Source organism: Struthio camelus, chromosome 14 (assembly GCF_040807025.1).
Source record: "Struthio camelus isolate bStrCam1 chromosome 14, bStrCam1.hap1, whole genome shotgun sequence".
Classification (NCBI taxonomy): domain Eukaryota; kingdom Metazoa; phylum Chordata; class Aves; order Struthioniformes; family Struthionidae; genus Struthio; species Struthio camelus.
The window spans coordinates 15,048,474-15,116,564 of record NC_090955.1 but is presented as its reverse complement, the minus strand read 5'-3'; the positions used below and the strand labels follow the sequence as shown (position 1 = coordinate 15,116,564).

At 50.1% G+C, this 68,091-nt stretch overlaps 3 protein-coding genes across 15 annotated transcripts in view; 2 read left to right on the top strand and 1 right to left on the bottom strand.

Annotated features, from left to right (window-relative positions):
* Positions 1 to 22,612, top strand: part of FLNB (filamin B) — an 81,926-nt gene extending 59,314 nt beyond the window's left edge. For 2 of the 7 annotated variants that reach the window (XM_068907309.1, XM_068907303.1), the window contains 18 exons: positions 979 to 1,226; positions 3,226 to 3,300; positions 4,045 to 4,147; positions 5,042 to 5,182; positions 6,829 to 6,957; positions 7,487 to 7,660; positions 7,810 to 7,968; positions 8,359 to 8,562; positions 9,254 to 9,406; positions 9,735 to 9,857; positions 11,397 to 11,663; positions 12,124 to 12,261; positions 12,348 to 12,463; positions 14,399 to 14,531; positions 15,635 to 15,811; positions 18,558 to 18,776; positions 19,773 to 19,976; positions 20,732 to 22,612. In XM_068907309.1, the coding sequence (XP_068763410.1) occupies positions 979 to 1,226; positions 3,226 to 3,300; positions 4,045 to 4,147; positions 5,042 to 5,182; positions 6,829 to 6,957; positions 7,487 to 7,660; positions 7,810 to 7,968; positions 8,359 to 8,562; positions 9,254 to 9,406; positions 9,735 to 9,857; positions 11,397 to 11,663; positions 12,124 to 12,261; positions 12,348 to 12,463; positions 14,399 to 14,531; positions 15,635 to 15,811; positions 18,558 to 18,776; positions 19,773 to 19,976; positions 20,732 to 20,919 (2,951 nt within the window). In that variant the 3' untranslated portion in view covers positions 20,920 to 22,612. The remainder of the gene's footprint in view (positions 1 to 978; positions 1,227 to 3,225; positions 3,301 to 4,044; positions 4,148 to 5,041; positions 5,183 to 6,828; positions 6,958 to 7,486; positions 7,661 to 7,809; positions 7,969 to 8,358; positions 8,563 to 9,253; positions 9,407 to 9,734; positions 9,858 to 11,396; positions 11,664 to 12,123; positions 12,262 to 12,347; positions 12,464 to 14,398; positions 14,532 to 15,634; positions 15,812 to 18,557; positions 18,777 to 19,772; positions 19,977 to 20,731) is intronic. The other 5 variants (XM_068907304.1, XM_068907305.1, XM_068907306.1 and 2 more) reach the window with 3 other exon arrangements.
* A 4,115-nt stretch (positions 22,613 to 26,727) lies between these two features.
* ABHD6 (abhydrolase domain containing 6, acylglycerol lipase) lies at positions 26,728 to 64,579 on the top strand. Of its 6 annotated transcripts, XM_068906782.1 has the most exons (11): positions 28,813 to 29,120; positions 30,666 to 30,774; positions 48,564 to 48,624; positions 50,451 to 50,594; positions 54,452 to 54,608; positions 55,039 to 55,152; positions 57,264 to 57,396; positions 59,752 to 59,912; positions 61,108 to 61,162; positions 61,684 to 61,784; positions 62,549 to 64,579. In XM_068906782.1, exons 4-11 carry the CDS (start codon positions 50,476 to 50,478, stop codon positions 62,723 to 62,725), a joined length of 1,017 nt encoding a protein of 338 aa, XP_068762883.1. In that variant the 5' UTR covers positions 28,813 to 29,120; positions 30,666 to 30,774; positions 48,564 to 48,624; positions 50,451 to 50,475; the 3' UTR covers positions 62,726 to 64,579. The 6 variants fall into 6 exon arrangements, with proteins under 6 accessions (XP_009686542.1, XP_009686540.1, XP_068762883.1 ...); XM_009688247.2 differs by lacking the exons at positions 28,813 to 29,120; positions 30,666 to 30,774 and adding an exon at positions 26,728 to 26,751; XM_009688245.2 differs by lacking the exon at positions 30,666 to 30,774 and having other exon boundaries at positions 28,773 to 29,120.
* DNASE1L3 (deoxyribonuclease 1L3) lies at positions 32,230 to 38,283 on the bottom strand. 2 transcript variants are annotated; one of them, XM_068906783.1, is made up of 8 exons: positions 38,120 to 38,283; positions 36,567 to 36,655; positions 35,600 to 35,692; positions 35,291 to 35,403; positions 34,759 to 34,871; positions 34,063 to 34,220; positions 33,017 to 33,113; positions 32,230 to 32,725 (listed from the first exon to the last, which is right to left on the bottom strand). In XM_068906783.1, exons 1-8 carry the CDS (start codon positions 38,249 to 38,251, stop codon positions 32,546 to 32,548), a joined length of 975 nt encoding a protein of 324 aa, XP_068762884.1. In that variant the 5' UTR covers positions 38,252 to 38,283; the 3' UTR covers positions 32,230 to 32,545. The 2 variants fall into 2 exon arrangements, with proteins under 2 accessions (XP_068762884.1, XP_068762885.1); XM_068906784.1 differs by lacking the exon at positions 38,120 to 38,283 and adding an exon at positions 36,793 to 37,564.
* Positions 64,580 to 68,091: the final 3,512 nt, after the last annotated feature.

Genomic DNA, 68,091 nt, shown 5'->3' with positions numbered 1-68,091 from the left:
CAGTTAGAACATACCCAATGCCAGTCTGGCAGACAGCTGCTTCCAACCCTGTTTGAACTAGAAATAAATTCTTGGCACAATGGAAAAAACAATGTAGCAGCTATCTCCTTTGCTTCAAAATTTGTTTAAAGAGGTTTTAATGTCCAAATCTGGTACTGTTCCAAGTAATTCAAGTCACTAACTATTCAAAACAGCTGTAATGGAGTTTCTTCTCAGATGCCAGCTTAAATCTCCCACTTCCAAGAAGTGTGTTTGACCCTCAGCTATAAAGCTGAAATACAATTGCTGTAGGAATAAATGCTGGAGCGCTGTTAAGGTGTTAAAACAGCAGGTTCCTTGCCATTTGAAAACAAGTCACTTACCTGGTAACAAGTGGTGGTCAAAAATAGACTTTAATAGTTCTCATTTAAACACATTGCTCTTGGAGCTGGTTGCTGTGATTTGGGCATTGGTTCATGGTTTTTTGGATGCTTGGTGAATCAGTGGAAAATCATTTGTGGCTAATGCAAGAGGAAACATGGTCATGACGGCTACTGTGCTGTTTTATAGGTTATGTAGGTGTAGATATTTGCACAAGGAGTCTTACGTTAAAGTAGCCATAGTTAAGTCACTAGTTATAGCAGTAGAAGATAGTGTCTTTGGCTCTACCTAAAGGAATATTCCAGTAAGAGTATGGGTTAAGGCACTGCTTTCTTCAAATTTAGCTTTTTTCTGTCTTCTTACCCAGCTTTTCTGGTTGCACTGAGGTAGAGGAGAAGCCAAGCTGGCAGCTGTGTTCTCTGAGCTCTCACAGTGATGCCAGCTTTGCTGGAGCTGACTAGCATCAGGAACATTCATTGTTATAAAACGGCTCCTCCAAAAACTTTTGCATGTCTCCAGAACTGGCATTTTGGTGTTGTGCTTTCCAGATGCCTTGCTGGCTGCCTGGTTGAGAAAACTACCCTCTGAACACTTTCTGTAATGACAATTGCCTTCTAGGTCCTGGAATTGCACCCACAGTGAAAACTGGTGAGGAGGTTGGTTTTGTGGTAGATGCCAAATCAGCAGGGAAGGGGAAGGTGACGTGCACCGTCCTGACGCCAGATGGGACAGAAGCTGAAGCAGATGTGGTTGAAAATGAGGACGGGACTTACGATATCTTCTACACTGCTGCCAAACCAGGAACCTATGTGATTTATGTCCGCTTTGGCGGTGTGGACATTCCCAACAGTCCTTTCACTGTAATGGTAAGCCAGCTCTGCTCCTAAAATAGCTCCCACTCAGATTCCTGCTTCCACATTTTATTTAGTGATAGGTTAACGTGTGTGTGTGTGTGTAAGTATTTTTTTGGCATTTGTTAGACTGGCAGGAGCTAATGAATCCTTGTTACTAGTAGGGCTTATTTTGAGCAGGCAGTACAGTTAGGTGAAGAGGGATAGAAGCCATCAAGGAATGAAGACTTGGCTTCTCTGAACAAAATATTTCCTTTCCCGAACATATAGTTATTTTTCGAAATGATGTAAGGGTGGTTGTAATCAGCTGTGAAGACTAATTATTTCGACTGCTGTCAGATACGATGCTCTGACTTGTCCGTCTTTCACTCTTTATAAAGTCGACCCCAAAGTGAAAAACGGTCTGCTCACAGATCCAGGGAAGCAGGCTGTTGTGAGCTCATACTTAAAAATTCTTTGCAAATGCTAGTAGTTAAACTGTCATGGCTAAATCCTCCTTCTAATTATATTCCTTCCTACATGCAACGCTTCAGCATGTTTAAAAAGAAAACGAAAACCTAAACCTCCTTCAGGAACAAACTAGATGCTCCTAAGGGCTCACAGAAACCCTCTGAGGAAGTCTTAGAAATGAAATGAAGGGCATCACAATGTGATGCTTCGTCAGCATGCGAGCCTAAAAGCAAGGTTAGGTTCTGGAGTTGGGAACCAAATTAGTCAAAAGATAATGGCTGTGTTGCTGTAATACAGAGCAGGATGCCTTCACATGAAGAACAGTGCTCAGCGTTAGAAAAACAGGTCTTAGCCTTGTAATCCTGGCCGAGGCCACCTCAAGCACGTCCCAGCCATGAAACCACGCAGCTGTATTTGTGTTGAGAGTTGTGAAGGGTTTGGACTGAGCTGGTGGAAGCAGCTGGCACAGGTGCGGGAGAGCACTAGTCCTCGCAGCCTGGCGTGCCAGAGGTGCCCTTCACACCGGGCATGGCTGCTCCTACCAGCTGCCTTGGCAGATCGCTACCATAGTCTCTGAAGACTTCCATGAGAAAAATGGCTCCCTTGGTCACCGCTCAAAACACCTTGGGAAACGTCTCATGAGGCCAGCAGTCCTGCTCCCACGCTTGCTGCTTCTGAACAGCATGTGTTTGACTTGCTGTCTTCGCTTGCGATAGGGATCTGTGAAACAGCAGTATTTCTGATTAGGGTGTGTGGCATTTTTGGGTGGGTTTTGTTTTTTGGATTTTTTTTTTTTTTCTAATGGAATGTTTCCACATAAATTTCCAGTGAGTTATTTTGTTATGGAGGTTGCATTGGCATAAACTGGCAAAAGGACAGTGAATGGCTCAACCCCAACGCAGTCGAGCTCATGCTGGTTTCAGCCCAGACGTCTCTTGTTGCTTTAAGTGGGGGAGATGAGAATTTGCAAGTCATCTTCTTGGCATGTGTGGTGGGAAGGAAGGCTGTGCTGGGGGAAAACAAATTTGGTGTCTTGACAACGCTATCCCGGTCATGAATCAGAAGAATAGCTCAACAGCTATTACTAGACTTGGGCTGGGTTATTCACCAAAGTGCGTAAGCCTGGAAGAGGTCTCCTGGCTTGATGGGCTCTCCTATCTGCTGGCTTATGCGCCACACTATGTAATGCTTATGGAGTTGCATCTTAGGTTTAAACTTCTCACTTCCCGCGCTATGCTAGTCCCATAAGAAAGCAACTCTGAAATTTGATTCCAGTAGTGCTTAGGCACTGCTTTCTAGCCTCTGTCCTAAGCTTAAAGTGGCATATGCTGGCTGTGTCTCCTTAGTGTGCTGTTGGTGGTTTTCCTCCAGCGGCTGTTGTCCATGGATATAGTTACACAGTTGTCCAGCTGCCCTGGCTGGAGATCGCTTGGATGGTGAGATACTTGGGAGATGCGTGGTGGGAGGAAAGCTATTCATAAGTTGGAATATGTTATACATTGTGTATTCTGAAAAGTGTGAATTACTTCAGTGCTAAACCTAACCTGCCTTTACCGCTGACCAGGCTGTAGATGCAGATGATGCTGCAGCGCTGTCGCAGGAGCCACTAGGCGCGTGCCCCCCTGGATTCCGCCCTTGGGTACACAATTTTTACATTTTTAGTTGTTTTCCCCCATCTGTGTTCCATTTCAGATGACAGCCTGCTTTTTGGGGACTGCTTGAATCTTTCTGGTCATTGTATTCATTCCTTTCTATTTGATCAATTGTTCTTGGGATTCGGACCTGTTTGTTCTTGGCTGCTTGAAGGGAGTCTCCAAATAAACTCCCATAATATCTTATACCTGAAGAAGATCATTACATCTACAGCTTCTACTTCTGCAATGTCTAGTGTTGGCAAAAGCGACCTGAATGCATTGCTTTGTTTTCCCAGTAAAATTAGCACAGTGTCTTGAGTCCAGAGTTGCATTGTGAAACTTGTTTCTTTTGTCGATTTTTATGTTGCAATCACTCTGCCACATTCAAAATCACTTTCTCTTCCAGGCCTTAAGCAACTAAATTCTTTCAGATGGAGCCATTTTGGGTCTTGTGTGTGCTACATTGTCTTCCATTTTCTTGTATTACATTTTTATCTCTCAACTTTTTTCCAGCATGTCTTCCATTCAAGTCATTTTTGATTTACTCTGCTCTGCAATGTGTTGTTATGAAGGGAAGCTCAACTGGACGATGGTCTAGTTGGGCACGGTCCCATAGCTGATTGACCCCACAATAGTCACTGCGTACTCTGTCCTGCCTTCACTCAAAGTGGAGTCAGTCGCTACTCAGAAATCAGCTAGTTTGTATTTACCTTTATTCACAAAGTGACAGGTCTTTTCGCTTCCTTTAGGTTACGGAAGAGGCTTACGTCCCGGTTGGAGACATGAATGGCATGGGATTCAGGCCTTTTGATATGGTTATTCCTTTTGCTGTCAGGAAAGGAGAAATTACAGGTATCTGAAGGATGCATAGCCTCTCAAAGAGCTTTTTGTTTTTCGTAAGCGTGTTTACGCATTTACAACCAACAGTCTGTGTGGTCTAGACCATACTGTGTGGAGGAGAATTATATCTTGCCGGTAACTTAGTTGTTTAATCACACATCAAGTGGCACCCGCTGAGGGTAGGCAGGGTACACCCCTATGATGGTTTGAGTTAAATGAGGAAATTCTTGGTATTGCCTTGGTTCTGCGTGCTTGGCTGTCAACTACTTCACTCTAGGACCTGTTGCTGCTTTTGTCCCTCTGAAGCAGCTACGTACTTCCTTGATTAGCTTTGTATTTATTTGGTGTAGATACTGAATAGCCTAATCCTGCAGCCTTGTCAGTTACCTTCTCCAAAATAACTGGCCCCTTTTCTACAGGTCAGGCAGCTGAGAGTATTGCCCCAGTAATACTAACCTCCTCCCTCTCCCATCTCCCTCGTTGCACTGAGCTCCTGCCTGTGTGGGGCTTCTCTGCCCTCTTGCCCGCTAGCTCAGCAAACCCACTCTGAAGTGGCTCTCGATCTCTGCTTTTCCAAAGAGCTGCAGGAGGCAGCGTCTTTCAAGGAGGTACAGAAGTTTCTTGGGGCACGCCATTGACGTTTCAGTGGCTGAAGCAAGCAGCCCTGCCTGCAGAGTGTGCGAGGTCACAGGACTGTTGGCCAGATGTCTGCCACTGCGCTGTATTCATGTAGCTCAAGTAGAAAACATGTCTGTTTAGTGTTTCCATTAGTCTCCTATTTGTGCCTGTGGGCAAGTAATTTAACAATTGAAAATGCTTGCGTTTAAAACGGCTAGACAATTCTTTGTGGGTGGGAGAGGGGAATCAGGCAGTTTCTCCTCCTGTAATGCTCGTTGCTTTTTGTAGGTGAAGTACACATGCCTTCTGGAAAGACTGATACACCAGATATTGTGGATAACAAGGATGGCACAGTAACAGTGAGATATGCTCCCACTGAAGTTGGACTGCATGAAATGCACATAAAATATATGGGAAAGCACATTCCAGGTGAGTCTGACAAAGCAGGTGGTGTAAAAATCAGAGTGAAATGTCCTGCTGATGCATCTTTTTCCTGCTAAGATTTCTAGAGCTTAGTTGTATGCATTGCAGTAAAAAATATGCAGGAGAAATTACTGTTCAGTTCATTTGCAAGCAGTTCAGAGAAAAACTAAAGCAAAGGAGTAAGCGTAGACACGTGGGAGCTTCCACTGCGGTTTAATAGTACCAGCCAGGCTTAAAATGCATTTCGGTTTTGGAAACTAGCTTTTGTGGCATTTTATTATGAAGAAGAAACATACAATTTTCAAGCTACCATTTTTTTCAGGTTGAAATTTACTGCCTTTGGTGCTCAGCAAAACTAATAGTTACAGTATATGTTTATCCTTAAAACTGCATTGGCATAAAAGCTACAATCTGTGGGGAGGACTAAATGGCTGAGGTACTATAGTTTCTTTTTCCATCTCATTGCAGTAGAATAAAGCACACATGCACACTGTGCTGTAATCTTGCTTTCTTCCTGGCTGCTTTTTAACAAACAAACTACTGCCTTTCATTCCTTTTCTTAAGTCACCAGCTCCCTCAACTCTCTAGCTGAAGCTCTCTTTCCTCGAACCCCAGGCTACCCTGCGGTTATCAAAGAGCACTAACTACATGGGGCAAGGTGCAAAAAGGTGCAGCTCCATAGGAGAGGGTGTGGGCACGAGACAAAACACCTTCAGGACTGGCTAAAGGAGGCTGCTGGTTCTGCTGGTGTGTGTAGAAACAGAGGATAACTTTTGCCAAAACAGGTAGCTGAAGGAATGTGATACGTGGTGCTACTTTGGTATCTTGAGTACTTCATGAAGGTATAACCCCTCCATAAGTGTCAAACTGCTGTACTGGCTCAGCAAGACCATCATCCTGTGCCTGGGAGAGAAGGATAATGTGCCATAGTGTTTGCTTCTTGAGGGCTGTCATGAAGCAAAGCACCTGCTTGTCTCAGCTGCGAATGAGTCATCTGCACCTTTTTTGAAACTACTGTTGGCTCCTAGTGATGGTAGCTTTTGTTCCTGTGCACCAACTTAACTAATCTGAGGCTGGCATGTGTTTTTGGATACCCTTCAGATTTGCTCACTCAGCCTCAGAGAGTCAGGCAATACGTTATGCTAGTTCCTAATTCTGAACCAGCAAAACTCAGGATCTGTATCTGAACTGAAAGACAGCTTCTCTGAGCCATGTTCTGATTTAGTGTGCCAAACATAACATTGTGAAAAATAAGACCATCTACAGCATTATTTAAGCTTTCATCTGTGGTAACTTGAGTAACTTATTTTATCATGACTGAATTTGGAACAAAATGCAAAAAAGCATCTTTTGAAGATGAAAAGGGGGTTTATTTATAACCTGCATTGGAGTGGTGGTAAGGTTCTTCAAATATCTTCAGAAATCAAGTATCTTCAAATATCAAGCATCATGTGTCTTCACATATCTTCAGGTATGTTCAGATACCAAGTATTTTCAAACAATGATGAAGATGGCAGCAAAGAACTGCAGATATCAATAAGCCTAAGAGTAAGATCCTGTTGGGATCAGAGAAGCTTAGAGTGTGTTTTGTTGTTGTAGCCCAGGCCACTCATCCTTAAAGGTGCGTTTTTTCCCCCTCCCCCCTCCTTCAGAGAGCCCTCTGCAATTCTATGTGAATTATCCAAACAGTGGAAGTGTGTCTGCTTATGGGCCTGGCCTCATTTACGGTGTTGCCAATAAACCAGCAACTTTTACCATTGTAACAGAAGATGCCGGAGAGGGTAAGTCTGTCCTTTAAATCTCTCTTACTCTAAGCTAAAAGCTTCTTAGAAGTGCAATGTGCCTCAGTCTTAATTTGGAGCATAATTTGCATTAATTTGTCCAACTGTGAATCCTTCTAAGATGTGAGAGGATACAAATAATGACTTGCGCAAATATCAGGCAAATGGATTTCATCAAGCGGCAACTTCTGTGCAGTAAAACCAGTTTTACTACTTCTTCCTGAGAGAAGTAGGTTCAGATGGGGTATAGGGCATAAGTGATTTGTTTTAATTAGCCATAAAATGAAGGCAGCTTAGATTCAGTGGATGGTAAATGGATCTGGAATCACTGTTAAGTAAATCTGTTAGACTGAACAGAGTTAAAGCCTTTGTGGATTGGCCTGAACCCTTTTTGCTGCTCTCCTTTGAAAATGTACATCTGAGCTGCATTTTCAGTACCAGGTACAGATCTGACTTCCTCTTTCCTCTTTAAACTCCTTGGTCTTGCTGTACTTGAAGTTTTATTGAAGTGCTGTTCTCTGTGTCCTAGGTGGACTGGATTTGGCTATTGAAGGACCTTCAAAAGCAGAGATTAGCTGCATTGATAACAAAGATGGAACATGCACAGTCACGTACCTGCCCACTCTGCCTGGGGACTACAGCATACTAGTCAAGTACAACGACAAGCACATCCCAGGCAGTCCGTTCACAGCCAAGATCACAGGTATACAGTGTAGACTTCTGGGATCACTTCAGAATGAACGTTTGTCTCTGATAGAGTAGGAGACCTGGTTTGTGGCAGGAACGTGAAGTCCTCCAACTTGTTCTACACTTAACCTCATAATACGTTCTCTTTCCTCTTTATTTCTGCAGATGATAGCAGAAGACGGTCCCAAGTTAAGCTTGGTTCTGCTGCTGACTTTTTATTGGACATTAACGAGACTGATCTCAGTCTCCTAACAGCTAGCATTAAAGCCCCATCAGGCCGTGATGAGCCATGTCTTCTGAAGAGGCTACCCAATAACCACATTGGTAAGCTCTGACAGTTCTTGGACTCAGAGAAGAGTGTAACAGCCTCTACTCCAGTTTGCTTTGTTATGTTAAATGAGTTGCTGCCGCTTTGCACCTTCCTGGAGGAGTGTTGTCGAACCAAGTGGTGGTTGATATTTGATACGGTTGGCCAAAGACAGAAGAGCAGAAAGACTTTAGTGTTGTGGTAGCTTATGCGTGACAGGCCAAGTTGTGACTGAAGTGCTTTCTTGTCAGCATAGAGGAATGGTTTTCTGGCCTGTTTGAGAACAACACTTCAACATGTGTGAAGAGTGTTCTTTCAGTTTCGCATTTCTTAGCGTGATAAAAGCTTTTTCATCAAGTATAGCATGCATAAAAGATACAGAAGTTTGCCATGTTTCTGTTTTGTAGGCATCTCGTTCATTCCACGGGAAGTAGGAGAACATCTGGTTAGCATCAAGAAAAATGGGAGCCATGTACCTAACAGCCCTGTGACAATCATGGTAGTCCAATCTGAGATAGGAGATGCCAGACGAGCAAGAGTTTCTGGACGTGGCTTGATAGAAGGACGAACCTTTGAGATGTGTGACTTCATTGTTGACACAAGAGACGCAGGTTAGTTCCCTTGCAAAGGGAGTGTGAAATGCTTTGAGATGCAGTTGCTCGCTCAGGGAGACCAGTGCTGCTCTCTCTGTTCCTGCTGTCCTTTTTTTGGCAGTGTGTGTTGTTCAGCTACTTTTCTTCTTCAGTATGGGATCTACCAGGCTACAAACTGTAAAGCAACGGATCTGTTTGTAATGCAAAATATGCATGAAGCGTGGACTGTCATTGTTCTCATATATTAACTAGACAATGCCATTAACTTCTGAAACGCTTCATGTTGTCTTGGCCAGTGCCTTCCTTTAGAGCCAACAGGGACCAGCCCTGAAGCACTGGAGGAGCTTGTCTTTCATTTGACAGTGCTGATTCCAGTATCATTGTTTACAGCAAGAAAAAAATGAGGAAGATGTTTCCCTGTTGGTTTGATGTGGAGGCTTGACTGTAGTCTTTGAAACTAGCTCTTCAGCCTTAATGAAGTAAGAGGGGTATGGTTAGAGCAGTTTAGGAGCTGAATGCATCCTGTGCCTTAAATATGATCTGACCAATAGGACTACAGAAACTTCTTTAAGGCATCATGCAACTCCTGTATTCCCATTCAGAAACAAAACTGCTGACTAGCTACTGCTTTGGGTTTAGATTTTTTTTTTTTTTGGTCAAATCTGTAATATGACTGTGGAAATTTGATGCTAACTTAGCTGTATTGTAGGTTATGGTGGGATCTCACTGGCAGTTGAAGGACCCAGCAAGGTAGACATCCAGACTGAGGACCTAGAAGATGGAACTTGCAAAGTGTCCTATTTCCCAACTGTACCTGGCGTGTACATTGTGTCCACTAAATTTGCAGATGAACATATTCCAGGTAAGCAGGAGTGTTTGACAACTTGCTGTCTAGTACAGCAGATGTCACACCTATGCTAGCCAGCACAGTGGGACCGCAGGCAGCCTTTGTGATCTCTCTCAGATCGAAGTCCCAAAGATTCGGGAAGGTTCAACTAGTACCCTCCAAAGGGAGCAAGCATCTGAAACTGTTTAGGCTACATGGGCGCATTTCACTTGGACTTGACAGTAAACAGGCTCTAAAACTTCCGCTGTGTTATACTACAAGTTAGAGGAAGCTTTCAGTCCTCCCCTTGGTGTGGTGTGTATAATGACCAGAGGAGAGGAATGACGTGCTGTGCTACTTACAGGCAGCCCTTTTACTGTGAAGATAAGTGGTGAAGGAAGAGTTAAGGAGAGTATCACACGAACAAGACGGGCTCCCTCTGTTGCAACAGTTGGAAGCATATGTGACCTGAACTTAAAAATCCCAGGTAAGAATGTCCTTTCCTCCATAAGCATGCACTTGAGCTTGCATAGCGTGGGTGTACCTGAAGCAGTGGAAATGTGAACTTTCAGTGTTAGGACATCCTCATATTAAGACAGCTTAGGAAAGAAATACTGATAGCGTGATGTCTTTGAACTGTTAAAAATAAGCATAACAATACTCAACATATGGAAAAATAAACATCAGGAAGGCTCTAATCTCTTCTGTGTATAACAAGCTGGAGAACAGGCTGCTCAGTTCATTCATCCTGTCTCCAGGGTTTTAAGATCATCAGCTCGGCTGTTAAGTTTCTGTATTGCTGCCCGGCAATTGTGAATCGTGTAGGCCAGTCTTAGCTGGCTGCACCTATCCAGCCTTTTCATCTGCCTCTTCAGCCTCTTCAGGCTTGCTGTTCAGCAGGAAACATCTGGGTCAGAATACAAACTAGCACCTACGTGTCTGTTCTGTCATCTTTACTGTATAACCACTTGTGCTCAGTTCCTGTTTCAAAACACAAAACCCCCAGACCCTTTGTCACTCTTTCCTGCATCTCTTCCCCGTTATTTTATTATTAGTAGTACTAGTAGTATTATCTTTTTAGCTCCGTGATGCTGCCTTTCTGGAGGAACTGTCCCACCTCTGTATCAGTTTTGTAGCGCTTTGGTGTTGAAGGACAAGATCCAGGCTCAAGCAAAAGAACCAGTGTGTTTTGTTATAGCTGGATGACCTGTTCTTGGGAGCTGAGCCTGTCTTTTAAGGTCCAGAGCTACAAAAAAAGCACTCGTTCCGTGGGGATGAAGCACGTCCTCTATATTGAGTAGCAGGGGTTCGTGTTTAGTTATGAGCATAACTTTTGTAAGCACATTCACTTCTGTGAGTGTTTAACAACGCTTAGCACTTCCAGGGTGCCTAAACAAACGTTCAGGTACTGGCTTCCTGCAAATGAGGGAAATCTGAATTCTCATAAGGTGGAGATATAAGTGGCCCAGCTGTCCTGAGACAATATGCTCCCAACAGAAAGCTTTTTTATCTACTTAATAACTACTGTATTATGCTGGGGACTCAGGATTGTCATGAACAGATGTATTATTTATACAAGCAGTTTCGAACAGTGCTTTCATCTCATTATTGGTGATCTCTATTAAATGTTGCTTGCAATAAGCTGCTCTGAATAATCAAACGTAAGTGATAAATGCCGTAGTTGCATGATTGGTTTAATTTGGCACTGGTACCCAAAGGCGGTTTCATCCTTCCTCAGCTGCTTCCTGGTACACGCAGGCTCTTACTGCAGTCCAGTGTTTCTAGAGGAAATACATGTGAAGGCTGTGCAAATGTTGCCAGCAAGAGGTTAGGGATGGCAAGATGGTTTTTTTGCAGCACTGCCGGCTTACATTGGCCTTGTGACAGGTAAAATAAGGTCTTGGGATTGTGATTCCTGCCCAACACAGAGGGAGGCTAAAACTTCCATTGGCCTGGAAATCTGCAATTCTTTGTACTTGGATCCCTTGCTTTAGGGAGTGCTAATCTTTGCTTTTTCTCTTATTAGAAATTGATTGCAGGGATATGACAGCCCAGGTAACTAGTCCCTCTGGAAGAACCTCTGATGCAGAAATAGTAGAAGCTGACAAAAATACCTATTGCGTCCGCTTTGTGCCACAAGAAATGGGGGTCCACACTGTGGATGTCAAGTACAGAGGGCAGCCTGTGCCGGGCAGCCCCTTCCAGTTCACCGTGGGGCCACTTGGTGAGGGGGGAGCCCATAAAGTAAGAGCTGGAGGCCCAGGGCTCGAGCGTGGAGAGACAGGCATCCCAGGTGAGTCCTTTGCTCTTGTTAAACTCAAATGTCCACCATACACAGATCTGCAGTGCAGATGGCTTGTTTTCTGATGGCCCTTGGAAAAACCTCTCCTTTGAGAAGGACTTTGTATAACACTGCAGTTGCTCCTGGCTGGATGGTGCTCGGTGGAGAAACATAGGCTTAAGAAATAATATTGCTGCATCATGTAGATAGAGAAGTCGGGAAACCCACAGTTAGGAAACAAATGAACGAAATGAAACAAAATGAACTTGGAGCTGTAAGAGGTACTACAGAGTAATTCAAGGCTAACGTAAGTCTCTTGGAGAAACTGCTCTGTATTATACCTCAGGATTGTGGTACAAGGTACCATTTTTCAAACACTTTAGTAGTGAATGCTACACGCTTCTGTTAGGAAGTAGCTGAAGCCCAACAGCAGCAAGCTTACACTTGTGTGTGCTCTTAAATGCTTCAACAGCCGAGTTCAGTATATGGACAAGAGAAGCTGGAGCTGGAGGATTGTCTATTGCCGTAGAAGGCCCAAGTAAAGCAGAAATTGCCTTTGAGGACCATAAAGATGGGTCTTGTGGTGTATCATACATCGTTCAAGAGCCAGGTATGTACCAAACTGTTCTGAAATAACACAGAATGCTACTTTCAAGGAAACTAAGGAAATTCAATGCTTTTTCTTTTTACCTCCAGGCAACTATGAGGTGTCCATAAAGTTCAATGATGAGCACATTCCAGACAGCCCCTACCTGGTTCCTGTCATCGCCCCGTCAGACGATGCTCGCAGGCTCACTGTCACTAGCCTTCAGGTGAGACATAAGGAAACATCTTCATAACTTGCCACACAGACTGATTTCGTCCTTGTTCTCTGAGACCAAAATAGCTGTCCTTTGTCAGTGATAGCGTTGCCTCGGTTGATGCCTCTGTTTTTGAGTCCAGCTTGCAGCCAGAGAGAGGTTTTTTTTACCTTAAAGCTCCTTGGCCACTGCTAGAATCAGTAACTTTGGCCCCTGGAGACCCTGCCTCTGGCTAGCTGGAATTCAAAGGCAGAAGACATTAGCTTATTCCAGGTGGTAACGTTTGGGAATTGAGAGAAAGAGGCTCTAGAAATAGCACTGGAGCAGCAGTGTTGGCTCTGAAGCTTGCCTGATTTCCCCAGTTAGCTAGGAGAGGCCAAGGCAGAACCCACGCCGTAATGTGAACAAGTAGTGATCGAGCTGTTAAATTGGATTACTCTGGCGGGTAGGCTTAAAAGCTGCAGTTCCACAGGCGAGACAGTATAGGCCAACTTGGTTGGGATGTTACTTCAGATTCGCTTGAGAATTTGTGTGGGCAGATAGACAGGACCCCAGAGTGAAGTCAGGGCAAAAATTTGCTCTGACTGACGTCACAAAACCGCAGAGTTGCAGCTGAGATAAATCATAGGTGGTAGCAAACCTCTAGGAGTGAATTCCAGCTTTGTAGTTAGTCTGGGCTCATCTGTTAATCTTGCCAATTTATTTTTTTTTGCGTGGTTACTTGTATTAAAGTACAAGTAACATTAAAGGCCTGCCTTAAACCTCCAAAGCCAGAAACTTGGAAGTGAGACTGAGGATCCATGTCTAAATATACTATGCCTCAGCCCTCATTAAGTAGTGATAAGCAATTAGTCCCTCAACTGAGGCATGTTGTTTCTGATGTGCCCCCTCTGCGTGCCTGCCTCGGATTAACTTTGCCAGGGCTTCAGGACTCCTCCACCTTGGCTGTGTAAATGAATTGTGACAGCCCGATCTGATAGTCTCTCTTCTGAGTCCTCTAAGCAAGGAGTTACAAGGGCGTTAATTAGTCGCTGTGGTATGGATGTTTCTCTTGTGTTTCATTTAAAGACTCTTTGACAGGAATACTCACTTCAGTTAAGACCTGGAGAGGCAGATAAAGCTGAGTATTCTGTAAAGGAGTTTGATGTGCAGCATCAGTCTCCGCTAAACTTGCATCAGAGATGTGCTTTATATATTGTACCTCAGTTCTACTCAGTTACATTTATTTTCCTCTTCAGGATTTAGTTGAAAATGAAGTCAGGTAAAGTATGTTCAGCATAAAATATCACTGCTGAGTGGCTGGGTGAGCCGTTGTAGTTGCGATGCCCACTGCTGCACGGATGCTGAGCTGACTTGTCTTCAGCAAATAGCGCGGTGCAGTACTGATGGTCTGACAGCACAGCACCATCTGGTTTCATGTTTTAAATTGCTTTCTCGTTTTAAGACATCTTGTGGTGGCGTTCTAAATGTGGCCTCTTGTGGCAAATATAAACATGCATATTACTCTTTCAGACAACTGGATTATCAGAGGCTTTTCCCTTGAATGAATCTGGAATGAATGAATGGGCTAAAAATGGAACTAAAGCTTAAACATCCTTTAAATCAAGTGCCTGAATACAGGGGTCTCTAACCTCAGTGATAATGGGTGACTAGTCTTGTAAGCCTGCCTTTGCCTAATTTGGCAGAGCATCATCTGGCTTCCGGAAACTCTTTCACTATGGAAAAAATCAGCCTAGTGGATGTCAGTGACTCTTACGCCTGCCACTCTTAGTGAGAGTGAAAGACCTGTCTAGGCTGTTGCTGATTTGAGAGTTAGTGCAAGTCACAACTTTACCTCTTTTGTTGACATCTAAAAAACTTGTGTTGAAGCGGTTATCTCCTTGCCACAAGCCTTGCACTGTCTGAAATGAAAGTGTAAATTTCGTAATCTAACTGTTGCATTCTCAGGAGTCTGGATTAAAAGTTAATCAGCCAGCATCCTTTGCTATAAGGCTGAACGGGGCAAAGGGCAAGATTGATGCTAAAGTCCACAGCCCTTCCGGAGCTGTCGAAGAGTGCCATGTGTCTGAACTGGAGCCAGGTGAGAAATCAGGACGCCTATCAACAAGAAATGGGATGACTTCCAAAAGACACTTACTTCTGCGTAGCGAGTGGGTTTAGTCCCTTTGGCTTGTCAAAAGCATATGAAGGGAATAAGCACCTTACTTGGCAAATAACGCTGTTGTCAACAGTTTCAGGAAGGGTTGTACAGTCAGGTTTATATTCATGCTTTTCCTAGATAGTTAATGAAATGGCTGAGACCTAACTTGCATAAGATACTGACATTTAAGGGGGAAGTCTAAAGGGTTTTTTGCATAAAGTCTCGGCTTGCCAGTGAAGGTACAGTGATATAATTCATAAATGAAGGGGATGAAATATGATGTGGCCGTTGAATTTCGCCAGTGAAGAAGCTCATTATTTGAAGCTGTGCTTCCCTCTTTAGCTAGTAGTTTATTTTTAACTTGCACTCGCTCATTCATACGGAACGTCAAGGAACCTGAATATAAGCAAACACTACAGAAAAGTCGGCACCTGTTTTCAGCGGTGAGCTTTTCTTTTTAAGTTGAAGTCTGAATGAATTAGCGTTTGCGCTGTGCCAGTCTAGCCACTGTCCAGCTGCGGAAGGTCAGTCGCTCCTCTGGGTTAACATGCAACAAAAATGTTAAATATCAGCAAATTGCTAAATGACTCTCAAATAAAAGTGCAAATTTCTGTGGTGTCAGAGCAGCGCAGTCTACCCGCTGTTAAGATTTGGCCTGCTTCATACCAGCTGCTTTTCTTAAAGAAGTCCTGTTCACAGTTAGTTCTACACTAACAGGCTGGGCTATGATTGAACCCTCACTTGTAGTCCATATGTGAGGAAATAACCCTAAAGCTTAAGCTGGAGATTAGGTGACAGCCGAGATCAGTTCTTAGTGGAAAAGGTAAAAATGGAATCCATGGCACCTCTTGTCGTAAATAAATGTTTTTCCTAATTAAATATGAGCTTAGTAACTTGTCTAGCTGAGTCTGCTTAAGCTGGGCTCAAAATATGTTTAAAAAATTATGGAAGCCTTGCTTGGGTTGTTCAAAAAAAGAAGTATTGGATTTAATTTTTATTGATGCTGTCTCTGAAACATCAGAAAAGCTCCTTTTCTCTTGTAGATAAGTATGCTGTTCGGTTCATCCCCCATGAAAATGGCATTCACTCAATTGACGTGAAATTTAACGGAAGCCACGTAGTGGGCAGCCCTTTCAGGGTTCGTGTTGGTGAGCCTGGGCAGGCGGGCAATCCCGCGCTCGTCACTGCCTACGGACCCGGCCTGGAGAGCGGCACCACAGGTAACGCTGCTTTTCAAGCTCTCATACAAACCTCTTTGCACTTTGGCTTTCTGAAAGAACTAGAAGCTGTTTCCAGGCATATTTTTACATGACTCTTCCTGCTAAGGCAGCTGAACTAACACGTATTCTCTGCCATCTTGGATGCAGGCTAATTTTGCTTTCTCGCATGCTCCTGAAGTCATATAACCATCAATTAGCGGGTGCACAGGCTGTACTGACCCTTAATGGACTAAAACCTCTGCAAACCGGCAACTGCAGCAAGAGTTCACACGAACTGGTTAGCAGCTCAGCTATGAATCTCTGCCAACTAGTTGAGCTCAACTTAGGTGGTCCCTGAGAGCTCTGGAAATGCTTTGGCTCCGTTCCACGTGTGCAGCTCACACACATGAAGCCTGCAAAGGATGAAGGGTTTTAAAGAGTTACGCAGCCTTTGGAGAGGAAGTCATTGACTATAGCGCGTGCGTGCTCCAAAACTGTTAAAATACTGAGGGAGGGACAAAATTAATCAATAGGTTTTATTTTTCTTTCTTTCATCAAACTTGGTAATGAGCAGTAGTAGTAAAACAGGGTTTTCAGAAGCTTTCCCTCTGTGTAGTGAGCGCAGTTGTTGGGTTGGCCGTGAGCATGGGTGTCTGTTGCAGCCCGTGCTGCCAGTCTTGCGCCCTAACTTGCATACCCCCGTTAATTCCCTTAATATAAGGGTACCCACTTAGCTTTTCATTGGTAGTGCTTGAACTTCAGAGAAATTGCGAGTTAAATGTAATACAACGTGTAAATTCTAGAGAACGTGGTGGATTGTGTTCTGCCTGAAGTGTTTTATGCGTGCTTCAGATACTGCATAAACACTGACTCTTCTTGGAAGTCTGACACCTATTTAACTGCTTTGGCTGTCCCATTTGACAGTTTTCATCTCAAGAATGTAGGTGGCTTTTTTTTTCCACTTGTTTGATTGTGGCCTTTGTAAGAAAAGACAAAAGCTTTGCGGGATATGCGCTTTTATTTTTTTGTAATTGTGTGCTTAAATGGGCCACACATGCTGTTGAAGAGTAAAAGCGATTTTTTTTTTTCCTTTTGATGTGCACAGTGATAATTAGTTCCCTTTATCCTATCTACTTCTTTCTTCTGTGGGTTTTACTTTACACCTTTTTCCCCTGGAAAAAAAAAATACTGCAGCTATTCAGCCAAAGCTTCTGCTGTTCTGGAGAAACCAACCAGTTGCGTTTGGAAAAGTGTGGGCGTACTACATAGAATGAAGATATTATAGCCTGTGCTGCTTTAATAGGTGGGAAACAAAAGCCCTCATTAATACTAGTCGCTGATGCATCAGGGAACGGGGGGGGGGGGGGGGAGGATTTTTCTCCATCTATAAAGGTGCTCGGGGTTGTTTTTAATCTAAATAGACTGTTTAACTTCAGGAAAGTTACTCTGTGCCGCCTTGTTGAATGCTGGCCACTGCTAAAAGCTCGGTGCCCTGGGAGCTGCTGAGTGCAGCCCCAACTGCGTTTTCGAACAATGATCTAGTGTAGCGATTTCAATAGCTGGTGGCTGAGTACCTGAAACACATCCACCCGGGGAAGGGAGAGAGTCTGCAGACTAACAATGTGAGCCTTCATTTGTGACCCAAGGAAAAAACAGTGAACTCCGAGCAAGAAGGCTTTACTGCGAATCTGTGAAACTTGCTGTTTTGGAAATGAACTTTCCTGTAGTTTCTAATATATAAGCGTGACCAGTTTACTAGTCGTAGTAGGGAGGAGAGGGGAGAGAAGGGGATTATACCCCAAGCGCTCTGCGGTCAGACTTTCCACGTTGCGTGCTAAATGGCAGGCGGCTGCAGTCAGATCTCGCCCTGAGAGACCCGCAGCGGTACAAATCTTGTATCAGAGCTGGGTTCTTCCAGCATTGCAACACAGCAGTGTCTTGTGTGGAAAGACAAACTCTTTCATGGTTTAGCACCACATTTTATACACATATGCTTCAGTCTCAGCTGTAGTAAACTTTCTTCTAACTGGCTTTTTAAAATTGAGCTTGAGCCCTTCATGCCTGCTCAGCAGTGTCTCATACAACAGCCCTAAGATAATAACTTTTGAAGCCAGGGATTGACAGTAAATTATTTGGGGACTGAAAGCCTTGCTTAAATTTTTCTTGTGTTGCTGGCATGGTGTCATTGGCTAGGCATTAGCAGCAATAATTCAGCTACACTAACCAGATGCTGTAATTAAACAAGCTTTTGTTTCCACACACTGCTTGGAGTGTTGTTCCAGAGCAGTTCAGACACCCGTGTCCTCCAAAGACTTTGCCCTGTCTGTGTCCACTGCTTTCTTGTGGGCCCTTCACTGCTGATTTATGATCCCTTCAGGGAGAAGGCTCTGAACTTCCCTGAGCTTAGAGGTGAAGAAGGCTGTACCAGTGCAGGCTCCAAATCCCAGGAAAAGGGCTCTCGTTTTAAGAGTTTAGCTCTTTTCTCTCTGAACCAGTCTTTTGATGCCAGCGGGTGCTGGAGCGCCTAACCGGGGAGCTCAGAGCCTCTGGATTCAGGCTGCCCTCCCGGCCCCCTCGGATCCCGCGTGAGGAGGCTGGGGGTGAAGGTCAGCTGTCCCACCACAAATGCAGATTTGGGCACTTGAGTACTCAATGGACTGTCACCTAATCTTGTATCGAATCATGAGTTCCTGTTGAATAATTTAGGGTTCTTTTATAAAGAGCGGGTGTAAGGAAGAGTGTGTCTTACTATGCTACATCTTTCTAGGATTACAGTCGGAGTTTTTCATAAACACGACCAAGGCTGGTCCAGGTACCCTCTCTGTTACAATTGAAGGGCCATCAAAGGTGAAAATGGACTGCCAGGAAACTCCAGAAGGTTACAAAGTCATGTACACACCCATGGCTCCAGGAAACTATTTAATTGGAATTAAATATGGTGGACCTAACCACATAGTGGGCAGCCCCTTCAAGGCAAAGGTTACAGGTAAAAAGCTAACCAGTGTTTACTGTATGCCTAAAGTAGCTTGTGTCATTCAGCAAATACGTCCCTCTGAGAAACTGTGACATCTGGGCTTAGATGCCAAGTGTCCATGAACATGAGAGGCAAAATGTTTCTGCCCCCTCTCTCTAAATCCTGGATTACAGAGCGTGTCGCAGAGCAGGCTGAGAAGCGGCTGCAGGAGTTAGTCTCGCTGGCTTGAGTCAGCGAAGAGCCGTAAAGCAGTTTCGCAGGAAAATAGTCAATCTTGAACTAGCTCTAGGGTGTTGCACTGGCTGGTGAAATATGACTTGCTTCCTCACGTTTTACCCAAGCCCTAAACGTTGACTCTTGTTGTACAAATGATGCCCCTGATTCTGTCCTTTTTTTGCTATGGTTGTGACCTGACCAAAGGGGCCAGTAATGTCTGAGGGACTTTCAGACAATGCAAAGAAGGCTGATGTTACCCCTAGGAAGCTCTTTCTCTTGCAGATACTGTGTTTAAGCATAGACCAGAAGTCATCTCTAACGCTGCCCCTGAGCTAGTGGAAGGTGTACAGGTGGTCCTGGCCTGGTGGTGGTCTTGGGAGTGGGCTGTAGGGGCCGTGTGCCCCAGGGCTTGGACATGCTCTGCTTTCAAAGAGAGGTGTTGCAAAATTGCACCTGCTTTTCTGCCAACTCAAGTCATTTTGGGGCATTTGGTGACTGGAGCACAATTAACTCTTCTTAAGCAGCCTGCTTTGCTTAATGAATCCTGAAGCTCCTGTCGTCCTTTAACCACTGAACATATCTTGGTGTTTAAGGGTTCTGGGATGGGATTGTCTCCAGAGTTACGGAAGATGTTAGCTCAAGTACAGAAGTAGGAAATTGCTCCTATCGGTGTAAATGCATTTTGGAGGCAGAACGCTAGCATGTTAATCATTAGGAGCTTTCCCAAGCTTTCTCATTAAATGCCCTTCCGATGGGGTGAATCTGAATGTCAGAAATCTTTCCTTTCTTCAGGACAGCGACTGGTTAGCCCAGGCAGCGCAAACGAAACATCTTCAATCATGGTAGAATCGGTGACAAGGTCGACAACTGAAACTTGCTATAGCGCCATTCCCAAATCCACCTCGGATGCTAGCAAGGTGGTTTCCAGAGGAGCTGGGCTCTCAAAGGCTTTTGTGGGTCAGAAAAGCACCTTCTCTGTGGACTGCAGCAAAGCAGGTATGGGTACAGGAATTCCCTCTCAAAACCAGCTCTAGGTTGTGGTGGTCTAGCTGGACGTGTTTCGTCCTAAAACAACTTTCAGTTAATTGCAGACTCTGCATTAGGAAAGAGAAAGAGCATGATTTTGTGAGCTGGCAGCTCGATACTAATGGGAACCCTCAGAAACAGTCTGCCTATGATACCTGAGCTTTTATAAATGGGCATTTTGTAGAGTTAAAATTCAGAGCTTGAGATTTGGATCTGATTCTGAAGAAAAACTATAAATGCTACACGGTGCTCAACAGATCCTAGTGGAGAGGCTGTAAAGATGCCACGCTCTCTCCAAATGACTTGCCTGAGCCAGGTGCACTGGAAGAAGACAGGGTTATGGCATGATCGTCATCTGCAAGCTTCGTGGTGGGTGAATTACAGGCCAGCGTTATTCACTGGTCTGTAGTGATAAACTTCTTTAGAAGTGCTTGAAAGGCAATGCTTGCTCACTTTGACAGTGTTTCTCTCCTGTGCTGTAATTAGACAGCGGTAGTGTGTCAGGTCTGGCAAAATACACAAATAAACCCTTGTCTCAAAGAGGCTGAAGATTTTCAAATAACATTCCCTCCTGTACAGCATTAGCTTAGCATACCTCAGACTACCACGCTGTAAACTGTGAAATAAAACAATAAATTCCTTGTGTTGTGGGAGCTAATATTATGGTACGGTCATACCTGTTTATTTAAGCTTATGAATGCTAACGATCTTTTATTGTGCCGTAGGTTCAAATATGTTGTTAGTTGGTGTCCATGGGCCTACAATACCGTGCGAAGAAGTATCTGTGAAGCATTTGGGAAACCATCAGTACAACGTAACGTATGTCGTCAAGGAAAAGGGTGACTATATTCTGGCAGTGAAATGGGGTGACGAACACATCCCTGGAAGTCCCTTTCATGTCACTGTTCCTTAAACCCGCCTAGTGTCAGCATCAATCTTTGCGTTTGCAATTCAGACTTAAGCGTTATACCGGGTGCAGTCCTGTTGCAAAATGCAGTATCTAGATACACACGGCTCACATTTCAATACACTCAGAACTAAATTCTGTAACTTTATTTTTTACAAGCATTTCACTTCTATCCTAATTATCAACATATTGTAAATCTATTTAATATTCTCTTCAAAATTATACCTTTGCAGTACTGTCTGGGTCACTGTCGATGTTTGGAGAATCATGTGGATAACTAGACACTAATTTCCCTAGCGGATGTTAAAGACTTTAGATGTTAATTGAAAACTGGAATTTGTCTTTGTAATTGGGTATCCTAACTACTGATTTTATTTGACTGGAGACTTTAGATTTTAGTTATGGAATATGACTTGGGCTGTCCCCAGTTCAAATTCTTTTCTGTAAAGAAATGAGGTAAAACTGGTACTATAATAGGTGCCTTTGTATACTTGATCAATTTTAATGCTTAACATTATAAAAAGCTACTAAAAGTGGCTTTACCACTCAAATTTAAAACAGTTTTGAAAATGCTTTGCTAATGGTTTACATTTAGGAAAAGTTTGTCTTTTATAGCGGACCAAAAGCAGACTGAAAATTACTTCCTGGTAGCTTTCAGCCTTTCTATGTTAACGCTTTGTAAGTCTATACAGGTAGCTTTTTGGCCATGGACGCTAGTAATGTGTTTTTTTAATTAGCTTGGGATACTGGTGAAACTTATGTAACTTTGCTTTACAGGTAACTCCCCACACTCTTCTTGATTTATTTGCTTTTTAAGAACAGACTCCAGTTTGGTTGGGTTTAATAAAGCCTGTAACTTGTCAAGCCAGGTATAGCTCTCATCTGACTGACAGAAAATTTGTGCAGGTCAGAGAATGGCAGTTCATTGGGGAAAATGGTCTGCAGTTTCCCCCGAGGCTGCCAGGCGGGCAAGGAGCTGAGGTGATGGTGCAGAGCTGCCCCGGGGGTGGAAACCCCATCTGTCGTCGGGTATCGCGGGGAGGGCGGGTGCGTGAATCCACCACTAACACCACTACGAGTCAACGAACCCTTGGTTGATGCAAGTCACTTTATCGTATCCAAGTCCAAGGACTGGAGCGAAGCCTGCTCGTCGCCCTCCTGAAATCCCCTTCCGCTGCGCAGGGGCTTCCCGCTGAGGGGCGAGGAGCAAAAACTTCCGTCGTGGCTCTTAGGTTTGTCCCGAATTGCTCAATGCTACGTTCCAAGCGCGCATCTGAATTGCTGTCAGCTGCTGGGGCTTTAGTAAAACCCTCCAAACGAGCTTTAACTCTGATTAGGAGAAACTAGGATTTGTTGAGAACCTGTTGCAACTTTGCTGTCTGCCCCTATGGAGAAGTTCACGCTTACAGTTCTGTAGTTGTGTGTTGATGCACTACCCTTGAGCACAGTTGACTTTTTTTTTGTTTGTTTGTTTTGGTTTTTTTTTTTTTTACTGTGCTGTTCTGTGCCTTAATGTGAAATGCTCACTACATTGTAAACTAGGAATTAAAAACAAAATAAACTGGAATAAAATGCAGGATTGTAAAATTGTATCTTATAACTTATTAAATAGAAATGTTTGCTTCATTAAAATGTGCATGTTAAAAACAGCTTTGGATTCTTTTCATATGTGCTCAATAAAATTCAAACTTAAACTACAGCAACTTGAGGAATACTGAACGTCATCTGGACTGAGCCGTGCAGCTAGCCTTTAACAACTTGGGCATAATCTCAGTCTCATTCATGTTTCTTGTTTGTTTTATCCAATAGTTTTTGTTCCTATAATAAAATGTTGTGAAAAACTTTAACTTCAACATGCTGGGCTACAGCAGGCTGAGTGCAAGATATAGTCATACAGTCTTTTGGTTTGGGTTTGGTTGTGGTTTGTTTGGGTGGGTGGGTTGGTTGGTTGGTTGGGGTTTTTTGCTTAGATTTAAGGTAATTGGTGAACACCTACACTGAACAGCTGGCATGTCTTCTCCGTCCCTTCTTCTGTCTCCTGTGGTTGCAGCTGACCATCTCCACTGAGCCGTTCTGGTGAGCCCCAGCGGGAGCTGGGTGCCAGTGCGGCTCCTGGAGGCTGCGTGGGGTTCCCCGTCCCCTGGCAGAGGCGCCCGGCGCGGGCGCTCGCAGCCCCTCTTGATGCAGGTGCGTGGGTCTCACCAGGCGTTACTGCCTGCGGCCCCAGAAGCTGCTCTTAAGGACTTGCCAGTAGCAACTCGGAGGCCATTAGGCTTTTGCAAAAGGTGGTTTCCAGGGACTTGCCGCACCTTCAGCTGGCCAGGTCTTGTGTGGCAGGACGTGGCCATGGAGACCAGCAGATGTTTTCCCAAACACGGCTCCTGCTGGAAGCTGTGGTGAAACCTGAGCCGCAGCGGGACGGCGGCTGCTGCCAAGGACTTTCCTGCCCCAGGTTTATCAGATTATTTCCTTTTTATAGTTAACTGTGTTTTATTATCTTCAAGCTGACATTATCTTTTATGTCAGCTTGAACCTCCTATTTAATGTTTAAAAAAACAAACCGTGGTAACAGCTGTCGAGTTGAGCAAACGTGGGAGTCTAGTGTCTGTGTAACTCATATTGCCCAGTACCCGCTCTTGCCTGGTCTGCTCTGGCCTGCTTACTGCTTGGCTTCTTGGTCTAATCCCATTAGCTGAAATTAATGGGAGTTGTCCATGAAAGCGATGGGCTGTGATTGTTACCTTGTCTAACAGCACTTCTAATAAAAGCTAAGTTCTGGTTCAAGTTGCAGTAGAAAACAAGCAGTTCTGCCTTGTGTAGGCAATAAAACCTGTGCTGTGACTGCCTAAACATCCAAGCACCTGCACCACAACAATTAACTTGCTAAATACAGCAAATGTCCAGTATTCTCAATTTGAAGAGCTTTTGGTGCAACTTGACTGCATTGATCTTCTTTGGCAACATGGTTCGGTCAACTCTGAAGGTGAATATTGATCATACAACTGGAAATATGATATTCTAGTTGCACAAAATAGAGTATTTTCATGCAGTTTCCAGTATTAGTGTTCTGAGTCTGATGGCTGCCGTTCTGAAGTCTTTGGGTCTTGCTTTCACAAGGTTGCACACGCGTGCTAGATGAAGGGCCTCCACGCAGTCCTCAGTGTGGTTAGTAGGAAAGAGGAAGGTAAAGTACTGAAGTGCTGAAGCCATTTTCTGTCTAGCACGTTTTCTTTGGAAGGTGGTCCTGAATGCAACCGAAGCTGCTGGTACAAAACGCAGAGCTGCTGTGAGCCAGCCGCCTCTGAGGGGCCTCCTCCCTTGGGAGGTACAGTTTGGCTGCAGGGGTGCGAGGTGACACAGCTGGTACTGGGGAGCAGAAGCAGCTGACAGCAAACAAAGCTCAGCTGGAAGTCATAGGCTTGGACCTCTAGGGGCTTGTTTACTGCAAACGCTGCATGTGGCTGACCCTTTGCAAGAAGGCCAAGCAGAGAGAGTCCCACTCTCTGGGAGGTTGCATGGGTTTAGAAGTGCACTTTTGCTCGGAGTTGTTCTGCGAGTAGCAGCTATGTAGGCTCATCACAACAGTTTTCAGTAGACAGGAAAGGAGTAGAGCTCACTTCAGAGTGGTTGAGCTCCTGTTGTTGAAGACATACCGTTTTAAAATACGTTGTGTTAGACATCTAAAAGCACAGTGCCTTAGGACTCCAGGCTCTGCTTTAAGTCTTTGGCACCTTGATGGAAATTTCCCTTTGCACTGCCTACCTTAGCAGCAGTCCACTAGGCCAGGGTGACTACTGTTGGGCTGCAGGTCGTGGTGTCCCGGGGTACCTGGGTCCCAGTGCTTGTTACTGGCTGGGTAGACTTGCAGTGATATGAGGTACCACTGGGCTGCTGAAGAAAGTACAAGTGCAGTCTGCTGTCTGCCAGCCCCCCCCCCCCCCCCCCCCCCGGCACATAGGAACTGAGCTGCCGTATTCCCAGCAGCACCAGCATGGCACAGTGCTCTGGGCACCATCCTTCAGCTACACGGTTCTGCCAGCCTGGTGACACTTGAAGCAGTCCCGTGTTACTTACAGAGGACTGGGTGTTTTGCCTCTAGCTGTGGAAGTCAAACATGTTTTCTCCTGCAAACTTGGTTGAACTTCAGTTCTTTACTTGTTTATGATCTCTCCTTGGTTAGCAGTTTGCAGTAGGATTCAGCCACCTGGATCCATGGTACCCGTGTGTCCATCTGGGAGCTCCTCGGTCCTTTCTCAGCTAGCTCAAGCTCTTATTAATACAGCTAAATCCAAGCAGTGCCTTTGCTGGTAGCAAGCTGGACCCTTGCCTGCTGGTGGCCAGTGACTCAAGGCCGCTCCACCAGCCCATCTTGCCCCCATCTGTTCCTGATGACCAACACTGGAGCCAGGATGGTAATGAGCAGAGATACCTTGTATATTTGAGTGTTGCTCAAAACTGAAAATAACATTTAGTCCTGTGGAGCCTTGTTATAAAAACGCAATCAAGAGGGCATCTCCTGCAGGGTGGCTTTTCTTCTAAGGGATGCATTGGAGCCCTGTCCTGTGGGAGGTGGGATAGTTTTCAGGGCTGCTCCACATATAAGTTAGATTAAAACTTGCTGACAGCATGACTGCTTGCTTTCTGCATCACCTAACAAACATAAATGGGCATCTTTGGTTGTATTGTATGTGATATAAAAGATGCAGAAAGTCTCATGATCGTTGGAGGAGGCAACTTGTTGAGGGCTTAGCTCATAGTACGTTCCTGCAGCAGTAAAGGTCCCTGGTTTGTGGTGGGTGTCTTCCGCGTTGTGTACAAAAGCTGTATTATGCTCTCCGCAGCGCTTTGGGGCATAACTGTTCCAGAGGGCACAATTCAGCGCTTCATGAATTTATTATTTAAGATGCTTTGCTCCCTTTTGATTCCTGGTTACTGTGAAATTCTTGAAGGTGGGGAGGAGAACTAACCCCCGGGGCCTTGCTCCTCTGCCTCGGCAGCGGTGCGCCCACTGCCTCACGGGGGGCAAGCGAAGGGGCAGCAGTTCCCCCGGCCCCCCTGCAAGGGCGGAAGGAAACACTGAAGGGTTTATTTGCGTGCGGCCGCCTTTGTCCCGCCGCGCTGGCAGCAGCAGGCCGAGGGCTCTCTGTCGCAGTATTAGCGCGTCGGGATCAACGCGAGCTTGTGGGGCTCCCCTGCCGCGAGCTGGTCCTGGCTCACCCGCGCTGAAGTTTCGGCTTCAGGAAGGCACCAAGAGTTTCATCGCTTTCCTTTAAACGCCCCCCCCCCCCCCCGGGGCGGGAGGCAGCCAGGGGCTGGGCGGGTCGGAAAGAGGCGCCCCGGGGGTCGGCCGCGCGCTCCGAGGCGGTGGCAGCCCCTCCAAGGGCATGGCTCTTCGACCCTTTCTTTTTCTCTCAAAGCCCTGCTTCGTCTGGAGCAGCCACTGCAAAAAAATAGCATTTCTCTTGCATTTTATTTCTCTTTAGATACCAGATGGCCCTAATTCTGTAGGTGTCCAGAACGTGCTTCATTTTAGTCTTTTGAGTGGACCCATTGATTTTTAAGTGATTGCACATGTGAGTAAAATTGAGCATGTATTTATAGTGCCAGGGCATGACTTCTTCGCAATCTGCTTAATTTGCCCCAGCATTACCCTGCCAGTGCTGGGTTTGCTTTTCAAAGCTAGTTCAGCCTTCTTGAGAAAAGCGTTAAAAGCGCTGCTGCTTCCAAAAGGAGCGACTTACTGCTTCGGCTCGGCGCCTTGCCGCTGGCGACAGAGACGGCGATTCATCGAGGGCTCACAGCTACCGTCTGGTCTCTTCTTTCAGTGTTCGCATTCCGGTAAAATATCTTTCATGAGATTTGGAGCCTAGTATATCATTCTGCTTGCGAGATAATACACACGTGATGATGATGTTTGGGACACTGCACCCTGTGCCTGGCTTTATTGACATGCTAAGCGCGTCTCCTGCGAGGCATGTGCGAAGGGGGCTGCTGGATTGGTTGCCGCTGGGGGCATTCAGCAACCTACAGTGCGGCGTGTGGGATCCGAACGGGCTCCAGGGTTGATCTTTGCCCTTTCCAGTATCAGTGTGATTGATTGTCTTTAATGTATTAAAGATAACGCAATATACTTAATTTTTCAGGAGATATTATCGCAGAAATCAAGGCCCCAGTTCATGCCAGGTCTAGAATTGTGCAGGTTTCTTTCTACTTAAAAATGGATTCTTCCATTACCCTCAAAAAGCGGTGAGGCTTTCTTGTACTTCTAACATTTCTTGCATATATTAGTAATGCAAATTGCTGTGCTGTTGCTTAGCAGGACTCTGTTTTTATTCAGCTTATGCAACCCCTGTAATTACGTTTCCCGCTAGCTGTTCATTCTGTGGAAAGCAAGAATGAAGCTTCCAGTTCAGAACCTGCTTTATTCTCTGCTCGGTTTTAGCTTTCAAATGTATTTATTTAAAACTGATTTGATTTCATTTTCAATTTTTTTTCTTGTATTGAAACATTCTTGTAATACAGAGAGGTATTATGTACCTTTCTTAACTTAAAAAAAAAAAAAAAAAGGAAGCCAACTATGTCCTAATCACATTTAAAAGACTGCCCAACGTGATTTATTTAGAAACAGGCATCACTTGATGGAGACTAGGATGAAGCTGAGTGAAACGGTGTTAATTCAGGGAGTGGCATGATACCTTTTTACAGAGTGATTTTTCTGAGGTTGACAAAAGACTCCTTTTAAGGCATTTTTTGGTCTTTATTACATAGTACCTAATATGCCCGGCATAGGATTGCCTGCCCCGGGCAGTCGGCAGCCTCCCGGGGTGTTTTCCAGGGCAGCCAGCGGAGGAGAAGCGGGAAGTGGCCGAAGCGGGGGAAAGTGCTGCTTTTCGAGGCAGCAGGGAGGGATGTGGAACAAAAGCTCGCTGTTAAAACCGCCTTTAAACATCAAACACCCCAACTCATGTTAAGCAAATGTTTACTTAAAAAAAAAGATTTTTTTCTCCCCATGTTATGATAACTTAAAGACAAGAAAACATCTTAAATAATCACTTATTAATAGCAGAGTGCCAAGTTTTCCCTTTCAAGGGAAGTAGTACAAATCTCCTGAGGTCTCTGCATCATACACCCAAAACCAACAGCCAAACGCGCCCTGGGGCGTTCCCTGTCCTTCTGCGAGATGCCACAATTTCAGGGCTGCTTTAGAGCCGGAGAGGAAGCAGCAGGACTGGCTAAAGTAATTTTTCATCAGAAAGCTGCAGTAATCATTAATATTCAGCAGGTCCCTCTTGCAGAAGGTTATCAAAATAGCTTCGCTGCCCTGCAAGCCTCACGCCGCTTGCCAGATATCCGCCTTGCGGTGTGCTGTTTCCACAGGGTCCCCTGGGAAAATGCTTTTAAATTGCTTTGCAGAATTTCTTAGGCTTTCATAGTTGATTTGCATAGCTGTGAGTTCATATTGCCTGCTTAGGAAAAACATTGGCAATGCCACTAAATCCGTCTGGATTTAGAGCTTGTGCCGCTATTAATTTTCCCAGGATTTAAAGTGCGTGCGTTATAGGAATGAAAGGCTAGTATATGCGACTTTACAAAAAAAAAAGAAAATCTTTTTTGATAGGCAAAAAAAAAAAATTCTTTTTTGATAGGCAAAATATAACGTAGCAGGGCCCAGGGCTACGTTTGACAGTTCTTTCCTGCGATTAACCGCCGTTCTGTAGGACCCTGGCACTGCAAATATTTACACGTAGGCTCAGCTTGGAGCCCCTGGCTGCTGCGAGGGCCGCGGCGGAGGCAGCCTTGCGCCGGGGGCCGAGGGGGCCGGGCCGGGCCGGGCCGGGCCGGGCGGCGGCGGCGCCGGCAGAGGGAGCGCGGGGCCCCGCTGGCGCGCGCCTGCGCTCGGCCCGTGCGGCCGCAGGGGGCGACGGCGGCGCCTCGGCGGGCGCGCAGCTTGGCGCGGGTCGCCCAGCGCGCTCTCAGCGGGGGGCGAAGGGCGGGAAGACCCGCGAGTTTGCAAGCGGCTTTCCTTTGGGAACAAATGCAGGAAAACGGTGATTCCCGCCCTCAGCTCCTGCTGGCTGTCTGCTGGGCTGGCTCGGCCGAGGGGGAGCCTGAGCAGGCGCCCGCCGCCCGCCGCCCGCCCCTCCCGAGCGATCCAAGCGCCCAGGTCGGCTGGCTTCCAGGCCTCCTTCCTCCGGGCGCTCGCGGAGGTAAGTAGTGTCACGTACACGACTGGGCGAGGGGGGGCTTGGCAGCCGGAAACCAAGGGGGTGCCTAGGTCTCGCAGCCGGGGAAGCAGCAGGTCGTACAGCCAGAGGTGCTTGGCCGTCCCTTCGTGGCGCTGAAGGGCTGGTGAAAGGCCACCGCCACCTCTGCAGGAGGCGCCTGCATCGGGGCACGCGTCTCCTTGAGGGCTCAGTGCGTCCGTATGCGGGCTGTGCGTCCGTATGCGGGCTATGCGTCCGTATGCGGGCTATGCATCCATATACATGCTGCGCGTCCATATGCGGGCTATGCGTCTGTATGCGGGCTATGCGTCCATACACAGGCTATGCGTCCATACACAGGCTATGCGTCCATATGCGGGCTATGCATCCATATACATGCTGCGCGTCCATATGCGGGCTATGCGTCTGTATGCGGGCTATGCGTCCATACACAGGCTATGCGTCCATACACAGGCTATGCGTCCATATGCGGGCTATGCGTCCATATACATGCTGCGCGTCCGTATGCGGGCTATGTGTCTGTATGCGGGCTATGCGTCCATACACAGGCTATGCGTCCATATGTGGGCTATGCATCCATATACATGCTGCGCGTCCATATGCGGGCTATGCATCCATATGCAGGCTATGCATCCATATACATGCTGTGCGTCCGTATGCGGGCTATGCGTCCGTACACAGGCTATGCATCCATATGCAGGCTATGCGTCCATATGCGGGCTATGCATCCATATACATGCTGCGCGTCCGTATGCGGGCTACGCGTCCGTAGGCAGGCTGCATACAGGTCCCAGCCCAAAGCCTGTCAGATCCCCGCACACCCAGCGCCTGCTTCTGCTCCCCCATCGCCCCGTGCTGGGGAGAGCAGCGGCGTCCCTGGAGAGCGCTCAGGCCTGAATTGCTTGCGATCACTTGCGTTCGTGCATGGTTAAGCTTTTGGAAAAGCGGAGCACACGTGGCCAGCAACACAAATACGAGGGGCCGAGTCGCACCGTGGCGTTGCCGAGCAGAACCGCTCTGGTGCCGGGTGCTCTTGCGCTTTCGTGGAGCGGGGACAGACCCCAGCTCTGCTGAGTGCCGTCCCCGGCGACGGTGGGGACGCCGGGCACCAGGGAAGGAGCAGGGGTGGGACCCCGCTGGGTCCCCGCGCTGCGGTGGAGGGCGTCCGAGCGCCGTCCTGCCTGTAGGGAAACAGAGCCGGCACGGGCCAGGCTCTGCCGGGGAGCCTGTCGCCACACACCCGACACGGCTGGGCCTGGCTCCGTCCGCGGCGCCCTGGGACGTCCCGCCTGGCCGGGCCCAGGGAAAGCCACGGCCGCGAGGGGGACGCGGCTGGGCCTCTCTCTACATTTTTTCCTAGCAGAACCTCGTTTGCAGTTTGTTCCCTCCCAGCTAGGAATGCTGTGGAGGAAACGAAGCGTTTCCAGCCTCGGAAGCGCCTCGCCGTTTCTCTCCCAGCCGAGATCTTAGGCCCTTGGGGCCGTTTCTGGTGTCTAATGTCGAACTCTGGTTTGATCACAAATGAAGCTCAAGAAGCCTCCTTCATCTGAAGAGTCCCTTTGGTCTGGCGGCAGGGTGCCTGGAGGATGCAGCGGCTTGGACAATTTAACAGCCACTTTGCAATTGGAAGAACTAGGTAATGATCCCCTGGTGGGGAAAATCTATAGAAAACATAGACTGTTAAACATTTTAGGATATATTTACTGTATGGTCTAATGGATTTATAGAACAAATTCAGGAAAACCTACAAGCGTTGGAAACCTCCCAGCCCCTACAACCGCCGTGAATCGACGCCGGACGCCATCCATCCGTTTGGGGTCCCCCAAAAGGGCATCCCAGCTCTCGATGTCAGAGCATCATTTTGAATTAAGATGTTGCTCTGCAGTTTCAGGCTCAGCCTCTGTGTAACGACATCTACAGCCGGACACCTGCTAACACCGTGCCTGCGGCTGGAGCTGCTACGCTAAGGAGCAGCTGGCTGTCTCTCGGTTTCAAATGCTAGGTAGAGGATTATATTCTATGGTGCAAATAAGGGTGTAACTTTTTCAGTAAAACTTGGTGATATTTACATATTTTTCATGATCGAATATATCCATTATTCTTTCCTGGAGTGAGATTTAATCTTTTGTGTGGTATTTCTTTCTGAAAGCTAGAAAGAGCAGGTCTACGTGCACTAAGAGGTGCGGCCTGAGACTTTGATTGATTTCAACCTTTACGTGAAATATTGCTGCTGTCGGCCAGGCAGTGGCATTTCTATAAAAATCCCAATGTAAATGTTTGTTCTAAATCAGGTTTTCCTTTTGCTTCGGCTGAAGTATAATCAAGGGAGCTATGAAATGTTATATCATTTTTAGATTAATTTCTGCCAAACGTTGGGGGTTTTGTTGTTTCCCGGCACCTCCTCCCTCCCGTTGGCATAATCTACTGCAGGCTTTATTTTTTTCTTCGAATCCTTTCTCCCCAGAGAGGGAGTTTGCACAAAAGCCAAAGTGTTTTCTGCCCCTAAGAGAGTATTTTGTTGCTAGCCTTGCCTTCTCCGTCCGCAGGCAAAGTGTGGGGTGTTGACAAAGGAAGCTGGGTATTTGCCTTGATTAACTGTTAGATTATTGACAGTTTTCAGATGTTTTTTTTATCTGGCAGGATTTGCAGTAAATAAAGTGTGTAGGCTGATCTGAGAAACAGATCACTGGAGCATCAGGTTAAATAACCTCTTACATTATTAAAGTCTAGTTTGTTGGAGAATTTTTTGGCTGCCATGAAATTATTTTGGGAGGAGGAAACGCGGCTCGCTTCCATGTCGGGCTACTGAAAGCAGACTTTAATGTAAATTTTGATCTCGCTCTACGTTGGCAGGCGGGATGGACGTAGCTGGCCGGGAGCCGGGGCACGAGGACCAGCAGGGCTTTGCTGCTCTTGCCTTGTGGCTGCCTTAGCGCAGGAAAGGGACCTCCCTGTCCATCCGTCCATCCATCCGTCCGCCTTGCCCGAGCTCGGTGCTGCGAGCGGACTCTGCCTTTCAAACGCACACTGTCCCCGCAGACGCGAGGACACCTTGTTCGGGGGGACGCACACGAGCGCTGGAGGCGAGCGCGATGCAGAAACGGCCTTTTAATCTGAACGATATTAAAGAGGAATAGCAGAAACGGAGACCGGGGCAGTCTCTGCCCCCCGGTGCGCCCCACAAAGCATGCCAACGCGTTTGATCTCACGGTATCGTTTTACGTTTGTGATCAGTATGGTAAGTCTAGTGCACTACTTCTAGCTGGTTGATTTTTGATTTACTTACAGTGAGTAAAATAATCTGCAGGTTTAATTCACCTTCTTACCTGGAATATCGAAAGTTTAACAAAATATTTGCTTTTTCCCTGAAATATTGCACTTGCTACACTAGTAGCTACACTAAGCTTTTAAAAAGACGCGCTGGCCTTCTTTGTCTTCGCCGCGCGCGCGAGGGCTTTGGATGCCCTCGAACGGCGGCGGTTCTTCCTTGTTCTCCGCTTTGGTAACGGCGGTTGCAGCCAGCCGACGGAGCCGCTGGTGGTTTTCAGCTCGAACTCTATCGGGAAGTGGTCGCTGACGTCCAGCGCCTGCGAGGGAAAGCAGAGAGGCGCTCGGGACGGCCGCACGCGCCATGCCTGCGGCTGGAGGCGCGTGTGCCCCTTGGGCAGCGGCACAGGGCGTTTTCCGTGCGGTGAGTTTTCCAGACTCTGCCCTAGGGTGGGTATCGCTCGCAGCGGTGGGGGGGGGCGTGCAAGCTTTGCACCACCTCTGGAGGACAGGGTCAGCTCTACAGATAAGATCATGCTCAAAGCCCTCACCCCACGCTGCCGCCCCCCGGGCTGCCTGCCGGGCACGCTGCGGCCAGGGCCGCGCTGTACCTGCTCCTCGGTGAGCCGAAAAGCCTTCTGAAAGTCGAAGATATTTGCCGAGCGTGGCACCACGGCTCCGATGAGCGCTTCCCCGCTGACCACGATTCTGGAAGGAGCAAGGAAAAACGGGACGTCACTGCGGGGCGCCCGACCCCGCAGCGTCCCCCTGCCCCTGCTCCCTGTGGCCGTCCCCTGCATTGCCCGCCGCTGCGTCCGAAACGGGGGGCGCAGCCCACCCGTATGCTTTTACAGGGACTGACGAGTGACGGGCAGCACATTCGTTTCCTGCAGCAAAGATACTCCCGGAAAGCCGCAGCACGGTCGCTGCTACGTGTGGCTTGCCCTTAGCCGCGGGCTGGCTGTGCAGAGCGCTGCACCCTCCTGCTGTCTGCTGGGTTTAGCTGCTTGCTTTCCCCGGCGCTCACACACCTCCCTCCCTCTGAGCGTACTGGCCTCGGTAGCCGACAGTAAACGATTTGCCTCTGAACCGGCTGCAAGGTTCAAAGCAGTAGTTGGATGCGAAACTAGCAGGACGCCCAGCACGGGCATCCCCTGAAGTCCTGCTTTGACCCAGAAGTTCATTCTGTAAGAGGCTGACTTTGGGATGTAATAAGCTAGTATATTCATTGTCCGGGCTGAGGAAACTGCTCGTATCAGCAGGGCTTGTCACATGCCCTGGGACCTTCCTCGCAGACCCCGATTTTGCATTTGTCAATCCAAATCATGAACGCGCAAATCATGGTGCAAAGCAGGCAAGAGTGAGCCAGGCATCTGTGCAGAGGGGTCTTTCCCTTGGCCTTTGCAGAGCTCTCTGAGGATGAGAAGTGCTCTGTAATTGCATGTTCATCCACATCAGAGCTGCAGCAAAGGCCAGCAAACCTGCAAAATGCTTTGCGCTCCTGATCAGAAGTGTTTGGATCTCGGTTCTCACTGGAATCTCTTTAATCCTTGAAAGCCTCACGTGCAGGTTGCTTTACGGGATAGGCATTGACACTTTTCCATATATTTTTTTGTAAGGGAGATATAAACAGGGGAGGGTTTACTGTTCTGCTTACCTATCGTATGGGCAGCTTGTGCTTCTCTTAACTGTTGTGTCGTTTTTGTCACCGATTAGCCAGACAAATTCAGGGTGAGTCCTCAGTCGGATGTTCTTCCACTGCTTTTTTGGGACGTAGCTACAGCCAGCATTGAAGTCCCCCATGAAGATGAAGTTCTGGAAGGAGAACAGCTCTTTGAAATAAGACCAGCAATGACTTTTATGGCCAACAAACGTTGCTAATAGCCATTACAGTTCAAAAAGTGCGAGCTTAGGTCAACAGCTTGCAGAAGCTGACCGTGGAAGCGCATGCTAGTAGGTTAACATAAGAGCAGGAAAGAAGTAGTACTTTTCCTGGAAGACATTCTGTTTCTCTGATATAACGTATGTATTGACATGCTTTAATATGGCTGTGCTGCTCAACATTTGCCTGCCTTGGCAAGCTCCCTCCCGTCGCATACCTAGAGCAAGGCAGCCCGACTTGGAGCCAGGCGGAGAAGAGAAGGGCGAGGGGACGGACCGTTTTGAGGAACTGGCTGTTTCATCAGGAGATCAAGTTTACTGAGTCAGAGCTGGAGCACTCAACGAAAATATGTCAAAGAGATACTACAAATGTAGGGCTTTTATCAACTGTTTTAAGATCACCAAACTCTGAATGTTGTCCCAGGGGAATCAGTGTCAACGCTGATACAGTAACATAAATATCTTAACTGACCTCAGTGGTCCAGCGCTGCTTTACATCTAAATACACATCGTAGAGCTCATCAATCTCCCGCACCGCTGTTTCTGGTGTGGTGTGCTGAGGGATTACAGCAAACTCTTTGACAGCTTAAATACAAGGCAAAACAGGAAAAAAAAAAAAACCAGTTAAACACATAATGAATCACAAAGCCAGAAAATGTGCCTGACTTGAAAGCAAGTGTTTTTCTGAAGGAAAAGCAGCTTACGTTTTGGCAGTGCAGCCAAGGACACGGGCTGTGCGGTTGCACCGTTCTCTGCGCTAGCTGGCGAAACGATAACGTGCCGCGTGCCGCCTTAGCGCAAAGCAAGCCGCGCTCAGAAATCACAGCGATGGCTGCTCCCACGGCCGCGCCGGCAGCTCGGAGCGCGTTCGCCCAGCGTTACTGAGCAGGAGGCAGAGGCGGCGGCGGCGGCGGGCCGGTTCGCCTCGCCGCGTGGGGCTGCGCGCTGTGCCGCTCGGTGGGACCCGCTCGCGGAAGAGCGATTTGTTTTTGAAAGCGTCTCACCGGTTTGGGGGGAGTGGAACCAGATGATGAAGGGCTCTCTGGAGAAGGCGTCCTCGTCCCCAGGCTGGAGATCAGGATACTGATAGATTTGCTTCACCGACACCAGATTTGGCCTGCAATGTAAGTCAGACTGTAAATAAACTAGCAGCTGTCCCGCGGACAAATTGCAGCTCACCGGCTCTCGGTGACGACCGCCTTGACCAGGCTACAGGGTGCGAAAGGCCGAATGAAGTGGCAGAGCTTTGCCAGGGCGGGAGCCAGGCGAGGGGGCCCGTGCCGCGGGCACGGCCGTGGCCAGCGCTCACCTACCTGTAGATGAACGCGTACTGCTCCTTGTAGGTCTTTCTTCCCAGCCTTTTGCTGACCACATAGCTGTATTCTTCTTTTGGCCCTTTTGGCCATCTGGAAAGAAAATGGTTACTATTAGTTTATTTCTGTGTTCATGGAGGGCTGAGAAGGAGTTAAATTCAAATGAGTCATATATGAGTGCCTGTGCACAAGGGTATGAGACATAGACTGCTGGCTTTCAGAGGCGGCTTACAGAGACAAAAAATCCTCTAAGGATCAGTTGCATGTGGGATATATTCTTCATTGCTTTCTCCTTTATGCTACGCCCTCCGTGCCTTTCGCAGCCTCGGGCAGTTTGTCTGTTCTTTAGATGGTCTCACTTCTGTTCAGGTAAATGCTGTTGTTTTCCCTAGACTAGTAAGTCGCAGGTAGGTAATCTTCAGTGTTATCTCTAGTTAAGCAAAACAATTGTTAATTGTGCAGAAAGGCAAACTGCGCTTCATGCTCTGGTGTTAGCCAGGTGAGGGCTCTTTGTTTCGTTCCCTTCTCCTCTGAGCATTAATCTTTAACAAATGGAATCTACCTTAGTTGTATTGATTTTAAAAATACGTTTCCTACGCTGCTCTGGAGCTGGCTTAGCCACTGGGCTTCTGCGAGCTGCCAGAGAGTCTGGTCCTCTCCCGATTGCTGGGATGGACTCCAGCTCAGATCTTTTGGTCCCAGGGCCCAGTCCTGCTGGTAAGTGGGGCTAAGCAGACCACGGCACTGGGCTTTTGCCTCTGTTCACCTCTCCCAGTATCTGACTACTGAAAGATTTTTTTTTTCACCTTCTTAAGAAAGAGCTAGCGCTGACCATTGTCAGAGGTGGGATCTGGGCAGTGAGGAAAATCATTCCCGACCCAGCCAGGCTCCGGTTTCGCCCTGCGGGGTTCCTATGCCTTGCAGCACACGCTTGCATTAATCCACACGGGTGAAGTATCCCCCTTACCTGTTCAGCCTCTCCATCAGAAAGGGGCATATTCTGTTGTTGTTTTCCTTTATTTCCATCAGTAGCATGATGTCACAGCGAGAAATGACCTGCAACCGGAAAGAGCAAAAAGCAAGTCTGTGCTCTGTATCTTTTGGAGGATTAGAAAGATATTAAGAAGACCTGGCTCTTTGTGTGAAGGGAGGAGTGCAGTGCACATCGCCTGCATGCAGCGGGGCCGGCTCACCCTGCACGGGGAGCGGGGTGGCCACCGGGGTGGCTGTGGCCCCCGCAAAGGCCTTCTCCTTTCCCAGCCGTCCAACAAGCTGGCGCAGGAACTGGGAGAGGGAGCCCGGGAGCCGAGTGGTTTGGGTTTTGGTTGCAAACTTCTGCACCTGCCCAGCAGAATGAAGTTTGCAGGGGAAGGGGCAGCATCAGCCTCCGTTAAAGCCTCTCGTTTCCTCCTGAGGGTTCTGCTCCCCTCCCTGCCTCAACCCGCCGTCGTGATTTTATCTTTCTTCCTGAGCCGAGCCGAGCTGTGCCAAGCCGATCCGATGTGAGTCAGCTCTCCCCGCCGGCCGCCACAGCTGCGCTGCATGCAGGATGCTCAGGGGCTTATTTCTGCCCCAGGTTTTGTCCCTCATCAAACTTTGTGGGTGTCATTTGTGGGAAAAAAAGCACTCGTGTTGCCCCCAAAGCAGTAAAGCTGAAGGTGATATGAACTGCTGTTGTGCCAAGGTGCTTGGAAATGGCATTGCTATTAGGCATCTCCAAAAATTGTGGAAAATGAATATATTGCCCAGAATATAGTTTGTTATCCATAGCCCAGGCAGTACAGGAAGGACAGTCCAGAAATGCAGAGCTGATACCTTTATAACAAAAACCAAGCAAAACCCTCTTCTCCAGTTGGTTGCAATGAAAGAAATAAAACAAAAATAAATGGCAACCTTCGTTACTGCTGGGATTTGGTGCGCAGAGTCATGCTGCTCACACTGTGTGTCCGGTTACTGCGGCATCTTGGATGACACTTTCAAGCTTTAAGTAAGTCCAAAACATGATCATTTCACTTTAAAAATGAAGTTATCTTTCAGTTGCTGCAGAGGAAGTGTGCTGGTGAGTTTTGTCTAAATAAATTAGCAATTAGACTTTTTAATTTTGTATCACATGCTAAGATGATACTCACCACTATCCTGAGAATACATCTAATTAGAGAAGGTTATTTCAGAATAATTAGCACAAAACCAAGGTAAATAATGTATCACAAAATAAAGCTCTGTGAGTTCAGAGTGAAAGCTATTTTTACTACGCCCAAAGTTTTTCATCCTTTCCTAACTAAATTTCCAAAGGAAACAGCAAGTGTTGTTTCTGCTGTATTCTCACGCAGGCTGAGATAGCTGCAAACACACTACTCAACTACAGGCTGATTTTGCATTAGCAGTGTAAAATAACTTTCATCGTTTAGTCATTCTTTAACTTGAAATTCGCCTGTGAAAAGACAAATGAACTGCAAGATTGTATAGATAAGAATCCCTTGAAAAGCTTAGTTTCCATCTTATCTAGGCAAATGGACGTACCTTTACAATGACATCGATGACTTCTTGTCTGGCTATTTTTGCTTCTCCAAAGGACTTCACGTTGAAGGAGCAGATTTTTAGGCTCAGAGACGTGTTGAAGTAGAAGAGCGAAAGGACGACGATGAGCAGCATCTTTCAGGCCTCGGGTAGACTGAGCTGAAGGGAGCGTGCCTATAAATAGGTATGCGTGTATGTCTGTGTGTCCGTCCCGCCGTCGGCCACCGGTTCAGAGTGCAAAACGAACGGCGCTGGCTGTGTCAATCATGAACAACCAAACAGGAATTGCTGGTTTCCTCCTTTTCCCTCACTTCCATCTTTCCGCACAGAGAGGCAGTGGGGACTTGCACTTCCGCCTTGAGGGATCAGCGGGGTTTTTGAGTCAGTTTCCACTTTCTGGAGGTGCAACCGCTCCGTTTTGGCATCCCGCCCTCGTGGGGAGAAATGCTGCTGGTGGGATGCCTGGTACGTCTGGGGCAGCAGCCGCCGCCTGCCTGGGGCTGAGCCGGCCCGGGGCCGGGGCCACCGTGGGACAACCCTGGCGCTGGCGGTCCCGCGAGGGGAAGGGGTCCAGCAGCCCCCGTGTGCCCTGCAAGGGGAACCAGTGGCTGGAAAGGCCGTGTGGAGGCAGTGAACTCTTCAGTGACCCCGACCGCTCGCTTTTACCCGCTTCTCCCTTTAGCGAGGCCTGTGCTCGTGCCTGACGGTGGGACGGCTGCCGGGCATGGCTTCGTCCGCCTGCCCGCAGCCGAGCGCTGCCCGCTCGGCCCCTCGCCGCCGCGGGGCGCCGGGGCTTGTCACCAAGCCTCCGCCGGGAGGGCAGACGGCGGCGTGTCACGTCGCCGCGAGGTTTCGTCTAATCCGCCGGAGCGGAGGGGCGTACGTGGGTGGCTCTGAACGCTGTCTAAGTCAATGAAATTGATTTCCGGGCTGCGCGCTGTGGGGTGCGAGCGTGGAGACGTGGCCCCGGCTATTAGCTTCGGTGAGGAGCGGAGTTAGAGCGGTTGCTGCTGGCGACGCTGTGCGGAGAGGCTGCCCCGTGGGGCGCGCGGTGATGCACACAGATATTTCGACAGAAGGCAGGTAGCCCTCGCTGTTTGACCGGGACGTCTGTCCTTCAGCTAGCAATAGCAAAAGCTGTACTGAGCGCCGAGGGACAGGAGCGGGCCTGTCCCACCTAGGCTGTTTGCTTCCTCCCTGCTGGATCGCGAACGAGCGGTGCTGCGATAGGACAGGGGCCCTGACGGAAAGCGGTCAACGCTATAAAACGATCTAAACGGTCTTTCTGTACAGAAGAATATGCTTGCTCTAAATTCGGTACGTGGGACGCTGCTAGGCCGCCAGCGTCCGCGCCTCTTCGGAAACTAAAAATCTGCTGCTGCCGCCGCCTGTTTTTTGGAGCTTGGGTTGCCGGCTCCAGCGGTTCGCGGGGCGTTGCGCTTCCGGGCCGGGGCTGCCTGGAGACGGCCAGGCGCTGAGGAATTTGGGTCCCAAGCAGCAGCTTCAGGGTTTATCAATCTTCCCGCGCGACCTTACCAAAAGCGAAGCGCGGGAGTCGGACTTTGCAGCCGCAAAGACTTTGAAGCCTTTAAAACTCGGAGCTCCTGCAGGAGGCCCTTGCACGGACCTCCCCCAAAATCAGGCCCGCTTTGGTTGCCCAGGAGGGGTGTCCAAAGCAGATGGTTCCTGGTGGCAGGAAACCACCGCTGCTTTCAACGTCGAGGCGTCCTTTCCGTGGACGCGGCCCCCCCGCCCGTCTCGGCCGCGGACGGGCGCCCACTGCCGCCGCCGGCAGACGTGAGGACCCCCAGCCGGCCCCCAGCGGGGGGCGCCAGGGGGGTTTCCCGCCAGGCGGGGCGCCCTCAGCGTTGGTTTTGCTGCAAAACCACCTAAAGCGAGAGGGTCTTTCCCGTGCCTTCTCCGGCAGGGGTTACCGGGGCGAGGCCGCGTCCCGTTCGGGACGGGGGGAGCAAAACGGGCGCCGAGGGAGGCCTGGCGCCAGCCGAGGTTTATCCTCCCCCCCGCGCCGGGAGAGGGGCCCGCGCACCCCTTCGCCTGCCGCTCTTGGGGGTGTCTGAATTTTGCCGTTTTTACCCAAGCGACGGCGTCCGTAAACATCCGCCGCTGTAGTAGGAAGTCTTTGGGACAGCAGGAAGAAGCAGCCCCAAGGTCTGCAAAAGCGCGTTACTTTGGGTAAGCTGAATGACCCCTGGGCTCTCTGTGGGCTTATCGCAGCCATCGGGCTGAAGGTTTTAGCGTCGCCTCCTGGAATTTCGGGTTAATGAGTGACGAAGCGCTTAAGCCGTTTGCTGTTGCTAAAGTTCAGAATCAGGCTGTGGACCAAATATGGTCATGCAGAAGCGTTTTAATGTTAATCTGACAATAAAAACTGTCCTAGCATGACCTAGCATGAAACTGAGAATTAGGTGAGGGTAAAAATACGCGGTGCACAAGGTCACAGGTGTTTGTTTTGAATCAGTAGGGCTTTACTTGATACTCAATCTTTATTTATTATTCTTTAAGGTGCTTGTTCCCCTTAAGAAATTACTACCAGAGAGTAATTCCTTTAGTGGTACAGTCTGCTGGTGGGGCTTTCTTTCTGAAACTTAATACATCAGAGCTGCTCAAGCAGCGATTCGAAGGAAGCCTCCCAGCTAAAGCAGTTCAGGGAAAAATGCCTCCTCGTGTTCCTTGAATGAGGCCACTTTACTGAGATTTAGCAGAAAAGAGGATGATCTGAAACGAAACCTGGGCTGCAGAAGCCTTCAAAGCGTGACGAACGGAGCAGGCTCTGAAGTTAGAAATCCATAAGGATATTGCAGGGCCCAAATAAGCAGGTTTTGCACCGCGTGTGGACGCCCTTATTGTTAGCAGCTAAAGATGTAATTAAAATGCATGTAATACAGGCATTACTTTCGGGCAGAATTTAGAAAGTATTATTCACCCCTGCCTCGTAGGGCAAACTTTGGTGGCTGCATGTCACTGAAGGTTTGCTCTGCTCGGGGCACCCTGGCGGCAGGTACCGCCAAGGTGGGGACGCTCGCGGGGCGCCTGCCTTCCCGCCCGTCCTGCCAGCTCCTCGGATCCGCCACCGTGCCCACGGTCCCACGGGTCACCGATGACACCGCTCTGGGCTGCCAGCCCAGCGTCAGTGGGACTGGACGGGCCAGGTCACCCTGGGACGATGATTCACGTCGCCCAAGTGGCATGCAGTTGCGTGCTGGAGATACAAATAACCTCGCCGCGCTCTCTGGGGATTTATGACCCATCCGTGGAAAATAACCCGGAAGCCTTTTATCTGGTGAAGCAACGCTGCTCTCCAGCTCAGGGAAATCCAAACTCCAGTTCTCTGTCGCTAACCGGGGCTGGATGTATCCAGAGTTATTATTACACCCTTATGAAAAATAAGATGGTTTGTGGGATAGCCTCACTGCCTTTTTTCTGAGAGCGTAGGACCGCTAACTCCGCCTGTTGTCAGCTGAAATCACGCGGCTACTCTGATTTAAAAACACCTTTGTTTCCAACTGGACCGTAAGTAAGCTGGTCCCTGCCGTTCCCAGCATCGGAGCCGCGCTGCTGTGCTAGGAGGAAGCACGGCTCGCGACGCCGCTGTGAGGAACGAGGAGTTTGGGGCTGAAGGAGGGAACACCCGGTGTTCGGCCACGAAACACCGCCAGGCACTGGGAGCGAAACGGAGCCGTCGTCTCCTCACCCGTGGCCGCAGCTCTGCGTGATGTCGCGGTACTGAGAGGACAGATGAAATAACCAGGGCAGGTTATTACAGGCGCCGGTCTCTGCTTTGAGTTTGCCGGGTGCCGTGCGTGTGGTAGCCATCCCAAAGCCATGGCGCAAGGCGCCGGGGCCGCTCGAAGCGCTGCCCCGGCTCCCCTCGCGCCCGGCTCCAGCTGCTCCCTCCCCTGCAGGAGCCTCCGTCGCGTCCCGCCGCGGCCTGGCTCCCTTTGACCCCGGGCGCGCTGTGGTTCCCGCCTGTCCCCGTGGGCCTGGGGCCCGCGGGTGCCACCGGCAGAGCCCCCGCTGCCTGCCGCCAGCGCCCTCGCCCCTCTCCTCTGAGCCTTTTCTGCTCCTCTCAGCGGGGAGCCCAGGTTTGCTGCTACGCCAGTGACCTTCAGGTCTTTCCTCGCCTCAGCAACGCCCCGAGCAGCCCTCCTTTTCCCTGGTCCCATCCCACCTGCAGAGGCGCTCGATGAGTAAGTCGCTCAGCCCCGGCTGCTTCCAGCGGCTGTTTGCTGAGCATGGCGCCGCCGGCACCCGCAGTCGGGAAGCCCGTTCATGGGGGGGGGTAGGTGGAGGTTCCCCATCTAATTCCCGTCTTGTTTCAACACCGAACTGAAGAGCTCTGTTTTGACTTCTGTATTTTAAGCAGCGTGTCATTCCCTGCGACTGTGTCCGAGGGCGTTCTTACAAGATGGCTTAAAGCGGCGAGGTGGTTTGCAGCTCGCCCCTTGAGGTGAGGCAATGCTGCCGTGCACCTGTGGCTCAGCAGCGCGCTCCTCCTGGTTTTAAACCTTGGGCTTGTCATGAGAAAGTTGAACAAACAAGCGAGAGAGATTGCAAACAATATTTAAAAGCTTGTGAAACGCCTGACGCATTTGTTTGCTGCACACTCATCGCAGCTCGTCTTTGGTTAGCCAAGCTTCCCGGGATGTCGCTCTTCGAATGAAAGCAAAAACGTTCGCGTGGGGCTATGCCTTGGCTTAACTGGGTCAGTTAAAAACCTCAGTTTAAGCTAGTGACTCTGTCTTGCGTTGGCTGCATAGTGACATTATGGCTGTTTTAACTCTCCCACGCTTGACTGAATGAGTCTTTTCTGACCGCCTATGTTATCAGAAGCTTCTGGTTCTCACAGTGAGCGCTGTGAAGCCCTTTACACCGGTTCTCTGAGCTCGTCCCGCCAGCCCGCCCAAAGGGACGTGCTTTTCTCAAATCACAGAGCCAGTGAGGATTTGACCCAGTTCACTTTCATTTACTTGCTGATCTTATTTCCAATTTAATTAAGTATTTCTCATATTTTGGGGCATATTTTCAAGGTGTATCCCAAGCTGATCTATGACCCAGGGAGAAGGAAAGTAAGTTTGCTTATAGCAAAGGGATTTGGGTTGACTATTTTAAGAAAAATTAAAGCAGCTTTTAAAGGCGGGTTGATATGCAGCTCTTGATAGCAAATAATGTCTCCTGCTGGGAAGAGGGGGAGGAAATAGGGTTGCGGCCTAAACGGCAGGCTTAAGGGGAGTCCTCATGCAGGTGTAAAAGCGTTGGCGGGATGCTCTGATTTCAGCCTTTGGGCTCTTTCTATGGGCAATGCGGAGAAGGTCTGTGCTTGCCAGTGGGCACGGCCACCTCCCACATGCGGGGGAAAGGGCTGGACCCCATACCCCAGCTTGACAAAATGCCCCCGGACTGGGGCAAGGGGGGCTGCATGGCTCCTGTGGGGGGAACAGCACTGCTTCCTCCCTTGCAACCCTGTTGCAGCTGCGTTGCGTCTCCCCATCTATCCCTCTTCTATCCCTGTTGCGTGCCCCCCAGCATTCTTGTTGTATCCCCCATTGCCTCTGCATCACGTCACCCCCTTAGATCCCTGTTGTGGCTGTGTCGCAGCCCACTTGCACCCTCTTTGTGGGTCCCTTGCATCCTCCCTTGCACCCTGTTGTAGTCACATTGCAGCTGTGCCACATCCCCTTTACTATCCCCTGCTGCATCCCCCTGCACCCCTGTTGTACTGCTGCTGCAGCTGCACTGCATCTCCCACTGTATCTGTTGTGTATCCTTATTGCATCTCTCTTGCACCCCCCTTCTACCCCTGTTGTAGCCCCATTGCAGGCACATCACATGCCACCCTTACATCCCCAGGGTAACCCTCTTGCACCCTGTTGTATCCCCTTGCATCCCCCCTTGCACCATCATATCCCTATTGTATCCCCTTGCATGCCGCCTTGCAGCTCCCTCACATCCGCCCCCCACACTGCCATTGCAACCCCATTGTACCCCCCCTTGCACCTGTGTTGTGTCCCCATTGCCCCCCACCTTGCAGCCCCATTGAATCCCCCTCGCAACCCCCATGTCATCCCCCCTTGCACACATATTATATCCCCTTGCATCCCTCCTGGCACCCCTGTTATATCCGCTTGCATCCCCCCATTGCAGCCCCAGCACATCTCCTTCCCAGCCCCCGCCGCACCCCCATCGCATCCCCCCACGAACCCCCACTGCAGCCCCGCTGTACCCCCCCGTTCCCTCTCCCGTGCACCCGTGTTGTGCAGCCCTATTGTACCGCCTCGCAGCCCCGCTGTATGGCTCTCGCCCCCCGGCGCAGGCGGCGCGCTCGGCTGCGCCCCCGCGCATCCCGCCCGCCCGGCAGCGGGGCGGAGGGAGGGCGCAGCGGAGCCGCCGCGTCTCGCTCGGCGCCGGGGCGGCGCGGCCATCGCGGCGCGGCTCGGTGAGCGCCGGGGCCGGGGGGGCGGCGGGGCCCACGCGGGGGGGGGAAGGCACGCGTGACCCGCTCCGGGCACCGGGGGGCGGGGGCGAGGCGGAAAGGCCGCCCTGAAACGGAAGGAATAATTGAGGGGGAAAAAAAAGTATAATTAATTTGCATTAAAATTCCAAAAAAAAAAGGGGGGGGGGAGGCGGGGAGGGGAGGAGAGCGGCGTTGCTTCTCGGGCGCTGTTAGTTGGAGATCACCCGGCATCTTGGTGGAGCCGGTGGTGCGGAGCCCCTGGGCCCCGGGGGGCCTGCACGCTCCGAGAGGGAACCCGAGGGTGGCCAGGCCTGGCGGGCCCCGCTTCCCCCGGGCAGCGGGCGGCCGGCACCCCTACCCCAGCCCTCGCCGGTCCTTCCCCCCCCCCCCCCCCGCCCGGAAGATGCGCGTGGGTGCTGAGCCCCGACGCCCTCGTGACATCAGCTGCGCGGTACATCCTGTTGTCCGTGCGCGTACGCAGGGACGGGGGGCGCGCTGGGCGAGGGAAGGGCACGTCGGGAATTTTTCAGCCTGCGCCCGTGGTGCTTTTCCGCCGCGATTCGGCCGGGCTGGCTGGCGAGGAACGACAGCGGCTTGTCTTTGCGGGCGGCGGGGGGAGCGCGGGGCTGGGGCCGGCCCCAGGCTCGCCGGCTACACGCTTGCGAGCCGCGTTGCACAAATACAAGCGGGTCAGAGATGCTCGTTTTGTGAAACTGCCCTCCAGAAGGAACGAGCTCGTTTCTGCCCGCTGTAAATAAATAAGTAAAGGTGAAAGGGCACGTTTCCTGCTCGCGGCCCTCCAGAGCCTGGATTAAGGCTGATAGCTGACCGGCTGATGGACAAACGTCTTTCAAATATCGATAGATTTTAATTCATAACTGTAGCGTAACGAGCATCTAAGAGATCGTGCTGCCAAACGTACCTCTGGGAAACCATGCCAGCCGCTATGTCATCCATTAGCGTCAGGATGATTTGTGCGGGTGCCGGCGGCTCTGGGGAGGAGCGGTTTCAAGAGCAGCGGGTTACGTGGGTGTTTTTTCCTTCCATTGTGAGCCGCAGCGCGGGTCGGCCTTCCCGGGGCCGCTCTGCCTCTGCTGCCTCTGCAGGGGGGGATCTTACAGTTGCTTGACATTTCTGCTTCGTTAACCCTTCAAAACCACTGAAGTGGGCTTAGATGAGCTTCTCAGCTTTCCGCTAGCCGGAGCCTGCAAATCTGTTGGCCCCGTTAGTCAGAAATTGCCCGCTCGGGAGCGGGGAGCAGGACGCGGGGAGGCAGCCGGGGCGCTGAGGGCTGGTAACGCCGGCTCCGACAGCCGGCCGTGCCGGTCGCGGCAGCGCGCGGACGGCGTGCCTGCGCTGCGAGAAACCCGCTCTGGCCGTGCGGAGAGCTGCCGGGCGCGCTCGCTGGCCCCTGCCCGCCTCTCCTGCCGGCGGAGGCTGCGCAGCCTCCCCGCGTGCCGGAGGCTTTCGGGAAGCGGCACCGCGGTGTTCGTGGGTTTTTTTTTTTTGTTTTTTGGCGAGAAATGCAGTTTTTGTGATTCCTTGTGCTGTGTTGTGTGCTGCTGCTGTATCTTATGTGCGGGCTTGGAAAAAACGGGTGTAGACACCTGCGTTCAGCCCCTGAGTCTTCCCCAACTTACCCCGTGTGCCTGAGCTTGAAAGAGACCCGACGTTGCCGAGGATTCAGGCCGGGCTGACGCTGAGCCTGTCCCGTTGGCCGGGCCCAGGGCTGTCATCAACTCGCTGTCCCCCCCGGCACCGCCCGCCGCCCCGGCTCGGCTCTGGGCTCCTCCGTCGGCCCGCGACGCGTCGCCTGCGCCGTTTTGTCGAGGCCTTACTTGAGCTGCTTCCTTTGGGGCGCGTTTGTCCCGTTCCTTCTGGTCGTCCGGTCGGGGGGTCCCCCCAGGGGGTCTGCAGCAGGCCTGTTTACCCTCTGCCTTTGCGGTTCCCTGGAGCAGCAGGACGTTTGGGGTAGCACCGGGTTTCGGGGGCTCTTCCGGCTCGGCGGCGCGGGGAGCCGGCGCTCCCGCTGGGCGAGCCGCGGCCGGACCTCGCTCGCGCTGCCCGTGCCGGCCTGGCCTGAGCCGTGTTTGCACGTTCGCTTACGAGGCTTTATGTAACGCCTTTCGCTCTTGCCACGCAAACATCTCCAGGTCACCGAGCGCCTCGCATTGATTAACGAGTTGTGATCTGAAGCCTCGCAGCTGCGACCAAGGAGCTGCTGCTTGCTTTTATTTTTAAGTCCAAAGTGTCTCTTGTTCTCAGCAAACGGCCGTGTCTGGCCCTCGGCGGACTCCGCTCGCTCCCGTCCCTGGGGCCGCTCCGCTGCTGCCCCCACGCTGCGCCACATCTGCCGGGGGTGGGAGACGGCCGAGGGGACGGCGCGAGCCGGGGGTAACCATGGAAATGGGCAGAGCCGCTCCGCGGAAGCGGAAAGCGGGTGCAGCAGCGCAGCAGCTGGAGCGCCTGCGCTCCGCCGCCCCGCTCGCTAGCACCCGCGCAGCATCCTCGGGGTGAGCAGCATCCCTGCAGCTCGCAGCATCCTCGGGGCGCGCAGCATCCTCGGGGCGCGCAGCATCCTTGGGGTGAGCAGCATCCTTGGGGCACGCAGCATCCTCGGGGCATGCAGCACCCTCGGGGCGCGCAGCATCCCTGCAGCTCGTAGCATCCTCGGGGCGCGCAGCATCCTCAGGGCATGCAGCATCCTCGGGGCATGCAGCATCCTCGGGGCGTGCAGCATCCCTGCAGCTCGTAGCATCCTCGGGGCACGCAGCATCCTCGGGGCGTGCAGCATCCTCGGGGCACGCAGCATCCCTGCAGCTCGTAGCATCCTCGGGGCACGCAGCACCCTCGGGGCGCGCAGCATCCCTGCAGCTCGCAGCATCCTCGGGGCACGCAGCATCCTTGGGGCACACAGCATCCTTGGGGCACGCAGCATCCCTGCAGCTTGCAGCGTCCTCGGGGCACGCAGCATCCTTGGGGCGCACAGCACCCCTGCAGCTCGTAGCATCCTCAGGGCACACAGCATCCTTGGGGTGCGCAGCACCCTCGGGGCGCGCAGCATCCCTGCAGCTTGCAGCACCCTCGGGGCGCGCAGCACCCTCAGTGCATGCAGCACCCTTGGGACATGCAGCATTCCCACGGGGCCAGGGTGCTCCGGGGGTGCCGGGCTGGCCAGGCGTGCAGCCCCACGTGGGATGTGGTGCATGAGGGTGGCCGGGCCCCGCGGGGGCAGCGGCGGGAGGTGGCGCACAGGAGCTCCCCGGGGGCCACGGCATCGCTGCCCACCCAGACGCCGTGCAGGGGAACCACTCGAAGAGCTCCTCGGCCTTTACCAGCCCCGCGTGCTTGCAGCGGGGTGCCCTGATCCTCCCAGGCTTTCTTCAGCTTGACAAAAGCCGCTACCAACTTCAGAGTAGTGCCTTTCTGGGTCGGTAATAATTTCCTGTGACTGCTCTGCACTGCAGCCCAATTTATACAAGGGCTTTGGAGCACTGAAAATCTTTGGGGATACGAAATTTAAGACAGGAAGGGAATGGGAAGGAGCTTAGTTAACACGCTTTGTTTTAGTAACTGTAATCATTTTAAGCACAATTATGATCCCCATTTCCTTTGCTCCTGTTCCCTTGTTTCAGTTCAGCCACTGCTGTGAGTTTTCCTGAGACATGGGCATGAGTACATAGTGCGTTTTAAGTGGATGACTTCTGTCTCCTTGGAGAGCTTTTGTGTGCTCGGCTTGCTTTCACTCTGCCTGTATATCAGTTTGCACTTTGTTCCTACTTGGAACAAGTGCCCTAATTTTGCTTTATTGCATAAATGATTATAAATAAGGGAAAGGTTGGTCAGAGGGTAAATGTGATGCATCTGGAAGGGAAGCTGCTGGCCTAACTATCCCAAACTTGTCGTCTCTCTTGGCTATAGCACCTGAAAGGAGAAAAAACAGGAGTTTAATTTTGCCTGTTCCTGTTTTTTCAGAGCACTGTTACTGCCCATAGCGAGCAGGACCTGCACCGAGAGGAAGAGGGCTCTCTGCAAGGTAAGCTGTGCTTTTTAAAGGCGCTCTCCTTGTTGCTTTAGTTTCCAAGTCAAGGAGCCAGAGACACCCCTCTTTGCTTAAAGGAGAAGGTGAATTTGGGGTTTTCCCTTTGGACTGACCGGGTGCTGACAGAGATAAGATGATCCAAAAACTTATGTAAAATTTAGAAAGAAGTGGAGGGTGAGGGAAGAGGGTCTGTGTTTTTCCCATCTTTTGTCCTGGATACAACCTTCCTTTTGTTACAAGTCAAAAATGTTGATGTTTATTTTCTGTGATTATTTTTTCCCCATTTCAGGGACATAGCAAAAGGCAAAAGTGCTCTTGGGTAGGTTACAGTGCAGTGCAACCCTGCTTTCAAATAGAAAGTATATTTGTTGCACAACATCTTTGCTTTATGAACAGCCTGCACACAGAAGGAAGATCTTTCTACAAAATATTATTTAAATGAATCATAGTATGTTTTTGAGACGTAAATGATATTTAGTTTTATTAAGGAGGTGTCTAGGTGTGTGTGTCAGTATTCCTCAAATTTCAATTATTTTTTTTTTCCCCTGGAGAAAGAGGGAAAAACTAGTCATTGGTTTTCCCTACAGCTTCAGAGTTGCTGTGAACTTTCCATCTTGGTCATAGATAATGAGTGTTTTTAATATGATCCAGTATTACAGCAGCAGATTGGGATAGGATATCAGCAGTATCTGTGGTGACTTAGTTTCTACTTCACAGCATAATATATTAGGATGGCTCTCAAATGAAAGAGGAGTAGGTCTGTCTATATTTATGCTGAGAAATTTGGTGGTAATGTTGTGGGGAGAGAGATGGGTGGGGGGAGACCAGGCATGGGAAATGTTTCATTTTATGGATAGGTTTGGCAGAAGAGTTAGTGTTGAGGATAATGGGCGAGACATAAGTTGGTTAACATCAGGAATTAAAGGATATGTGTGTGTGACAGGGTTTAATCTCCTAATGAGAAAAACATATCCCTGCTCTCCGAGGCTGGGAGAGTTTAGCGATGAACAGGGCATTGTGTGAAAGATTGCACTTGCAAACTGTGTGCAAACTGTATGCAAACTGTCCTTGAGCATGAAATACCGTTAGGAGGTTTTGTATGAAGGACACTAGGGAGCTGAGATGGAGGCCTGTGTGTTATAAAAGGAGCAAGACCCCTCCAAGGCAGGAGTGAGGGCTTGGATGGTCCAGTGTGGTCTCGGGATGGGGCTGACTTGATCTCAGATTCGGGCTAGCAGCCAGACGGCTCTGCCAGCTTTTTTGCTTCATTTTCCCCGTGACCTTTCCTAGGCCCATGATTAGCAGGTGCCTGTGCACAGCAGTAACGAGCCCGGGGCAGGGCTCCAGCCCTTGGATTCTAGGTCAGTCATTGTGTGCTGGGGATTTGGGATTCAGGACAGGGGAGGGGAGGGTGCTGGCATTGGATCCATCGTTACTAAAAGCAATGTACAGCCTTTATTTAAGCAGCTGAAACGGTGTGTGCCCGTGTAACGCAGGAGAGAGCCTGTATTTGGCATATTTGCAAAGTGCTATAGAAACGACGTAGTGACCTGTCACCTGTGGCTTCGCTCCACGCTTGTTAGGAGGCTCTTGCTGGTTTGAGAAGTGCACTTCCGACAGGATAAGATTGCAATAATTAGGTGCATTAAGGATCCTAAGGAAATAATCCAGTTTTAAAACGGAAAGACATTCACTGTGCTCCTGAGCAGTGTCTTCTGCGTCTTGCACTTCCTCTCCTCCTGGCAGCAGAGGTTTCACTCAGCGCTGACTTGTCCCCAGCTCCTGCATTTAACCTCCGATCCTTTACTAAATGTGCACAGGTGAGGGCGGGCCTGGAGGAGCACCATGGACCTCGACGTGCTGAACATGTTTGTAATAGCCGGAGGCACCCTGGCCATCCCCATCCTGGCCTTCGTGGCCTCCTTTCTCCTGTGGCCCTCAGCGCTGATCAGGATCTACTACTGGTAAGTTAATTAGGGCGAGCGCTGTAATTTTCACTCCGGGGTGCAGTTCCTGTCGGTCCACCTAGGAGCGGAGAGTGGCTAGAGCTAATGGGCTGCTGAGCAGGTGGGTGGCTCGCCGAGGAGGCCGTCCCTCGTCCCGCTGCTCGTTTCGGTGCCGGGGCCCCTCCGAGCCGCAGCGTGTGCGTGGAGCGCTCCGCGGGGAGCCCCTCTCCCCGGCCCTGCATCGTGAGAAGGGGGCTTATTTCAAAGAGCTTGCTGCCAAAAAAACCAGCGTGGATGGAGGCGGGTGTTTGTCCCCGTATTTTGGCCGGGAGCATCTCTGGGAGGGAAAACTGGCATTTCCTTGTTACGCTTTTGTTCCTGAGGCTTGTGCCTGTAGAGGCCGTCTCCGTGTCGGCTGCTGGACGTGCTCCCCTTCCCGAGCTGCCGGGCACGGGCCCCCCAGGGTATGCCTGGCCGTGGCGGTGGATGGGCCGTGCCGTGCCGTGCCGAGCCGGAGGGGTTCCCGCGGGTGGGCTGCTGCCAACGGGGCCGTTGTCTCCCAGCAGCAGCTGTCCAGAGCAAAAAAGCTCCGGAGAGAGAGACAAACCGGAAAAGTTAAAAGTGGGAAAGAGGGTGGCCGGCCCCTCCGAGCGGGGCCAGGCGGTGTCGCGCCGGGGAGGTGGCGGAGGCCCTTGTGGCGTCTCCGTACGTTTCTCGGTGGTTCTTCCCCAGGGAAGGGACTCTCCCTGGGAAAAGCGATGGTGTTTCTGATCACCTCTCCCGTGGCCCCAGCCTCGCACAGCCCAACCTCGGCAGGATCAGCGTGGCTGTCCTGTGCTCTGCCGCCGTTCCCTGAGGATTCAGTCTGCTTTGAAAGGGAAAGACTTTTCCCTCATTAGTAGTTAGAAAAGGGACTTCTCTCACTCTCGCTCTCTCCTGGGCTGAGGCATCAGAGAAGATGGCATAATGCTTTGCATTACCCATTTGCATCTTGTCCTTTCCGACAGCGGGAGGCAGGCGCTAGATCTTTCCATCTTCATTTGCCCCTGGAGAGTAGTGATGAGCATCCTGTCGGCTTTCATGGCGTGGTTTCTCGCGGAAGAAAGTTGAAGCAGCGCTCCTTCACGGAGGCCGGGGGGAAGTCTCGTCGGGCGCTGCGTGCGAGCTGCCGCGGCAGGCTGCTGTCACGTGCAGGGGGCAGATGGCGGTCCCTGCGGTTGCGCTCACGGGGTGTTTCCAAATCAGAGTGCCCTCCTGTAACAGGCTGGAGCCAGAGCAGAGCATGGAAACTCCCCCCGCTGTTCAGGCACGGCAGCGTGATTAAGCTCATTTTTCTAATGGAGCATTTATTAGTAACCTTGTAAGCAAAGTATTTGGGAACTGACAGACAGGGTGGAAGATGTGGTTAAAAGCCTAGCGACTAAATCTGCGTGAGAAGGAGTTTCTTCCCATTGCACATCGCGCTGGGACCCGTGAGAGCATCATCCTGCAAATGAAAGCAGGCAGTCCAAAAGTCTGCTAGAGGGATATTAGAGCTGATGCTGAGATGTTGCTTCATCCTGTTTTCTGTTTTGCAAAGGAAAGAGAATTGGGTTTCTCCTGGGTTTTTAAAATCTCAGCCCCTCTCTGGTTCTGCTTAGACTATTGGCACAGCTGTCGGCAGTCGCTGCTTGTGTCACATGAGCCTGTTTGTAATGGGCAGGATGGAGGTCCAGACGTTGCTGTTTTTCTAAGTGACAGGCATTTTTTTTTGCAAGACTGAACGCTGAGCCTAGTTGGAGTGAAGCCTTCAGAGACACATGAGCCAGGATTGCAAAAGAGAGAACATGAGGCAAAAGGGGCTGACGCCAGAGAGCTTTTGGGAGTCAGGTTGAGAAGGAGGTGAGAGAAGAAGTTGTAATGTTGTCCCTTGAAGGCTGTAAATTAGGGCCCGAATGAAAGCACGGTGTGTGCATGTTTATCTGTGTTAGGCTGAGGGAGGGACTGTGTAAGCAGAGGCCAATGGGATTTATTTCTTTTGAAAGGCAAGCGTCCATACCTTTCTCTCCTATAGCGTTTGTTGGCAACGTTTGGATCTGTTATGGGAATAACTGACACTCTGTGTCTTATGTGCATGCACACCTCTTTTCTTAAGAGACATCTGGTGGTAAGAGTAGATTCATCTTTTTCTTTTCCGTTTGCTTCTTTTTGAATCCGCTCCTTTTTTTGTTTTGTTTTGTTTTGTGAAATCTTTGCATTTCCTCCTTGGAGGAGGCCTTTGTTCTCACCCCTCTCCCCGTGAGCCTGAGGAGGGGTGGTCCATCCTGCCGGCCGCAGCAGCTGCTCTGTCCACAAACCTCTCGCTGCTGGGTGTGCATGTCCTTAGCCGGTGTGTGCACAGGGTGCTTCCGGTCCTCTGTAGCCGACCGTGTCCTTCCCCTCCTTCACTGCTAATGCTTCTCCAGGCAGCGCGTGACGTCGGTGGCTGCCCCAGTGACCCCAAGCGGTAGATCTGTCCTCTTCTGCCTTAACCGGTTAATCAGTTTAGCTGCCACAGCTAAGCGTGTTAACACCTTGCGAGGGATCAGTTCAGCTTTGCACAGATTATTTTGTCTTCTGCTGAATTGATCCATCAGGATCAGTTGCTAAAAATGTTATCAACTTGCCCATCAGTGGTTTACACCAGTGCCTTTGAGGCAAACACTCTTAAGTCACTTACTCATTCAGGGAGAAATTCACCTCTCTGTGTAGGACCAGCAGCGACCCTGGATGCTACTTAAGTCCCACTAACTCCCTCAAAAAAGGGATTAAGATAAAAGAGGATTGCTGTATGCATAAGCTTTGAGTGGGCAGAGAGCTAGGACAGCCCAACACTGTTGGTGACCTTGCTGTTGTGCCTCAAATAAATTCTGATATTGTGTATAGAAGCATTTGCCAGTGTCTTGGCAATTAGGAGTAGCCCAGTAGTTGTGCAGTGTGCTGACAAGCCTTGCTTTTGACCTTATGGGAAGCACAGAGTAGCTGTGCCTACGCCTTGGTCTTGAATTGCAAGTGTACAGCATGTGTCCAAAGTGTCACCAGTAATCTTTGCCTAGGTCCCCTCAGGCCAGTAGTTTCACTGCGTCATCTTTAACCAGGTTGCAAACACACTCTGTCGGGAGCTGTCTGCTTTTTGCTTTCAGGAGAAGAACCCAAGTTTGCCTAGGGTTAGCCCTGGTGTCTTCTGGGGTGTTTGACTCTGTGGACGGTTGTGTCTGGTCCTTTGCATGTGTGCATAAACACATTTTTAAAGAACGTCCAGTTGGCATGTGGGAAGCCGGTTTCTGTGATGCTCCTGGATCACAATTCTCTGTTGCTGGGATCCAGTATACTTGCCCGTGTTGTGATGAGGGCTCACGGCCACAGGGCTGCAATGATGTGCCCAAATAAATCCATGACCGATCTGTCTATCTTACCTACCTGAAACAAGAGCCCTCCCTTGGCCTCCCTGTCCTGCACCCTGCCTTTCCTATGTGTGCTACCTTTCTGTCTTGAACCTTTTTCCTTCTGTCAAATGTCAGGGGTCTTCAGCTCTGGGGTTGTCTTTTTGGCCCATTTCCATTGCCTTAAGGGTATTTTGCACCTTGATTATTGGGGATATATTTTGGCAACTTTTTAACAAACAGAGCGCCTCCATGACACTCCTCGCCTGTAAGCAAGGGTCTGGTCCAAAAACCACATGCTCAGAATTAGTCCCAGTTAAACCATGACAAAGCCAGCATGAGCTGGCTAGCTGGCCTTAGGTAACTAGCACATCTGTAGCTGAGCTTGGGCCTGTCACCTGGTTTATATTCCCACCATCCCATTGTGCCCTGGCCTTGCCTTGCTCACTGGTGTTCTTTTCTCCTTGTTTCCAGGTACTGGCGTCGAGCCTTGGGTATGCAGGTTAGATATGCAAACTACGATGACTATCAGTTTTGTTATTCCTATAGAGGGAGACCTGGATACCGACCGTCTATCCTGATGTTACATGGGTTCTCAGCCCACAAAGACATGTGGCTGTCTATAGTCAAGGTGGGACTCCATTTCTCTCCCATCAGTACTTAGCAGGAGTCAATGTTACTGGGCTTGGTGGTGGTGTGGGTGGAATGGCTGCATGCTGCATGGATACAGTCTGAGATGATCATTTTAACATGCTAGCAATACCCTCCTCAGCTCTGTGTTCCTTGTTTGTTGGATCCTTTTCATCCCTATGACATGCAAATCTGCAGGGGAAGAGCAGTATGTACCTGCCTCCTTCACGGGAAGTGAATCTTGCCTGTGGTTTCTCTTCATTTTGTCCTTGGTACATGAGCTGATTTACTCTGGTGCAAGAGTAACCGAGGGCTTCTAGGAGGAAAGCAAGCCCCCTTTTGCCACCTGTAATTACCAGTTTCCTTCCTTCCTCCCTTGGTTTTCACAGCACTTCCCTTTCGGTCTAACTGCCCGAGTTTTGTTTCTGCAGTTCCTCCCGAAGAATCTGCACTTGGTGTGTGTTGACATGCCTGGTCACGAAGGTACAACCCGGTCATCGTTAGATGATTACTCCATTAACGGGCAAGCTAAAAGAATACACCAGGTAAAGCCTTAGCAATGGTCTCGTCTTACTCTTCGTATTTACCTTTGCAGTGTGTACCAAGAATGACGGGGCTGTTTTATCTCTGAAGTGGAGCAAAACCTTGCTGTCCCTCAGGCAGAGGCCAGGCGTTGAGAGCTGGTGCCACGTAGATGTGGCATCTGAGAAGCTGCTGTTGTTTCATTCTCCTGAAACCTGCAGGTGCAGGTGACGTCTTGCTTTGCTGCCCTAGTGCAAGTTTGGCTATTTGTGCCCTACATGAATTCTTTTTGAGCTTTGCCCTGCTGCTGTTTGTGTGTACTTCTCTCCCCTTTTCTTTCTTACCAAGCTGGACTGCAGCATTCTGCAGAAGGACGTGGAATTTGCAAGGCTTTGGAAAACTGACCCATTATTTCTTCAAGGGCTGCACTCAAAATATGTGATTGATTAGCCAGCACATTCTTAATGTTTGATGCGCACCTGAATTTTTTAATTTGATCACCAAAAAGCTGTATGTGCAAATTATAGCCAGAATCAGTGTCCCAGAAAAAAACGCACTTATAAACAGTGGGAACATCATGTGAGAGGAGAGCACTTCTGTGCTTGGGAGCAGAGTATAAAACGGGCCCCTGTTTTCAGCAGTGTAATGGCTTAGCAACACACAGGTACACAGTGTAAGGGGAAGACTAGATCAACAAGGTCCCCGTGTGTTTGGTGGGGGAAGTGCGGTATCCCTCCCTCTCCTAGGGTAACCATATGAGAACATGCATGTCTTCAGCCCTTCTTGTCTCACACAATCTTTTTCCATCACCAGCAACGAAAGGAGGTCTCACTTTCTCATCCTGCTGTAGCTGATAGGTAGGACTGAACTCTCAGCTCTGCAGAAACCGCCAAGGTTTTTGCTTGCTCTCTTCAGTATTGTCACCAGCCTGGCTTCTAGATGTGCCTTGTCCATGATGCCTGTTGCTTAGCTTTCTACATGATGCGGTGTGTGCTGGCCTGGATTTTTTTGTACATTAATGCTTTTACGCCTGTGTGAGGGTGGCTCCCTTGCTGTTGGAGCATTGGACCTCCCCTACTGAGGCCCAGGAAGCAGCACTGCTCTGGTAGAGAGAGAGGTGGCAAGACCAGACTGGGCACTGGGGCCTTTCCCAGCTCCTAGAAAGCCTTTCTCCCCTTAACCATTAAGAGACTTGTGGCTGGAAGGAGGGATGAAACCAGGAGAGGAATGAAGCAGATGCTCACTCTACAGCAGCCTTCTGCCACCACCTTGTGTTTGAAGATGGTGCATTTTTCTGCTTGAGAGGGTTGCAGATGCTGTGCGCGTGTGGGTATCGGTGGCTCTCCTCTGGCTCTGGCGTGTGTGGCAGGAGGTTTCCTCTGTTGTCTGTCTGCTCGGCCCCTTGCGACAGGGATCCCCATCTCGTTTGGGCTCAAGTGCGTCTGAGGAATGACAGATGTGTTTGGGGTTTAGTTGGCCACTTCTAGCAGTGTTAGGTGTATCCTGGGTGCTCTTCCGTGCCTGCTGCACATCTGGCTCTCTCAGCAGAGGCCAGAGGTGTTCAGTCATGGAGACCCTGCAATGCTGCAGGGACTCTTTTGGGACCGATCCACATGGGTAGGACATGTCCAGCAGGGCTCTTCCCGGCCCTGGGCTGCCTTTGTTCCCATTGGTTCGAGGGGTGGCTCGAGGCGCTCTGGGGGCAGCTGTGGGTCTCCTTGGAGGCGTTCCTGCAGCACTCCCGGGCCACACACAGCCCTGGCTGGGAGCAGGCTTCTGCCTGCTGCGCCCCAGCCCCATCTCCTGGTGTCGGATCAGGACACATGTATAACGTGGCTATACAGCTTGAGCCCGGGGTGTCTCAGAGCCCCGGCCAGCTTTCCCTGCTCCGCAGGGCGGTTTTCACCCCCCCACTGCTGTGAGTGACTGGAAGGCACTAATGTCACGCCGGGAGCGAGTGATGCTCCACTGGGAAAGGCTAAGGCCCATGAGCCCCCGGCCCCGTGCATGTCCCTGCCTCCCACTGCCGTATCCAGGCCTGCGCCAATCTCCAGTTTTTCTGCTTAATTTCACTAATGACCCCATGCCGATGCTTCCTCTTGCCCAACAATGCTCCATTCTGCTTCCGTTGCAGTTTGTTGAGTGCATCAAGCTGAACAGAAGGCCTTTTCACCTGGTTGGCACTTCGATGGGAGGAAACGTCGCCGGAGTTTATGCTGCTCAGTACCCAGATGAGATTTGCAGCTTGACTCTTATATGTCCTGCAGGTGCGTAATACACAAAAGATCAAATGTAGAAAGAGCAAGCAGGAGTTCATGGAAAAGTGCAGGGCGATGCCGATTGCAAAATAGACTTTGCATATTAAGTAGCACATTGCTGGACTTCAGCAACGCTTTTGACACTGTCTCCCATCACATCCTCGTAGGTAAGCTCAGGAAGTGTGGGCTAGATGAGTGGACAGTGAGGTGGATTGAGAACTGGCTGGATGGCCGAGCTCAGAGGGTTGTGGTCAGTGGCACAGAGTCTAGTTGGAGGCCTATATCTAGCAGTGTCCCCCAGGGGTCAATACGGGGTGCAGTATTGTTTAACTTATTCATCAGTGACTTGGATGAAGGGACAGAGTGCACCCTCAGCAAGTTTGCTGATGATACTAAAGTGGGGGGAGTGGCTGACACCCCAGAAGACTGTGCTGCCATGCAGAGGGATGTGGACAGGCTGGAGAGCTGGGCGGAGAGGAACCTCATGAAGTTCAACAAAGGCAAGTGCAAGGTCCTGCACCTGGGCAGGAATAACCCCATGCACCAGTACAGGCTGGGGGTTGACCTGCTGGAAAGTAGCTCTGCCGAGAAGAACCTGGGAGTGCTGGTGGACAACAAGTGAAGCATGAGCCAGCAGTGTGCCCTTGTGGCCAAGAAGGCCAATGGTCTCCTGGGGTACATTAGGCAGAGTGTTGCCAGCAGGTCGAGGGAAGTGATCCTGCCCCTCTACTCAGCCCTGGGGAGGCCTCCCCTGGAGTACTGTGGGCTCCCCAGTACAAGAGAGACATGGCACTCCTGGAGAGAGTCCAGCGGAGGGCTACCAAGATGATTAGAGGGCTGGAGCACCTCTCCTAGGAAGAAAGACTGCAAGAGCTGGGCCTGTTGAGCCTGGAGAAGAGAAGATTGAGAGGCGATCTCATCAACGTGTACAAGTATCTGAAGGGGGAGTGTCAAGAGGATGAGGCCAGCCTCTTCTCCGTGGTGTCCAGCAACAGGACAAGAGGCAATGGGCAGAAACTGAACCACAGGAAGTTCCACCTAAACCTGAGAAAAAACTTCTTCACTGTGAGGGTGACAGAGCCCTGGCACAGGTTGCCCAGAGAGGTAGTGGAGTCTCCTTCGCTGGAGATATTCAAAAGCCGTCTGGATGTGATCCTGGGCAATATGCTCTAGGGGACCCTTGTTGAGCAGGGAGGTTGGACTAGCTGATCTCCAGAGGTCCCTTCCAACCTAAATGATTCTGTGATTCTGTGATTTTAAAATAATGCACATATATAATCTTAAAATCTTTGGCAGTGCACAGTTCTAGGGCGGGGAGCACCTAGGACAAAATCATGGGCTTGTCCTGGCTGCTCTTTTCCAGGGCTTTGGAGTCCTCCCTGTTGTGCCCAAACCCATGTTTAAAGCTGAGACTAGGGGAGATGGGACAGCCTGTGGTCTTGAAGAAAATGCTTTTCTCCCTTGGAGTGGCAGACGTTTTACCATGGCACGTTCATAGTCTCTTGGTTCTGGAGGAGGAACCCAGGCAGTGAAGTTTGGTCAGATCTTGCTGTACCTCCTTGATAGCCCCAATGGACCTTAAAGGTGGTGCAAACAACATTGCTGCTGTTGTGGGGGGGGGGGGTGCAGGGCCCGGAGAACATAATTCTCTCACATTTGGGCACTCTGCGTGGGAAGAGTGCTTCGGGGCCGTGCCCAGATCAGTGGGAGGTTCGTGCGCCCGCGTGGTGCTCCCCCCTCTCACCTCCATCTCCTGGTCTGATGCCTGGCCCAGCATCATCTGTGCATCTGGCCCAGCATCCATCTGTGGGTGAAGTGCAGCAAATGGGATGCAGATTTTGCAGGGTGCTTTTCTGTCAGGGGAGGGCTTTGCTACCTCCTTGTCGCTGGGACAGCTCCTTCCCATCCCATGCATGGAAAGTATGGTTCTGCAATAAGTCATGAAGCAAAATGAAATGTTACCTAGTTACTGGGTGTGCTGCTCTGCAGAGCAACAAGATTTTTCCCTTCCTCTCTGGGAGAGGTTTTGGCTGACTCTACAGTGTTATTGCATGTGTAACCTCGGTGTAGGCTTTATGAAGAGCTTTGAGGTTAAGCTGCTACAAGGGCTTTCCCCAGCGGGAAAAATACATCTACGTTGCATCAGACTACTGGGCACAGTAGTGTCAAAACTTGGATCAGCAGGGAAGACTGGGTTATCACTGGGTAAATACTAAGATTGTTGTATACACAGATTTTTTTGCTCCCTTTTTCTGTTAAATGGGTGAGCAAGAGGGGAGGCTGGGGACCTGAACTCTGTCTACAGGGGCTGTCGTGGTCTCTGCTGGGTTTTAGCGCTTGTACATCCTTGTTTGTTTGACTCAGGCCTGGTGAGTTCGACTGACACCAAATTCATTAAGCAGCTGCGGGGGGAGCTGCAAGAGTCCAAAAGCATCAACAGGATCCCGTTAATTCCCTCGACGCCTGAAGAGATGGCCGATATGCTGAAGCTCTGCTCTTATGTTCGCTTTAAAGTGCCCCAGCAGGTGAGAAACCCGAGCTGGCTGTCTCGCTGCCCTTGCTCAGGCTTGGCCGGGAACAGCTGTGGGAAGGGGACTTTCAAAGGGAGGGGATGACAATTACTTTGCAGCCTTTTGAGCATCAGCGGAACTGATCTGTCGGGTGCTTGTTATTTATGGCAGGTTTCAGTTTTATTAAACAGGCAAGTGTTCTAGCAGAGATGAGTAACTTGGAGACCTTAGTCTGGCTCTATTTTTAGTAGTGTTTTGAGAGTATTAACAGATCCATGTATTTTTGGCCTCTGTAGGTTTCTGCTTAAAAGCAAAGCCTGTTCAAAAGGTTATTTCTTGACAGCAGTTCTCTCTGGCAGGGCTCTCTGCTCGCTGTCGATACTCATTTCACCCACAGAAATACCAATGGGAACAGAGCAGGAGAGACCATGGTCTCTGCTGTCCTTCTGGCCCAGGGATCGCTGCGTGTCTGTCTGCAGCACACAGGCTAGGGAACCCCTGGCAGGGATTTCTTCATCTTTCCAGTAGCTCCATGGCTCAGAAAACTTTCCCTTTAATCTCACTTTTCTCACCGCAGCCCGGCAACAGCAGCTGAAGTTTCCGTGTGTGAGGCATGCAAGTTCATTGGCGGCTGGCTGGGAAGCAGAAATGTTTTTAGTAAATATGGCTGTCAGGAAACATTAAATAAATAAATAAGAAGGCTATTGTCCGGTCTGGAAGGGGATTGTTTGTTGGTTTTTTAGCAGAAGTAATGGAAATGTTAATTGCCTCATTGTGAGGCTAGAGGAACTTGGCAAGGGGCTTGCTATTAAGCTGATTTTCCTTAGGAAGTCTGGGATGAGCAGATTGGAGGATAAGAAAAAAAGTAAAGTAACGCCAAGACCATTTTTTTTTGGTAAAAGAATAAAAAAAGGAAGAAAAGCACAGTCACTCCTAAGACAGTCTGCTAGGGATGTACCACTAGCCTTGGCAAATTTCAGTCTGACGTTATAAAAGACTGAAATACTGGTTATTGAAATACATGTTACTTAAGTGCTGTTGCAACAGCCTCCTATCAAGGTGTGCCTCTGACCGAGCTTGCACTGGAGCCACGTTGTGCAAGGCCCACGCTGGCGGTGGTTGGTGCAGTCCCACCCCGGCTGTGTGCCGCGCTCTTGGCTTTCCCAGCATGGGCTGCCCCTCTGACGGTGTCCTTGTGCTCCCTTCACAGATCCTGCAGGGCCTCGTTGATGTTCGCATCCCGCACAATGATTTCTACCGGAAATGTAAGTGCATCGCCAGAACCGACCTTGCCAGGCACATGAGCCCTATCTCAAGGGCTTCAGAGAGGGCAGGTCCCCGGTGTCCCCATCCCCAGCAGACCTCCTCACCCCAGCTCCCATGCCCTCAGTGCTGGGAGGGAGGAGGAACACGATTAATAGATTTGGGGAAGCGCCTTAATCCCTGGTAGCAACCCATGACCACCTACAGAGGTGGTGGGGCTGCTGCTTCACCCTCATTCTCTAAGTTAGTCTAATTAGCACTAACACCTGTGAAGAGATGGGGCTGGAGGAGGATCTTTCTGTACTAGAGCCTGATGGCGGTGCAGAATGAGACCTTTGCAAAGACCGCGCTTCTGGGCTGTCCCCCCATGGCCTCCCCTTTCTGTGGGCTCCTCTTCCTCGAGCTGATTCCCAGAGCCATCGCTGGGAGCCTGGTCGAGGCAACGTGGATGGGGGTTGTCTGCTGCATGGAAGAGGGAAGCGTCCCTCTCGTGGAAGACTAATTCTCCTTCTGTGCACACAAGTATTTCTAGAAATCGTGGATGAAAAGTCCAGACACTCGCTCCATGAGCACATGAGCAAGATCAAAGCACCAACGCAGGTCATCTGGGGAAAGCAGGACCAGGTACACAGCCATCCCATGCCTTCCCTTCTCTCTCCCCGCTCAGCCTCCTTGGAAGGAGGACCAGGAGCGCATCTCCGTATGCAGCCACGTACGCTTTGCCCACAGATATGTGGCCCTCTGCATCAAGTCGGCTCATGGGACCCCTGTCCACCGTGGAGGACAGCTTGGGGGTGATGGAAGGAAAGACGAGAGAGAACCTGGGGGAGACGGGGAGAGAGGCAGGCTGAGGTTTAGCTGCTGGGAATTGCCTAGGGTTGGTGGGCAGGAGAGGGCAGGTGCCAGTGGAGCCAGTGCCAGAGCGCAGTGATGGCATGGGCTCAGCAGAGGGACTGCCAGCCCAAACGAGAGTTGTCTTGCCAACTAGGGAGAAATGCGCTGATCCGTGGGGCAGGCGGCAAGGTAAAAGCATGGGACTTTGGTCTCTTTTTCTGTGTTTATAGGTAAGGATAGTTAAGGAGGGAGGAGCAGGGAGATCTTGGGGAGTGGGGGAAGAGGCAGGACACAAGCATGTAAAGGGCCATGTAAATGCATAAAAGCACCTGCGTTCAGGCCCCCGCAGCAGGCGGGGAAGGGGGAAAGAGTGCCGCAACAGTGCAGGGAGTGCGAGCCCTGGGCGGGAGGCAGGAGCATGCCCTCCTGCTCCAGCCTCTCACATGGATTTGCAAAGGCAGTCCCACTGGGATTCCTACAGCGGATGACAAAACTTAGATCTGCTGGTAGACAGTTAACTTTTTTTTTTGTTTTTGTTTTTTCCTGTCGTTCAGGTCCTGGATGTTTCTGGAGCTGACATTTTAGCAAAAGCTATTCCCACCTGTCACGTGTATATTCTGGAGAACTGTGGGCACTCGGTGGTCATGGAGAGGCCCAGGAAGACGGCGAAGCTCATGCTTGAGTTTCTGGCGCTGCTGCACAGCACAGAGAACAACAAGAAAGAAGCGTGAGCCCTGCGGGCAGCCCGGCGCCAGAGCCAGATGTTTTCAATTGTAAAGTACTGATGCTTTGATAAGTTCTCAGGGATCTCGTACAAATCACGGTTAATGTGCCAAAGTTCCTGAGGAAGGCAAAATCACTGATACGTAAATCTATAGCGCTACATGGTGACCTAGGGATCATTGAACAACCTACATATATACGAAAATTGGAACAGAATCTATATATTTTCTACTTATACGTAAAATAGAAATGGTCTGAAATCACAAAACGCTAGCCATGGAATGTACTGAAACTCTTTATGCAGCCCATGCTATATAAGTTACTGGCACATAGTCGTTAATGACATTTATCTGAAATACGTAAGAATTGTAGGGAGAAACGTCCTGGACAGAGACTTACAATGTTTCTACTCCTTAGACTCTACCACGTTGCATGCGATATTGCTGTAAGAGAATCCTAATGTCCCAGGCATTTGCTAACGTGCTGTTTATGTAGCTCATTAACTTATGATTTCTGCAGAAAAAAAAAAAAAAACAGAAAACTTCATGTGTGAAAGTAAAATGACTGTATGTCCAAAATGTTTACACTTCTGGTGAGTGGATTTTTTAAATCCTTGGACAGCTCCTGTGTATATGTAATGCCTTAACAGTCTAGAATAACGACGTCCATGTACAACCTGGCCTCATAAGAGGGGGTGGTTTCTTCTGGTGTGAAATCTGTGCGTTGTAAAAACTCAAAGTAAAGACAGCCGTTTTGAAACAGTTGTGCAAACAAGTGGAACAAAAACTCCTGGAGCTATTCAGTCTCTTAGACGTGGGGCCTGAGTCAGCAATAATACTGTAGAGAGACATGTGAGTGAGCACATTCAGGTTAACACAAGGGCAAACTCCTGTCTCAGCTCTTTTCTATTACAGTGCACTGCTGAACATTTTGATGTAAATAATGAGCTTCTTAATGAATTCCATGAATTCTATGAATGATAACGTCATTGAAAACACATGTAACAGATTTAAGTGTCATGAGATAACTGAAAGAATAGCAAAGTGCAGTATGGGCTCAGGTACTCCCTAGCCAATGTGTATTGTTAGCAGATGTCTCAGGCTCATGTGGCATGCATTTTAAAGTAGAGTGGTGTGGAAAAGTAAAATTGGGTAGTGTTTCCTTTTGATGATTTATAACTCCTAACCAAGTGAAATTATATACAAAAAGGGAGAAATCCAGAGAAGTCACACTTTGCAGCGCATGAGGCACCTTCTAGAGACCGATTCTGCTGCGTTAATCCCCCTCCAGATGCAGTTCCTCGCTGCGTCTCCCCAGATTAGCTGCTGGACACTTGTAGCTAATCCTGCTGTGTGACTTGGATGAGAAACACGGTTCCTGGTCTCAGGCGTTACGTGTGTTTGGTGGCGGGTGAAGCCGTGCGTGGTCCTCGTGAAGACGAGAGGGAGGAGGCCGTTGTACGTCTGTCACCACACAGTCCCTTTAGAGACTCTCCATGGGTATCGGCACCTGATATTTTCTAGAGACTCTCCTGTAGATTGTATACCTAAGCTTGTATATCTTAGAGCCATCTTCTCACTATTTTTGCAGGTTACTATGAACTGTGTATGTATTTGAAACTCCCTGTTCGTTTCTCTGCCCTTTTTGTAAGAGACGAAATGGTGTTCTTTTAGGAAATTAGGAAGTTGCTGTCAATTGCTTGGTTATTGTTTCTACTACAGGAGTTGATTTAAAAAAATGATGATAGTTTTACATGGCAAAAGCCAGAAAAACTTGTTGGATATCTACATGGTTTCTCATATGTCGCAGATTGCTGTATGCAAAGGATTTAAATGGCTATTAAAATCTAGTAATTTAAAGAGTCCTCTCTGCAATGACTCTTTTTTCCTTTGGGGTAGGGGATTGTGGTATGGGACGATGCAGAGCAAGAGGAACTTACTCTTTTGCTTTTTCTCCATATTTCTGTGAGTTCCAGGTTTTGCCATGACGAATGCTTGATAACGTCCAGAGAGATGGGGAAGACCTTGAAGGCTCCATTCTGATCTCTTCAAAGACCACAGGAATTTCACTTTTTTTCCTTTTTCAATAGGAGAAGGCCCTAAACACTCAAGAAGCAAAATAAGACCTCAAAGGGCAGATGAGTCAGGTTTTAAGCAGCAAAGATTTGTCTTAAATTCTTCAAAGTGTGTTAAATGCAGATATTAGCTGTTAATTGGAAGGTTTTCTAAATTCATACATAAAGTGGCAGGGATATTGTTAGGTCAATATCTAGGCAAAATTATTTGCGCTTGCACTTACGCCAGGAGAGTTTTGAGGCCTCACAGCTGCTTTGTTGGGAAGATAGCGCAATAATGGACCTTCTGGGGTTTCCGAGATGTTTGTCCATGCACACCCAACTCTCACCATTGTAAGGAGCAGAGGAAGTAGCTGATGAACACAGAGCCGAGGACCAGCCTCGGTGGCGCTGCAGCGGGTGCTGCTGTAGCACCTCGGGGTAATTTTGGGCGATGGGCCGAGCAGGAGCCAGGGCACCTTTGGGGCTGTGTCTTGGTCACCTCCCAGCAGATCCTGCTGCTGCTATTCACACTATTCAGCAGGGAGCCTAATGCTCATGCTGTTCCTGTGTGCCTCTCCTTTTCCAACCGTTTAACTAGTAAAATAACTGAGCTGGATTTCAGCCGCTACGTTAATGCACAGACAGAGGTGACCGTGGCTGTAGAAAACATACTGCGTTACTCCAGCATGCAGGGGAAACGGAGGAGGCTTCTCACCTCTAGACAGGAGATTGCAGTGACTCAGGGAGTTTGAATTACACATCTGGGTCTTATACTTGGGTAATAAAAAGTCTCGTCCGCAGGGAGTTTATTTAAGTGGTGTCACTGCTGAGCGGCAGCTTGCCTCCGGCGTGGCCCCCAGCCCTCCCAGCTGCAGCGCTGCTCGCCCTGGCCCTGGCCCCTGCCGAGGGCTCTCGACTGGCCCCCGGGTGGCATTAGCTGCTCCGGGGCTGAACACAACACCGCCCGGCACGCTGCAGAGCTGCATGCCCTTTGTGGCCCGTCTTCTGGATTTGCATGTCACAGTTTTATTAAATTAAAAAAAAAAAAAAGAAATCTCTGAACATGATCCAGAAATGTATTTGCAGAGGGGATTTGCTGCAGCTGCAGGAGTCCAGAGGAACACGCCACAAATCCTGTCTTCCTTCCTTAGGGAGGAACTGCAGTGCTTCCCTGCTGGGTTTACCAATTCCAGGTCAACTTAACCTGGACTGATCACCCTGGGCAGGCGATGGGCACCCCAAAGCCGTAAGCAATTGCTTGCTTACGGCTGCGTCTGCAGCAGGGCTCCGTAACTGCTGTTTCCCCCGTCTCTGCTGTTCGCCTTCATGCAAATCTGCAAAGGTTGCTGGTTTTACACTTGAGGCACAAAACACTGCTAGCTGACACTGGTTCTTTTGCAAGAGGCAAACCCTGCTTGGACCCTGGAAAGAGGGGGCCCAGCCGGGCTCGTGGCCCTGCCAGGGTAGGACGTGGAGACCTCTGGCACTGCCACCCCTTTCCCCATGCCCCACAGCGGGGTCTTTGCAAGACCCTGGGGCTTCACGGTGGGGCAAGAGCAGCTCAATGTGTCCCCAGAGGGTTGTGAAGACTCATTCTCGCACCGCTGCCTGGGAGAGGGCTGCAGGGTGACAGCCCAGCAGGGCCACTGCCACAGGCCACCAGCCCATGGTGGCAGCGAGCCCACCAGAAGGACTTTCTGCTGGACAGGCCGGAGTTGGGCATAGGTAGCTCACGCGCGCTAGAGGGGAGGCTGCAGGCAGACGGGGCTGGGGGCGATGGTGCAGCTCTAGGGGGTTTCTCTTTGCTCTGGCTAGCGCTCGCAGGGCGGTTCGCGGGCTCCCCGGGCTTTGCAGCCCTTGCCAGGGTCGCGCAGGGCAGGTGAGCCCACCGACGAGGGCGGGGGAGAAGGAGCCAGGGAAGTTGCCAGCACCTGGAAGCACACCTGTGTGTCACTCTTCCCGCTCATTCCTCATTTCCTGCTGCAAGCAAGAAAAGCCCAAAGGCTTGCTGCCCTTGCTTCAGGGCATGTCTGCAGGGGAAGGGCTGCTCTGGGGATGCTGCAGTGTTTTGGGAGCAGCTGCCTGCCTGAGGTAAGGCTGCACCCTGCATGTGTGGGGATTAGGCAGGGGCTTTTTGCCCCCTCTCTGTTGGGTTTGGCTGCTGTGTGGGGGAGACAGCTGGGAAACCAGTGCATCCCAGTCACAGGGAGCCCTGGCACTGCCAACCAGTGTGCAGCCTTAACCTCTTTGTGTGCAAGTGGAGGGAAGAGAGTGAGTCTGCCTGTCTGTTTGTCCTTGGTGATTTAAGTGTTGTTTTGCTTGTGGTTATGTGAGCAGTGAAGGTCAGTCTTCAAACTGAATTGGGCTAGGATGTAAGGCAAAGTGTGTGTTAGCAGTGAAAATTAATAAAAGGTAAGGAGTTAGTCCTCAGCTGTTATGGGCCTTGCCAAAAAGGGGTTGCTGCATCCTGAAAACCTGCCTGCTAAAAAGCAGATTGTGGGATCCCACATGGGCAGTGGTGCGGAAACCGGTTGCTGCCTCCCTGGTGGTGCTTGGAGCAGGGAAGTGAGAGCCTGTGCGGGAAGGCAGGCTTGTCCTGTGGTTAGGCTGTCTGCTTTGGAGCTAGAAAAGTGAGGTAATCTGGCAAATCACTTGGTTCTGCCTTGTGTGATGGAGATACAGTGGTTCCCTGTGTTGTGGCCTTGCAAGAGGGCATGGAGGATGGGGATGCCCCTTGCTATGGTGAAGGGCCACAGCAGTTTCTTGGCTGGAGGGGGCCCAAAGGGGGCTTCCAAGGAGCCCCTTGCCAAGGGACCCTCTTGTCCCCACCAGGCTGGATGGTGGTAGTGGAGGAGGGGGGACTGTCCTGCATGTAGTTACCACCTTGTTTCTGGCCTGGGTCCCTTGTGTCCTGCCTGCTCAGTTGCAAAGTTTGTGTCTTCCATTAGTGATGTGGCTTTGCAGAGATCCTCAGAGCTGGTGCTCTGGTTTAAATGACATGAGCAGGTCTGACCCCCCTGCCCAGCCCCAGCTCGGACCCCAGCTATGGGGGGGCTCATGCAGCTAGAGGGGGCTGACAGATCCCGTGGGTGATTCCTGGGGCAGCCTGTGAGAGGGCAGGGAGTACACAGCGGAGCGCTAGCCTGGTGCTGGCTGGCTCTAAATATGCCAGAGCCGCCCTTCCGAGGTGGAGCGGAAGGATAGCCCGTCCCTCTGGTATCTTACGTTACACGCTCTGCCGTACAGCTCGGCATCTGGAAAAGCAATGCCCCCTGCCGAACGGGGGAGCTAGGGAAACCTGAGCTGTGCCTTGCCCCA

Excerpts from the sequence above, each read along its gene's own strand:
- DNASE1L3 (XM_068906783.1), bottom strand. The coding sequence starts at position 38,251 with ATGCTGCTCATCGTCGTCCTTTCGCTCTTCTACTTCAACACGTCTCTG. Across the intron at positions 34,872-35,290 it reads GTTCCACTCCCCCCAAACCG|CTGTCAAAGAGTTTGCTGTA; the intron begins GTGAGACGCTTT and ends CTTGTATTTAAG. Across the intron at positions 33,114-34,062 it reads ACAAGCTGCCCATACGATAG|AATCGTGGTCAGCGGGGAAG; the intron begins GTAAGCAGAACA and ends TGCTCCTTCCAG.
- ABHD6 (XM_009688247.2), top strand. The coding sequence starts at position 50,476 with ATGGACCTCGACGTGCTGAACATGTTTGTAATAGCCGGAGGCACCCTG. Across the intron at positions 55,153-57,263 it reads AAGCTAAAAGAATACACCAG|TTTGTTGAGTGCATCAAGCT; the intron begins GTAAAGCCTTAG and ends CTTCCGTTGCAG. Across the intron at positions 59,913-61,107 it reads GCTTTAAAGTGCCCCAGCAG|ATCCTGCAGGGCCTCGTTGA; the intron begins GTGAGAAACCCG and ends CTCCCTTCACAG.